Source organism: Castor canadensis, chromosome 8 (assembly GCF_047511655.1).
Source record: "Castor canadensis chromosome 8, mCasCan1.hap1v2, whole genome shotgun sequence".
Lineage (NCBI taxonomy): Eukaryota > Metazoa > Chordata > Mammalia > Rodentia > Castoridae > Castor > Castor canadensis.
The window spans coordinates 108,297,405-108,368,421 of record NC_133393.1 but is presented as its reverse complement, the minus strand read 5'-3'; the positions used below and the strand labels follow the sequence as shown (position 1 = coordinate 108,368,421).

Below are 71,017 nucleotides of genomic sequence, written 5' to 3'. Positions count from 1 at the left end.
GGAGTGTGGAGCAATTGTGACCCATCTTCCATACCATGGGTGGATTAGTCAGGAGTGATAGTGAGAAAGAGGAAGCTTTTTAAAAGTGCAAGCTGGCTGTGGTGGTGCAAGCCTGTAATGCCAGCTCACAAGAAAAGTCTCACATCCAAGAGCAAAGTTTAATGGCAGGCTCAAACCGCCAGGCTGGCTGGGGGAAAGATGGCACAGCACAGACTCTGGGCCAGGTGTGGCTTTTATAGAAGGGGGAGGTTAAGGAAGTTAGTGCATGCATGGTAGTCTCTGGTAGGGGTGGGGCTGTCTTAGAGCACAGGAATTTCTATTAAGGGGTGGGGCTGACATTTTTGCCACTGATTCACAAAATGGCAACATTATTACTCTATTATTCCCCCATTTTTTCTTTAATAATGATGAGGGTAGGGGCTGAGGATTGGGAATTGGGATAAAGCGTCAGCCTCTTAGCTGCTTCCTGCTGGCAGGGGGCACTGTATGGGGCAAGATCTTCAGACTCCTGTGTCCTAGTGGGGGCCTTCATAGCAGTCCCCTGGATGGTTTTGGAGAGGTTGGTATCCCTGGAGGTACAACTGGTTAAACTTTTGATCAGCAATGGCAGACATGCAGTATGATACAGGGAGGAAGCTTAAGAATAGGAGAGCAAGAAACATAGGTATATCCCTTCTCTGTTTTTCTAACAGTTCCTTGAGAGGTGCCACCACTGGGGGATCCATTAACCTTGACAGCATTGGGTATTGTGAGAATGACCAGATGAGTGCTGGTCCACTGAAGTCCCAATGGAGAGGGTAGAAGGTCCTTGAGGAGAACAAGATGCCCTGGTTTAACAGAAATTGTTATTGGGTGGGGCAGGATCTGGTCTGCATGCTCTCTGAGAAGTTCCCTGAGAAGGTTAAGATAAGGTAGTAGTCAGCCAGAGTAGCAGGGTATGTTGGAGGCAAGTTTATTAGAAGGAGCATAAAAGGTGTCTGTTAAAGGACTGCATATCTAGGGATATAGATCCTGCAAAATCCTGTAGCTCCCAAGAAAGCTCTAAGCTGCCTTATGGTATGGGGGGAGGGAAATGGAAGATTGGGTTGATGCACTCATGACTCAGAGAGTGAGTCTGTCCCTTTAAGGCCACACCTAGGTAGGTGACCTGTTGGAGGCAGGGGCTGTCAGGATTTAAATGTAACACTCTTGGATAAAAGAGAACTCTAGCTCATTTTTAATATAACTTTACATTTTTAACTTTGTAAATGTTTGTACCATATTTAGATAAAGTATACACTGTTACAAGGTGGTCATTTAAGACACATAAGCAAGAGTCCGTGTTGCATCCCTAGCCCACTGCTATGGCTGCCTGCAAGCTGGTGCTGATCCGGCACAGCGAGAGTGCCTGGAACCTGAAGAACCGCTTCAGCGGATGGTACGACACCAACCTGAGCCCGGTGGGCCACGAGGAGGTGAAGCGTGGCGGGCAGGCGCTGCGAGATGCTGGCTATGAATTTGACATCTGCTTCACCTCAGTGCAGAAAAGAGCAATCCAGACCCTCTGGACAGTGTTGGATGCCATTGACCAGATGTGGTTGCCAGTGGTGAGGACTTGGCACCTCAATGAGTGGCACTATGGGGGTCTCACTGGTCTCAATAAAGCAGAAACTGCTGCAAAGCATGGTGAGGCCCAGGTAAAGATTTGGAGGTACTCCTATGATGTCCCACCACCTCCAATGGAGCCTGATCATCCCTTCTACAGCAACATCAGTAAGGATCGCAGGTATGCCGATCTTACTGAGGATCAGCTACCCTCCTGTGACAGTCTGAAGGACACTATTGCCAGAGCACTGCCCTTCTGGAATGAAGAAATCGTCCCCCAGATCAAGGAGGGGAAAAGGGTCCTGATTGCAGCCTGTGGCAACAGCCTTTGTGGCATTGTCAAGCATCTGGAGGGTCTGTCTGAAGAGGCCATCATGGAGCTGAACCTGCCAACTGGCATTCCCGTTGTCTATGAATTGGACAAGAACTTGAAGCCCATCAAGCCCATACAGTTCCTGGGGGATGAAGAGACTGTGCGTAAAGCCATGGAAGCTGTGGCTGCCCAGGGCAAGGCCAAGAAGTGAAGGCCAGCCGGCTGACTGTACCCCAAGAAGCACCCTCCCTGCCCATTCATTCCTCTGCACCTCTCACACTGACCACATCTGTAGGATCTTAAGTTGTAGCTGCAGATGGGTACTGGTGGCTCCCATTTTCATTTTTTAGCATTTTTGTCTCCTGCACCCACTCTCTTCATAGGATGTAGGCAGAACAGCACCTCTGGGGCACAGGTTTGTAGTCTGAGCCGGGGAAAGCTCTTCTTATCCAGGAGAGTTGAGATAATAATTCCAGTCTTTCCTAGAGCTTTATCTACTAAGGACCTGCTTGAGGTAGTGGCTTAGGGAGGAATGATGCTGAGGCATGACCAATGAGAAGCCACAGAGCACACTCATGTTCCTATAGAAGATAGTCCTGTGCTCTTGCAATTATAACTGTCTGGGGGTTCTAGTCTTTCCCATGGAAAAATGAATGTAACCTGCATGGTGACTTAAAAACTTTTTCCTCCCTGAGCCCAGAGTTATTGGCTCCAGAAGATTAGGATCAATCCTGAGTTATGTTTATGTGTTACATTTACTTTTACAAAAAAAGAAAGATTTACATACATACATATAAATAAAACTGGTAAAAAAAACCCTTCTAGGGTTCCTAGTGGCGGTTGAAATAGTCCCATATGTGGTCACCAGAAGATAAGTCATTCCTCACACCAATATGGTGTCTTTGGTCTCTAAGGGGCAAGAGTGCCTCTTAGAATCCCTCCACTGTCTTGTTTTGTGGCAGTGAAAAGCCTCTTGATCATGTAATGTCCAGTGTGTCTTTCACTGTGTCTGATTTCCAAGTCATGTTCCAGTTGCTTGGCTATGCCACATGGGTCCGGTACTCATTTTGAGCATAACTGTACTAAATCTTTTTTTCCAGATCAGTATAATAAAGGAGTGATGTGCAATAATAAAAAAAAAAAGACACATTTAGTAGTACTTAAAGCTTGACAAGATCAGCAGAAAACACAAATAATTTCTTTGATAAAATCTCTCTGTAATGGTTTTTTGTAGATGTTACTCAGAGCAGAACAATATTAAGATAACCTTGCTATTTTATAGACATAGAGAATTTGATTTTAGTTTGACATGACCCTAAAAATCTTTTAGGCAACTCTTAGATTATACTCAAGTTTAACTTTATCACACACTGAAGCTTTTATTATACACTTTAAAAGCTTACTCAGACCTTTATATAACATACTAAACCCTTTGATGGCTTATCCTAATCCATCCTATTTGAAACAATCTTTAGGACAAACCCTTCTGTACAAAATCTTTTCTCATCCCAAAAACATTCCTTTTTCCTTTAACTTCTCAAAAAATACATTTATTACCTATCTATATCCTTTCCAGTTGTTTACTTTGTAACTTGTATTTTAAAATTGATTTTCATAAGAATTTTAAATTTATTATAGGGGCTGGAGCAACTAATTAGTAGCCCTTGTTGTTTTAAGGAATTTATGATGGGCATAAGGCCTCATCCTCCCTCAGGCTTGAGGGGATGTTTTGGGTGTGGAAACTGTGAGGGATCTTTGAGTTTTATTTGAATAGAGAGGGCCATCCAGGCTCACCCTACACTCATCTCATCAGTACACACTGTGGAATCTATTTGTTCCTGAAGGAGGGAGCAGCAGAGATAGCTGCCTGGGGGGAGGAGAACTTGAGCTTTTAATTGAGATAGTAAATTCCATTCCATCATAGTTTTAGGTACTATGAGGAAAGAATAACAAAAGAGGAGGTCTCCCCAAGAGCAGGCCAGAGGCTGGGTAAACTAGCACTCTAGGTGCTTGCCAGATTTGTCCCAAACGATAGCTTTTGCCATTGGACTGGCGACCTGGAGAGAAAGGTAAAACAGAGAAATGAGCTCCATTGTCTAGGAGGAAAGTGATCTTTTGTTTTTCTGCCATCATGGCTACCCCAAGGCTCCTCAACATCGATGTCAAGAAATGGAGCATGGACAGGGGGCCAGGACCCATCAATCCATAGGAGGTGGCACCTTGCCTTCCATCTGGAGGTGGGGGCACTTAGACTTCCAGTAGTTACCTTTGCAGAGAGGGCAGGGTCCCTGTTGGGGGCAGGGCTGTCTCCTGTGCTGTCTCCCTTGAGCATTCTCTGCAGAAGTGCCCCTCCTGTCCACCATGGTAGCAAGTTCAGGATACAAGCCCCAGTTGGATGGGGGCAGCAATGAGGTCATGGTGTCTCTTATTTTTCTCTCTGTTAGTAATGTCCCTGTTATAGTACACAGAAATGGCTAGTTATATTAATTGATCCATTGAATTTTCTCCTTCAGCCACAGACTGAGTTTTCTACAAATATCAGGGTCTGACTGTTAGAAATTTATCTTTGAGGAGAACCTCTCTCACGTGTGACTCTGGGTCCACTGTGGTATGCTTTCTGATAGCAACCTCAAGATGCTACAGAAAGGTAAGGGGATTTTCTTCAGGATGTTGCTGTAAAGCAAAGTTGTTATTTCACATTGACACTTGATACTCTGGAGAGCAGGTCTCTAAACTGTTCTGGGCCTCAGTTTCCTCACTTGAAGAATGAGGAATCTGGTCTAGGTTAAACTACTTTCTTCCACTATGAGATGGCTGAAGTGATATTAATGCCACTTATCTTCCTTACCATTTATTTATTTTTATTTAGCAATGCTGGGGAATTGAACACAGGGCCTTGCACATGCTGGGCAGACACTCTCTCACTGAGCTATGTCCTTATCTCCAAATACATATATTTTTTCCTCTTTCCTTTGGCTGCACTTGGGCTTGAACCCAGGACTTTTCAGCACTTTACTGCTTGAGCCATATCATCAGCCCCTTTTAGTGTGGGTCTGTCAAGGGGACTGCCTGTGCCCCTGTAGGTAGGCACATTTATTCCCTCATTTCCAGGTGCCACTAGTATTGGGGCTCATTGTAAATGGTAATCATTTCCAACCTGAGTGGCCTAGGCCAGAACCCATTGCATTTCTAATGAGGAAAGAGTCGTCTAGTAGAAGCATAATATCCTTTCATGTCAATTGAAAGGTTTGGATCACAGAGATAAAGGCTTGGATGTATTTGTCTGGGCATCAGTATAGCTGTCCAGATGTTTTTTAATTTCCCTTAGATCTGATAGCTGGAAGGGGACATAGACTCACCCTCTTCTTACCATTACCTATTGAAGGGAGAAGCACCCATTAGGAGGTTCTGAATATTGGGGTGGCTTAGAAGGTAGGGCAGAGGGTGGAGCAGTAGGGGTGGGCCTTGTCATTGATAAGGGGATTTTCTGGTCCTCCTTTCCATGTTTATCCTGTGGCTTACAAAGAATGGCCAGCATTTGAGTATCTAAATAGCAATTGTGGAGCCAATCTGAGATGAAAGAAAACTTGTATAGGGGACCTCAGTTTACATTTTTTTCCTTTTATGGAAAAGGTCTAATTGGAGTATGGTATTGTAATTTAAGAAACCCTGTAAAGGCCACGTCTCTTGGTCACCCAAGGCATACTGAGGCCAGACCTCAGTACAAAGCTTCCAACATCTATAAGCCAGAAGACTGGAAGGTACAGGTCCCATCTAGAAAGAACAAGACATTAGGATCCTGTCTTTTAGTTAACAGCAGGCAGCCTCTTTAATAAAGGCTACTTTTTTTAACAAAGGAATAAGTTTCCTGTGAAGTTAGAGAAGGGCATTCAGAGGGCATTCAGGCCAATAACAGTGCCATATGGGACAACTAGTGTTAATATTTGGAGGGAAAAATTTATGTTGAGGCCAAAAGTATAGAAAATTTTAAATGGGAAGTTTAGAGACCACAGTAACGTCCCATTTTGCTATTTCTGGGACTATAACCTTGAGCTAACAATTGGCTTACAAGGGCTGGGTCCAGTGCCCCGAGGTGTGAGGTGGGGCTAGGAGCAGGGCATGTGCAAGGCATCAACCCCTCCACACACACCCGGGACAAGCGAGCCTGACTGCCTAGGCCTGATCTTGCGGCCTGTGCCCCTCCCCCCTTCCTGTTACTCTGTATGCATTTATTCTAGGGGAAGTGGTGGTGGGCTGCAGCCACCACCATGTGTGGCTGGTGGCCTTGGATGTGTGTTGGGTTGGCCTATGGATTCTCTTAGCTATGGCAGGCATTCCCACTGTGCATGAGCATGCTTATTTGCTTTTTCCTCCTCCCCTTGTGGGGGTGGAGTTAGGGTGTGAATGTGGCAGCCGCAGTTTTGTTTGTTTGTTTTTTTGTAAGCGCTTTTGCCTAGCAGCTGATTTAATGTTACTTTAGACTGAGAGGCCTGGCAAACTAGTTGGAATAGCTTAAGTCATAAGGTACCATGCTACAAGTTCTTCATGGGAGGCCAAGGGTCCCAATAAGCCCAGGGAGGGGAAGATAGACAAAGACAAAGGACTTGTGGTGAGACCATGGAGGAAGCAGAAAAGGTGTCCTGACATCTTAGGTAAGGGAGGGGAAGGCAGAGCCTGGAGACATGACACATGCCCGAGGGCTTAGCCATCACCTGTGCCTCTAGGTCACTCCCATTGACTAGTACTGGAACACTTTCAGCAACATGAAACCTCCACTCTCCAGTTGCTGAATAAACCCCGGGCTTGGTCTCAGCCCACAGGGAGGTAGCATGAGCTCTCCCAGAGCTAGAATTCCTTGAGGCCAGAATTGGCAAGGAGTGGCTTGACACCAAGATGGGAAAGCCCTTCAGGAAGATAGGAAGAGACAGGCAGCCTAAGCAGTGCAAGAAGTCTGCTTACATGGGGAAGGAGGAGGTTCGGGAGAGGATTTGGTTTGTTTAGAAGCTGGTTTAGAGGCTTATAGAACCTGCACGGGAGAACAGGGAGTACAAAGGGAGGGTTTGGTGTGGAGACAGGAAAAGGATTGGGCATAGGTTATTTCCTTCCATTTACCAGCATGCTCACAGAAATTGTATAAATCCCTTAAAATATTGTGATTGAAAGTGCCAGTAAGTGGCCATTTGGAGGCATTGTCTAATAGGTATTGGGGCCAGGCCTGATTACAGAGAAAAATGAGCTTTCATGGCTTAAGATCAGGTGTTAGGTGGAGGGGCCCAAGGTTGGCCAGGAGACATCCCAATGGGAGTCTGAAGGAATTTGGACGGTCCAATCTCCATGGTGAGGCCTGACCTAAGGAGAGACATGGAGGGCGTCCCTGAAATATCAGTTCCTCAGGAGAGAGTAGATGTGGAACACCTGGGAGGAATGTCTTCATCATGGGGGCCACAGTCCTAGGGAACTCAGTTTCCAGGGATGGGAGTGACCTTGAGGGAAGATTGGTCAGTGGTGGATGGCAATTAGAAGTGCACTGGGGCAGAGGAAATTCCCTGTGAGCAATTGAGGGAGCAGAGCTTTCTAGAATTGGGTGTTCTGGCAAAGCAGCTCAGATCCCAGAGGAAGAGAATGGGAGTTGAGAGAGAGAGAGAGAGAGAGAGAGAGAGAGAGTGGGTCTGGGTGGCGGAGGCCGGGAGAGCAAGGTCAGTGCTGGGAGTGCACCCGATCTGAGTCATGGCACAAAAATGTTAGGAAAAATGCCACTCACAAAGAAAGCTCACGAGAAATGTCTCACATCCAAGAGCAAAGTTTAATGGCAGGCTCAAACCCCCAAGCTGGCCGGGGAAAGATTGCGCAGCACAGATTCTGGGCCAGGCGTGGCTTTTATAGAAGGGGGAGGTTAAGGAAGTTAGTGCATGCGCGGTAGTCTCTGGTAGGGGTGGGGCTGTCTTAGAGCATGGGAATTTCTGTTAAGGGGTGGGGCTGCCATTTTTGCCACTGATTCACAAAATGGTGACATTATTACTCTATCAGGTAGGAGAATCACAATTTGAGACCAACCAGAGTAAAAGTGCAAGACATTATCTGAAGAATAAACTAAAAGAACTGGAGATGTAGTTCAAGTGGTAGAACACCTCTCTAATAAGTTCAAGATCTTGAGTCCAATTCTCAGTACTGATCCCCCTCCCCTGCCAAAAAAAAGTACAAGCTGAAAATTACACATACCCTGAGTGTTATAACAGATCATGGGCAGAACTTATGCACATTGTCATGCTGACCTGCAAGGACAGTAGAGACTGTAGGCTTTTTGTGTAGTAGGACATCCATGCTGTGTGAGAGAGGGGCAGTATGAGTAAGTGAGTAAGCCACCCATTAAATATTTATGGACAGCCATCATTCCTACTTGTTTACATCTCAGGCCCATCATTTCCTTCCACCAAATCTTTTTCTCTAGGCTAAAGAGCTCTAGTCCTTCCTACTTCTTCTCAAATGGCATGATTTTGGGTTCTTTTAACAGCTAGAGTTTATTATCTTTCAAATTCATCTTTCTTAATGAATCTTTGTTAGCTCATTTTTTCAGTAATATCCTTGTATTTCTCTTCAATACTTTATGAGAGGTTTAATTAATTACAAAGCATAGCATGTACTTGTTGTAAAATTGAAATAACATCAAGGCCAAAAAACAAAATAATCATAGCTTCTTACCTTTCTACCTCTATTTTCCTAAGTAAGTCAACAGTGACAGTTTGCGGGAGCTTTTCTCACAAACAGATCCCCCAACTGATTTAGGATGAATGAGTCTGATCTACTTCTCATGAATGAATGAATAATCTGTTAACTTCAGCTCCTTCAAGGACCAGGGCTGGTACATTGTTAACTTCTGGAGCCTCACCTTCCTTTGCATTAAATCCCTTCATGTGTCACTGACTATGCTTTTATCTAATTAGGAGAAAATTCTCCATATGTAAGGGTAGTCAACATAAATAAAATAAATTCTTCATAAATAAAGGTGGAAAAAAGTCCATTTAAAAGAAAGGTGGCTATCCTTTTTAAAATTGCAAACTTCTACCATGACATTCCAAATATCTTTTTTCCCTGTCCATGACATGTATCACTTTCTAAAATATTATGTTAATTTCTTACATATTATTGTTATTTAATATCATCTGTTTTCCCCAAGTAGAGTTCAGTTTTCATAATAGGAAGGATTTTCATTTGTTTTGCTCACTATCTTATCTTGAGTACTTGAATAGTGCTTTCCTTGACTAGGTGTTCAATCAACTTCTGTTGTATTAATAAATGAGTGGATTGTATGTCCAGAGATAAGGACAAAGAACCCAGAGATCCCTGTTGCTAAGGATGCTAAAAATCCCAGCCTTGGCTGCTTCCTAACCTCACCTTCCATGATTGGATAGAAACTCTTGCACAGAGGAGGTGCAACCTCATGGTCACATTAATTTAAATAGAGCTGTTTAAAGCAGTTGATTCAAAATGAGACTTAGTGACTTTCTGTTTCCCATTCACCCATATCATTTATGAGTAAGTCCTTTTAGGTTAGGGTTAGAGTGGCTTAGACAGAGAAGGCATGGTCCAAGGTGGGAGATATACAGTGTCAAGTGTCTTTAACTTTTGCATAACATGATTATCTTTTGACACTCATTTTTTTTGGAACTGGTAAGAAATTATTCTCTTCATAGAATTCAGATATCTCTGATAATTTTTAGTCATGATTTTTTTTAAAGTTCTGGTGATAATTTTCTGCAAGGTGCAATGTACAGAGGATGGTGGACCTTCAGCTTTTCATCCCTATGTTATGCATGGGACTCTAACCCCTAAGCCCCCCAGTCACAGTGAGTGGTGTAGAATTCAGGGGTGACCTATGACTGAAGAAGGCCCAATTAGAGTGAATTCAAAGATTTGTAAATGTGTCACGGGAAAGGAATTTCTTTTTTTCCTATGAGCCTTAAGCTTGAAAGGGTATAGACTGGACCTACTATAGCTGCCTTGTTACCTTGAGGACAGAGTCTGCTGAGACTCAAGCCGACATGTTGATCACTGAGTTTCTGGAACTCCACATTCTTCTGGGATTCTTTCTCTCTCATTTGAATGCTGATTTTTGGTCTTGTGAGTGAGTTTCTTTTCTGATCTGAACACTACAAATTGGAGGACCAAGGGCTAGGTCTTGGGCTTTTTCTATCCTCTAGATGCTGTATTGCTCTGAGTTTATCCAGCTCAGGTCATGGATGTAAATACTATCAGTGTGTTAATGTTCTGAGACTGGTCCATGCATCATATTATAAAATGATCTTATTTATAATTTTTCTTGTTCATTATCTCCCTCCTTCTAATCCTATTATAATGTAAACTTCCTGAGAGCAGAGGACTTATTCATATTGCTTATAACCCTCTCTCTCAATTTGTTGTTGAAACCTGTCATGTTCTCAACTCCATTACTGCCTAACTGGGGTCCTTCTTTGGGGATTCTTCCTGTTGCTATGTTAAGAGTGAAACACTTGGACATACCACTTGTCATACTGTACTGCAACTTTTGACTCTCTTGTCTGAATCTAACTAAATCAAAATCTCCTTGAGAGTATAGAGTCTCCCTTGTTGATCTTTGTGTTGACAACATTTAAATGACAGCTTGGAACACTATAGGGATTCAAGAAAGTGAAATGAACAAATTAATTCAGTATTATTTGTTACATGTGGCTAAGGTTTTGACAAGTTTGAAGAAATGAAAAAAAGGCATGATCAGTCATTTTAGAATAAAAGGAATAATTTTCATAGTAAGAGATTCTTTGAGAAAAATGACACTTGTTGTTAAACTAGCAAGTCACAGACAAGTGCCTTCAAGAACATGACATAGGTTTGCCTTTTCTATATTTCCCAGTAGATGTTGGATCTTATACAAAGTTATTTATTTCTTTTAGTCACTGGTAGTTTTCCACTCAACAACTTCTAAATGAGATAATAAAAGGATGTTTTATTAGTTTCAGATTAGATTTTTTTTTTGTTTTTTAGAGTTTGAGTCCAAACTTGGAAAAGGTTGCATTTATACTTTATTTTGAGCAGTTTCTGTTCTTAGAGCATGAAACAGGTCTGTTTCTTGGTGATGCTCCATCTATTTTATGACTTTTCCATTTTTCCCACAACTGTGCTTTTTAAATTCTGACACAGTGTGATCTTCAGAAATATATTGGCTGTGGCCATCTGCTTAAATGCATGGCCTAATGTACTGCTTTCACCAGACTACTCCCCTGCTGGATTATGAAACAGATGCATGTTATCATCGAGCAAAATGGCTTACAGAGCACTTTGGGTACACTTTTGTAAATCCTTAAAATAACTCTAGGAAAAAAGCATGGCCATTTCCCAACTTATTAGTCTGACCATCAGAGTCATTCATCAGACTCTGCTATCATTAGTTCTAAGTAAAAGTCCAGCCTAAGTGACTAAGTGAGTTTACAAATCTATCTCTCATTACCCTTTGACATGTGTTCTTCTCTTGAGATTGTTACTGTTGGTAGTCTTCAGAAGACCCTTGTCCAGGAGATCTCAGGTCCTTGCATCTCCTGAACAAAGCACTAGACAGAGACACAGTAGCAAAGCATTACTGAAAGAAAAAGGAAAGAATTGACACTGCAAAAGAAACAGTGGTGGGCTCTGGCCAGGTAGGTAGCACAGAAGCATTAGTCTCTTTGTTTAAAGGGCAATTTATAAATTGTAAGGCCAAATGGTGGGAAAAATCTGGGCAGTCTTTGCAGAAGGGGCTAAGATGATTGACAGGTTTGATTAACAAGGTCCTTTTATTATTCTGTGCATGGGCTTACGTTGACTCTCAAGTCTTTAATTGTATATCTGAGTAGAGGGCTTTACCTGAGAGGTAAAATTGAGGACAGATTCTTCTTTACTGAGCATGCACCATTTTCTAGTGTGAACCAGCCAAGAGACTCCCTTGTCTTTTGAAGAATTTATATCTACAAAGGGATTTACAATTGAAAAGGAATTTACAATTGAGGAGATGAGGAGGATGGTACTGGGTGGGGTCAAAGAGGAATTCAGCATAGAGGTGATTGTAACAGGGTCTTCTTTCTTTATTATTGGCCTGCCTTAAGACCAGGCCACTTTTAGTAAACAGCTCTTCTTCCTTCTCCCCATGACACAAATGTATTTCTGCCTCATGTCCTTATATATACTATCTTGTCCATCTGTGTCCTCTTCCCTTTTTTTTTTTCTTTTTTTTTGACTCCAAGTCAAATTCTGTATTTTCTTCATGTTCTCCTCTGGTCCACAAACCGTTCTGCAGCTACTCAGCTCACAATGAGTATTCCTTTCCAGTTAATTACCATTGCTATCAAAGACTGGCTATCCTAATATATTGAGCTTTCCCCTTGTGCCTGATTTTTTAATTTTCTTTTCAGTTTTTGCTAATTTATTGAATATAGATTTCTAAATTTTTTCACATATTTGGTCCCATTACATTTTTAATCCATTTAACCAATAAAGATACATTTTTTTGTACTTACGCGGCGAGTTCTGTTTTAAAAGTTAAACAGGTAACTACAGCATTCTATTTGGGAGGATACAGACAATAAACAAAGAAGTAAACAAAATATGCCAGATGATGACAATTGTCAAGAACAAGCTGAGGGGTGTAGCTCAGTGGGAGAGCTTCTCTATACTTGGTTTGATCCCCAACACTGGCCCCCACCAAAACAAGGACAAATAAGCTAGTGGAACAAATAAGTCAATTTTCCTACAAGAGGTCAGAGCAGAGGATGATTTGGTCATTTTTTTCTTTTTTAAGAATGTGGTCAGAAAAAGGCTCAGTGATGATATACAGCAAATGTATTATCTACTTTATGTTTTTGTAATTTATGTGGAAGTAGAAACTGAGGCTAGGGGATGTTACATATTTTCAATAACATCACATAATTATTACAAAGTAGAAGATGTTACACTTCTTTGAGTCACCAGCTTTTACTTTTTTTTTTTTCAGGTAAGTTATCTGATGACTTACTTAATGGCAGAAAACATTTCTTACCTGTGGAAAACTATGTTCTCTTGATTCCCCAATTTCTCTACATAGGTAGTGAATATAGTTTTTCTGCATGAAAAATTGGGCAAGAAACTCTGAAAGGTTCTAAAGTACTTAGAGTAACAATGGACCAAGCAACTGAAGTTGACACTAAGTCAATATGGTTATCATGGTCATACAGATCCCTTGGACCTTAAAGCAAGCACTAGACAAGCAAATGTGAATAAAACTGCTTTTCTCACTCTGTTCCATGGAACATTAAGCATATTAATAGTTTTCTCGTTTTAAACTTACAAAAGTGTCTTCTTATTTAACAAGTTTGGGAAAATAATTCACACTATATTTTCTATATGTGGATTATAGTATATATTTGAATATTTAGAAGTTAGAGAAATTTTTCATTAAAACAACCCTTCCAGTTTGTTTAACCTGGGTTTCTAGGTTAACATATTCTGGTTGTTCCAAGAATGTGTTAGTTCTTAGGAACATCTTGTGCCCTTGTTTCACAGAAGATAGCTTGGGGGCACCAATCCATGCAAATGGTAATCTTGAGAAGAGCTGGAGTTAGAAGACAGTTAGTACTTCTGACCTAATTCTAGACGTCACTCAAGGAAAACAAGATAGGGGCTAAAGCTGATTCATTTTGCTTCTTAAAGTAAGAGCTAGAAGCCAACCTGTTCCTTTACATTAGGGAAAGAGCACACAGTTCACACTTGAAACTTTCCTTGGGTCTCTTTCTTCAGCATATAAACCTGTAGAAATCCCTCTTACAAAAACAAAAAACAAAAAGACCTTTACCTTGAGCTTACTTCCAACCTCTGGCCACAACCCTATAGACCTATTGACAGCTAATTTTCCTGCAACAGTAGTTTATTACTGTCCTCTTCTTCAATTTTCATTGTCTTCTCACACTACTCCAAATTGTTCATTCATTTAACAAGTAGTTATTTGTGCCACATACAGTTTTAGGCATAGGAAACAAAACACAGTCTCTACCTTCATGGGAATTATATTCTTTCAGTGGGAAATAAGCAACATATCAAAAAACATCAGTGAATAATAAGTTGAATGATCAGAGATGAAGAGTCAAGTTAAAGCAAGATAAAGAAGATAGGAAGTGGGGCAGGCTGAGGATGATGCTGGTCAATGCTCTTGTCATATTGGATGGCCAAGGTAACACAGGACCAGGGTGATTCATTCAGAGGATACCCAGTCATTTTGAAGCTCATACATTCTTATCAGTAATTAAAGAAAGGAGTATGATTTCTTCCTGATGTCAATGAGGAAGTCTATAACATCAGTGTGTTAGTCAGCTTTCTGTCACTGTGATAAAATACCAAGACAAACAACTTCAAAAGAGGACACTCTTTGAGTTTTACACTCTTAGTCTTCTTGTTGAGTGCTCATCTCATGCTAGGTACTTTTTTAATACTGGAGAACAACTATTAAAATATATAATAACTTCTGCCTTGTGCCTCAACATAGGCCCTGAAACAATGGAGCCAGCCAACTTTGGACTAAAATCTCTGAAACTGTGAGCCAAAAATAAATCTTTTCTCTTTTAAATTGTCTCTCTTAGGTATTTTTCACAGCATTAAAAAGCCTGACTAATCTATCATGGAAGACTAGAACAATGGATTTTATTTAGTAAAAAATTTAGAGTTATATTTGAAATTACTTCAACAATTTAAAAAGATAAAAAAACATATGAGAAAGATTATTTTAAAACTGGGACAAAGGTTTAACACCTTTAATACATAAAGCACTTTCATGAACAAGAAGGTATAAAAAGTAGTACAGATAAATGATCTAAGCCTAAAAGATTTTTTTTTACTTAGAAAGTAGGTAGTAGGTAGGGAAGTGCATAAGTTTGTTATGATCACAGAATCCTGTGTAATAAACATTCGTCAAATCTCTTCATCTTATAAGTTAAGTAGTCATTTAGGTCTCAGGTTTTTAGGTTCTCTGGTGGTCCATCAACAAAGGTAGCACATTTTTGTTTTGTTTTGTTTAAATTAATTAATTTATTGTTTTATTATTCATATGTGCATACAAGGCTTGGGTCTCCCCCTGCCCCCACCCCCTCCCTTACCACTCACCCTCCCCCCTCCCTCTCCCCCCATCCCACCCCCTCCCTCTCCCCCCACCACCTCAATACCTGGCAGAAACTATTTTAAGGTGGCACATTTAGATGGAATTTCTCATCATGGTTTGATTCTGCTCCCACTGTCTCCATCCTCTTCCTAGGACCTAAGCAAGTGTGAACATGCAAAACCTCTTAAAATCTGGGCTTTCAAAGCCTAGGCTCAGAACCACCTATTGTCACATCCTCCCTATCTGAAATATAATCTTTAACAGGAGACAATAGTTTGGAAGCTGCCTCTAAGAAGTAGCCTATGAACTTTGAGTAAGTGAAAACAATTGCTTCCATTTGAAGGACTGCAGAAGCAGTGTTCTGGAGAAGGGTACTAGAGAACACAGCTGGCACAAGGGGCTTTCTGAATTTGCATTTTGAGTATATCAAGTTTGACAAGGATATGAAGCATCAACTCACTATAAGGTTCTTAAAAGAAATTTACTGAACATTGCTTTGAAATTATTGAGATATCAGTGGGCATGTGCTTTGATGTCACAACATAAATTTTTGACCAGCTGAATCAAGGACAAAATAGGTTAATTATCAGGATCTTTCACTCTTGGCAAAAACAGGTAGCAGCTCCCAAAGGAAAAGGATATATGTCCCTTCTTGATGGTGCTTTATAGCCTGCATTAATTATACTTTGGATAACTGGAGGATTTTCACTGGGTGGACCTTGGTTCATACCATGGATTGCTAATGTGGATGAAGTCTTCTGTAGTTGAGTAAACAATAATGACAAGGTCATTAATGAAGAGGTCCGAAGGAATAAATCATTTCACTGAGTTTTGGTATTTGAATTTCCATGTTGAGGATTAATCTGAGCAGTGATAATGGTGCATTATCACCTTGAAAATCTCAATGTCTTAAAATAGTATCTTGTTCATGGGTCCCTGGGTAGATGAGGCAGCTCTGCTATAGGGATCAGGCTGCTGGCCCTGTTTCAGGTATATGTCACACAATTTTCATTCTGCGATAATGAGCCACACAGGACATGTCCTTCTTGTGGTAGATAGGAGAGGCGCAAGAGATCAAGAAAAATCATGTAGCATGTTTTGAACTTCTATTTGCATAATGTCAGTTAACATTTCATTGGCCCAGTTCAGTTAGCTAGCCAATCCCAACATCAATGCGACAGGAAAATAAATTACCTAGTGTAGTAGTTGTGATATAGCAAAGAGCATGGATGAATGTTTTTAATACAATGACAAGAGAAGAATTGAAGCAATAATCTAATCTAGTTTAAGGCCTCAAAAAGCTGCTTGAATTTTTTATTCACTCACTTCCAGACTAACTGACAGAATATCATGACATTCTTTTGAGTGACCTGGGTGACTTTTGTGTGACCTGGGTGATGGTTTTTAACTTACTGTACAAATACCACCTGTGAAACTCGATAAGGTTGTCCAGTTTGCCATGAATGAGACAGATTGTCCAATCGCTTGTAATCTTGGGAAAGGCACTCTTAGAGCAGGAGACCAGAGAACTGTTATTTTGTCAAGACTATGACTCTGTTGTCATCCTCAAGTCAGGAATTCAGGTCCAAGTTAGAAGGTGTTCTCAATTTTAGACTGAGATCAGTCTCCTGGGAGTAAATCAATAACAAAGTTTGGTTGTGGTTCACCTTCCCCTAAATTTCACTCAATAATATTTGTAAAGATAAAAAAAAACAGGAATTATGGCTGTGTTAATGAGTTGATTCTTTCTCTTGCTCATTCCCATGCTAATGCACTAATATTCTTTTAGAGTTCAGGTGTCCAAGAATCTTAACTGTTTCAGAGATCTGCAATTTCATGCACCTCTAAAGGAGCGAGGATTGGAGGGGTTTTGAACTGGAGATGGGATGGAGATAGTACACAGGCATTATATTTAGCAGGCCATTTACTGTTCAGCTCTAGACACACGATGACTTCACTATCTGGAAATTCTGGATTTCATTACAGACAGTCATCTCTGGGAACTGAAAGGAACATCTTTGAATATTCTGAGTCAGTCTCTCGCCTCATTTCCTCCAGGAAATCTGGATACTCCACTTTTAACTATCTAGGTTTTTAGTCTGAAGCAGTGTGCAATTGATTAGCTAAACTGAGAGTGTTTGATGTTCATTCTCTTTCCTCTCTGTTTGTTCATTTCCAACAAGTCATTTATTTATTTAACATACACATGTGGAGTGTTCATTGCTCATTGTACTTCTCTAATGCTGGGGAACAACTATTAAAGTACATAAAAACTATACCCTCAAGGTATAGTTATGGTCTTACAGTCTAACAGGGCAAGTAGAAAACAAATAAGCAAACAACAACAAAAATGGTAATTTCAGAATGTGAAAGTGTTAGGAAAGAAATTACCAAAGCAATATGTAAAAAGTAACAGACTGAGGGTGGGTGGACATGCAAGAGGTTATTTCAGATTGTGTGTTTAAAACAGATTCTCAAGATGCAATGACTTTGATAGTGGAGATGGATATGAGCTGCTGGAGAAAGCACATTGCAGGTGGAAGGACCTTGATGTGGGAAAGACTTTAAGGTGTTCCAGAAAAAGAAAGGGGCCAGGATGGCTGCAGCACAATAAGCACTGTTCATGGGACACAATTGGGGTGGAGAAACAGGAACGAGGTCATATAGGATAGTAGGGCAGGGTAAGGAGCTTAAATGTTATTCTGGGAGTAAAGGGACATTCTTGCAAGATTTTCTTTTTATTAATATTTTCAACTCTTTATTATAAAATTTGGAAAAAAGTAGAGGGACTATTCTGGGAAAAAAAAAACCCACCCAAATCAATAAACCCTAATACATTTAGCACTCGGTTTAAAATATTCTCAACATCCTGCAATCTTGGTTCAAAAATATTTCCCACTCCATCACTCTAGATTAAAATAATCTAGATAATAATCTAGAAATTATAAACAATCTAGAAAAGTCCAGATACAGTTTTATCTAGAAATACTGTATGCTTCAGTATATTTAAGAAATAAGAATTTTAAAATAGAGCTGATGAACATGATCAAAATATGTTATATGCCTGTGTGGAAATACCACAATGAAACTCCTTATTATTTTTTTTTTCAGTACTCGGGTTTGAACTCAAGGCCTAATTCTTACGAGGCAGGAATTTCACCACTTGAACAATTCTGCCAGCCCGCAAACCTCTTTCTTTGTTCAATTAATATACGGTAATTAAAAACACACATAAAATGAATAATTATTCAAATCAAGAAGGTAAATGTATTTTAATATTTGGTTTAGTTGAATTTTAATCCAAAATAAATATACAACTGTATTTCTTAAGTTTCTAACAATCCCGCCCCCCCCCGCCCGCCCACCAGTTAGTTGTTAAAGAAACCAGGCCATTTGTCCTTCTTTCCATCTTTTGGATTTTGCTGCTGCTGTCCTTATAATGATAGCCAATGTCTCTTCCCCCAGAATTTCCTGTGAGTTGGTAATTAGGTGTAGACACTTGACCAGATAGAATTTCATGGTTTTGGCAAGATGCAAACTCCCTGTTGCATCACTGCAGAATGCATGTAATTCATGGGTGGTTCATTCTTTTGATGTTGAGATAGATTAGTGGTTTCAGGTGTTGTCAGTAAGCTAAAACCATTTTAATCAGGGGAGTGGCAAGCCATAATTTGTGCTGTAATGATCACTCTGGCTATTATGGGGAAAGGGTGGTAGGCAGGGATAGGAATAAACATATTTGGCAAGTGCTGTGGCATGAACTCTGCCCAACCACAGAGGACTGCAGGTATATCTACCGACCTTCTGTTCTGATTGTAGAGGTGGGAACTTGGAAGGAATTTAAAGGTACTTTGCAATGATATGGGCAAGAGATGATAGTGACTTGTACCAGGGAGGAGGTAGTGGAAATGAAAGATGGTTGGATTCCAGAATCTTTGGAAGGATCTATGGGTGCCCAGTGTGTGGACAGCCAAACTGGAGTGAACATTTCAGTTTAGCAGCCACATACCTTACAAACTCCTAATTTGAACCTCACTCTGAATTATTTTTTCTAGGTTCTCATATTACAGTGCTAGAACAAAGCTTAATTCTAAAAACAAAGAGGTTAGTCATCATATTCTCTACTCCCAACTCTGTAGGAAAATGGAAGAATCCATAGATCGTTGGTGAAGAGGAAAATAAACGACTGAATTTTAACATTTTTTAAAAAAGAAACAAAACATTAATGTAGTCTGTGTTGTTTTGAGATTAGAAGGGAACATTTATAAGAATATGAATATTAATTTTTATGTTAACTTTTTTAACTTATGAAAACAAAGTGACTATCCTAAGTGTAAAACTCACCAATGATACATCTCAGGCTGCTGTTTCCGGCTTAGCTCATCTCCTAATGAAAATGGTGTGTGTCACCACAGTAACTTGCCTTTAACCACAAGTGAAGAAGTAAGTTTTATTTCCTAGACAAAAATGTAAAAGCCAACAATATTCACTTTTTTCTGCTCATGTGTAACATCTTGGGAATGACCAATGACACTTTCCTACTGAAAAAGAAAACTTTTCATGGTAGTAGTAACCACAGGTTCGGTTGATTACTCACTTTATTACCTTCATAAGTCTTTTTGTTCTATACTCCACACAAGGAAAAAAGTGCTGAATATAAGACCACAACCTCAGCTGTTGGTGGAAATGATAGCTAATGGCACCTCAGTGCTGCTTTGGGGACCAATTCTTGGAAAGAGATTATCTTGAATGTGGTTCCCAAACCAATGGAGCAGAGCAAGTTGGAACAAAAGTTATACTATCCAATTGCTTATCACTTTAAATATAGATGGATTTTTTTTTGGTGTGAGAAATCTGGTTATTAGTTATATAAATAAATGCACACTTAAATTGAAAAGAAACTCAAAAAGGCCCTGGATATGAAATAAATTTATCCTTTCTAAAAATTATTGCAAATAGTGCTCTAAGTTGGTGGGAATAATTTTTGGTGTTAAAGTATCAATTCAGAATTCCAAAGCCTGTATTGGAGAGTTATAAGCATCAAAACAACCAAGACAAGTCCTGAGAAATAATAGCACTTAGTTGAGTGCCTTCCAGAAAATTTAGACTTATCAAATAGTCTGCCAAATTTCTCCACACCAATGAAACAAAAGATGCCAACTCCCGGTTGCATCACTGCAGGATACATGTAATGGGTGGGTGCATTTCATCCGGGTTCACATCATTCTCCCTCTCTTCTTCCTAAAACTCCTTAGCTTCTTTGTGCTTTAAATATCATGTCATCAGACCATATTACCCACTAGTCCCTGGTGGTCCTCTCCTACCCATTCCTCAACCATTCCTCATTCTAGAAGGATTGTACCTGGTGGCTCACCATTGTGTCATGCTATCACTGCCACAAACTCCAGTATCCATGCAGAGGTAACTCAAACACATACCCTCCCCCACCAAGGAAGGGAGCTCTTATCTTGCACCTTATCTTAGTTTAGACACTTATTCCCATAGGCAGGCCCTAGAACTTGCCTTATAGCAATGACTGCTGCCACCCTCACATTACCTCAATTTCACAAATCTTATTCTACAACTTTCCAGCTTGTTCTCTCTAAAACACACTCCAACAATCACTCAACCCCAATGAGACTGACAATCCACTAATCTTAACATCTTTTCACTACCCTCACTCTCCATTTATGGCTTTCCTTCCCTCATTATCCAGCCTAAATTCCACAGTTTATCATTTGCCCTTTTCTTCCTCCCTCATATTCTCATGGCAGAACTCCAATCACGGCTAAACTCAATTTTCTGCTGCTGACCTTGAGCTCTGTACCTGGTGAGAGTTTCAGTTATAAGGGAAATTTTTTTTTATAGGACTTGAAAGTACAAACTAAAGCTATCAACTTGTTGGCAAGTGCCAATACAATAATCATGATTGTCACCCTCACTGCCAAGACCACCTAGGCCATTTTATGCTTGGTAGGGTTCTAAATGCTTTATAAATATCAATATGCTTATTTTTCACAACAACTCTAAGAGATAGATGTTATTATATTCTTTACTTTTTTTTTTAAAAGGGCTTGAACTCAGGGTCTACACCTTGAGTTACTCCACCAGCCCTTTTCGAGATAGGGTCTCGTGAACTATTTGCCCCGGCTGGCTTCAAACCATGATCCTCTGCCTCCTGAGTAGCTTGGATTACAGGCATGAGCCACTGGTGCTGGCATATTCTTTCCTTTTAAACTGAGCAAAGTAAGGTCCTGAGAGTTTAAGTAACATGCCCATTGTCACATAATCAGTGATGGTGGATCTAGGATCTGCTATAAGATTTGGGGCAGGAGAACCCTGAACCCTTCTTTGGCTCTAAGGTCTGGGATCTTCATTTTTACACTATACTACCTCTCATTTTAGGGTTCACTCATAAAAACATAAACAAAACAAAAACAAAAGGAACAGAAAAAGGGAAGGTAGTTGTGTTTATGCAGTAATGTTATGTTGAGTGTGACTCACGTGGGGAGCCAACACTTCAAGTTGTACATACAGGCTCCTTCGAGGTTGCTTCTTGGAGATATCTTTATGTGTAGCTAGCATGAGCTGCTCTACAAATTTGCTGTTCAGGTGCTACAATGATTTTTCTAGTTTGTCCCCATTGTTTTATGGAGCTTTTCTCCCATGTGTCATTGCACAAACATAGCGCTCCTGTTCTCTCTACCACCTTTCACCATCTCTGTCCCAGGTGGTGACTCATCTTACTGCTGTTTGGGAGAAAAGGTGAACATGCATATTCCAGTCTCTTCCTCTTTTCTTTTCCTCCTGAAGGGACCATCTGCCTGTGGGGTATGTGGGTTCTGTTCCCCACAAAGCTTTGAAGAGTGTAACCATCCTGTTTAGCAGCATGTGGTGGGTATGTTTTTAATTCTGAGGTTCTCTTTTAGAATTTCCACGTGCCCACAGACTTGAGCCACCCTGTGGGCTTTTAAGTCAACAAAATAGTTGCCAATGAAGTAGTCCTCTGTAGCCTTTTCCTCTGTTGCCACATGGTGTGGTTGCTGAGGAGTGGCCCTACAGGGTATGACAAGTAAGTTTGGTTCAGTCCTTTCAAAGGCTCTGAAGTGTTCTGAGCCAGGTGCTTTCATTCTCCCTGTGGTTGACTGTCCAAGGTGCTGCACCTTCAACTATCAACATTGCTGCCCTTTCAGTCCCCAACACCTGGCCACCTCTTAGGTGCCCAAGATAATGTTCTCAGAACTGGTTTCAGTGTCTGTCACAACCACTCAACCATTCTCCTCTGTCCTGAGATCCACTCCAAGGCTTTGGCAGCCCGGACTCCTTTTCGAGTCATCAAAATACAAAAAGAGTGCTTATTCCCTCTCTTTTCCTTTATAGATAATGGCAGTATTTGTCCTGTGTGAACTCTTTCTGTTTGTCTATAAAGTGGGAATGAGAAATAGTACTATTTCACAGAATTGTCACAGGACATACCAGTTAGTTTGTGTAATTGATGTGTAGTAAGCATTCATTAGCTCATTTGATAATATTTGTAATTATAATTTCTTATTAGAGGAGCGATGATGTTCCCACTATTCTGTATAACATAATTAGAAGAGAAACCAGTTATATGTATGCTAGTCAGCTTTCCATTGCTGTGACAAAATACCTAAAAAAATAAACTTAAAAGGAGGAGAGATTTATTTGGCTCATGGTGTCATAGGTTTTAGTACATGGTCTCTCAGTCCTATCACTTTGGGTCTGAGACAAAATTAACATTATGGTGGACAGCATGTGAGCTTTGAGCAAAGGTGTTTACCTCATGGTGTCCAGGAAGGAGAGAGAGACAGACAGAGAGAGAGAGAGAGAGAGAGAGAGGGAGAGAAGTTTGGCTGGGGACAAGATATGATATGCCACCTAAAGTTTCCAGTACCTCCAAACAATACCATGAAATTGCAAATTCATTAATGGATTAATCCAATTATTCCCTAAAGCCCATCAGCTGGCAACTAAGCCTTTAGCACATGATTTTGGGGGACATTTTAAATCAAAACCATAACAATTTATGTTAAGGGTGGTTGTATTGGGTTTAATAGTGCCTCTCCCATAAAGTAATATTCATCTGGAACCTGTGAATATTACCTCAGTTGGGAATGTAGAAGTTGCAGATATAATAGTATTAAGATGAGATTATCCTGGTTAGGACACCATAATCCTTACGAAAAGAGGAAAATTTGGAAAAAGATACAGAAAGACGTTGGCCATGTGAATAACACTTTATGGCTTCTCTTTGGCACATCCAAATTGCTAGCACAACTATTTTTGTGCTTGGGGATCATTTTTAAGTAAAGTAAGGGTCATTTGAATACAAGCAGTGAGCTACCACAATAATAAATCTGATAATTAAGAAGGCTAGTGATTAACAGTTGGCAGATACATAGTGTGGATATGATAAGCAAACAGCATGATTCAGATCCCTTGCAAGAAGTGGGTGGTGCAAGATTTGGACATGCTACTCAGGATTGTGCTTAATTGAAAACTTCAAAATTTTTCATTTCTAGAATTTTCCATTTAATATTTCCAGACTGCAATTGACTGTGGGTACCTGAAACCAAGGAAAGCAAAACCATGGATAAGAAGGGAGACTACTGTATTAGGAATAGGATATTTGCTGAATGAGTCTTGGAATCTCATCTGATAGAAGTATTGTCCTAATGCCACCATTAGGCTGCAAAAATAACATTAAGGTCATGTTTAAAATTCATCTGCTTTAAATAAAATATTGTAAATATCACCTTTCTAAACCACTCCTGTGTTCAGCAGGGCTTCCAGAAAATTAAGATCTTCAGGGAATAATTTCTGGAGTAGGGAAGAGAGATAGTTTAAAACAGAGATGTGTTAACCTCATTCAACTGGACCAGATCATTATGGTGGTCATCTGTGTCATGCCCACGTCCGAAAATGAATAGACAACTGCTTACATTTGCTTTGATATCCTTATTGGCCACCACAAAGCACTTTTCCCTGGGTGAGAGAAATTCCAGATAGGGAAATATTCAGAGCTCAGAATTCCCCACAAGTAGCTGAACCAGCCTGTTTGACAGCAAGGTGAGGACAAAACAGTAAAGCCAGAACCAAACCTGAATGTGTTGCAGATTTTCAGTGAGTTCCTGAAAGTACAAGAAGGTCTAGAAGGCTTATGAAGCAAGCTGATAGTCTAATGAAACTCTGTGTGCTCTAGTATGTGGTCTGTTTTCCCATTTTCTTAAAAACTTCATATTTTATTGACTAAACATTTATAACAAATTATATCTGACATTTTTTATGTGCCATGTACTGTGCTCTGTATTGGGAATACAAAGGAGAATAAGACCCTGGAGAACTTTCTATCTTATAGTAGAAAATGAGCAGATAACAAAATTATCAGATAATGTACGCACAATGATGGAGAAATATGCAGTGTGTACTAAGGGAACACAGGGATAAGAACTGCACTCAAACTAATGAGTCAGCAAAAGGTACCTGGAACAAGTGATGCTCCAGCCCAGCTCTTAGAGTAGAAAGATCATCAGGTGACAGGGGGTTCAGCCGTGTGGGGCACTTGAACTCTACTGGGAGATGTTAGAGCTTCAAGTGTGAGTTGTAGCATGCTGAGATGAGGCGAGCAGAAGCCAAAGGATTGTCTCTTGCATCACATTAAAGAACTTGTAGTGAAGAAGAGCTGTTATTGGGGGAAGGCAGGCCATTATATTTACCTTTGAGGAAGGAATCTCTAGAAAATGGTGTTGAAAGGGCTCAAGCAAAGACCAGTTTCTGGTTAGGCAGTGATCAGTGTTTAGAAAAGATGACAAGCCTGTTTTCAAGAATGGGCAGAAGGCTAAAAATATTAGGTAGATTAGGAGATAAAACTGATGGATATAAGAGACTGAGTCCACATCTTCTTGGGGATCTGGGTAGAGGAGATGCCATCATAGAACGAGAACACAAGAGCAAGGAGGCTTAGTGTAGATAATAATTGAAGTGACTGTAAGACAACTGCTTTGTTGTCCACCCTGCCCCTGGGAGGGGTTGGTTTTTTTAGTTGTAACAGTCAGGATTTGGCCAGGATAATACAGGTCACTTTAGGTATTTCATGCCTGCAAGGTTTTTAATGAAGAGAATTAGAATTTGTCTGAACCATTGTAGGGAACTGTGGTGAGGCAAGCTACACTGACAATGTCAGCCTACAGCATGAGCTGTGTGAGTCTTAAGGTCAGAACTAAGCAGTGATTGTCAAGAACAATTGGGCAAAGGTTCTTACTCATAAGTGAATTATAATGTAGATAATGGAAGAGTTACAAGTGAATCTTTAAAGTTCATTAATGCTAATACAAAAATAGATAATGTTCTATGAAAAAATAAGTAAAGTTGGAGTGTGAAATATGGAAGGATAGTTAGGACAGCTAAGCATATAAGTAAATACATACTTCATTTGATAAATGCTACAGTAAATTGTATTTACCTGTAGGAGTTCTTTTCAAACCTTAACTTTGGGCATTGCTACTTACGAATGAATTTAAAAAATCCAATTTTGCGCTTCTTTTTCATGACAACTAGTAATAATTGTGAGTTTAGTTCTGTTTGTTTGGTTCTGATAATACTATGTATTTTTATGCACTTAATAATAAAATTTAAAAATTACCACTAAAAATTTATCATGTACATTTAAAGAATAATGACACTATCATTAAGACAACATTTTATTTTGTTTATACTGGGGTGTACTCAGGATCTCACACTTTCTAGGCAGGAAGTCCACTTGCCTAGAAATGGCAGCAATAAAATAAATACAAATAATATTTTTATTTGAGGTAGGTACTAGAGAGGATTTAGTATGTTCCCAACACAAATAAATGATGAATGCTTGAGGTGATCTATCTATCTATCTATCTACCCATCTATTTATCTATCTATAAATTATCCCAATCTGAGCATCACACACACACACATATATATATATATATATATATATAATCACACTATATTTTACACATATGTATAATTACTATGCATCAACTAAAATAACTCATATTTAAAAAGCAAAAATTATTTTAGGAGAATGACACATTCCTATTATCAAAAAATAGAAATTTCAGGCTGTTCTTAGGCAGCAGGGCCATTCTGCAGTAATTGGAACCTGGCTAAGATGCTACCATCTTGAATCTTCCCATTTTGTTCTTCTCTTTGGCTGGAACACTCTTCCTAACCATGTCCATGACTCCTCCTCTCTCTCAGTCAGTTGCTGCTCAAAGATCCTTTTCTCAGAAAAGCCTTCTCCAACTCCCTTATCTAAAACAGCACCATCCCTTTCTTTTGCTTTGGTTTTTCAAACCAAAACATGGCATTGTATTACACAATTACATATTTTCGTCAATCTCCTTACTAGATTGTAAGATTCCCAGGGACAGGAGTCTTGTGTCTTTTAAAATGACTGCTGTTAACCCAGGGCCAGAATAATCACCACATCAACAAATTTTTTTAAAATGGACCTTATTGTTTAAAGCAGTTTTAAGTTCATAGCAAAATTAAGAGGAAAATTTCCCATACACTCCCTGTCCTCACTCATGTATAGCCGTGCCCATTATCAAATGTCCCATCAGAGTGGTACATTTATTACAATTGATAAACCCATATTGATACATCAGAATAACCCAAAGTCCATATACATTAGAGTTCACTCTTTATGTGGTGGAGTCCATGGGTTTGATCAAATGTCTAAGAACCTGTGTCCTTCATTATCATACCATACGGAGTACTTTTACTGTCCTAATAATCCTCTGTGTTTTACCTTTTTATCTTTTCCCAGCCCTGGGAATCACTGATCTTTCTTTATCAGAATGTCATATAGCTGGACTCATGTAGTATGTAATCCTTTCAGATTGGCTTCTTTCACTTGCCTTGTCTCAGGCTTTGCTTTGGAAGTAACCCAATCTAAGTTTCTCTGTAAAATGCTGCAATTGAACATGAACAGATAAATTAAAAATGAAGACATATGCAAATATAAGTTATTGCAACTGAGGTTACAAACAAACAAAAAATCTCACGAAGCTAAAATCAAAGCAGTGAACTCAGTGTTCTTACTATGTGTCAAGCATTGTTCTAAGAGATTCACATACAACTTACTTGGTTGCCACAAAAACTCTGTGACAACTAAATCTAGAGTTAGGGCTGGGAGCATGGCTAAAGTGGTAGAGAACCTGCCTAGCAAGCATAGGGACCTGAGTTCAAACCCCAGTAACACCAAAAAAAAGTTAAGGAACTTTCCCAAGTCTACACAGCTTGTTAAAAAATGGAGCCAGTATTCAAACCCAGTGTAGTGCCTATGTCTTTACTGTTTACTATGATACTATGATAAAGAAGTGATTTAAAAAAGATGATGTATCAATAATGCCATATCAGGCAAGTATTGTGTATAATTAAACTATTTATATATTATATATAGTGTATATATATGTTTCATATATGTATGTGCATACATATACATAGCATATATATGAATAGTACAGAATGAAATTTGATGTCATTATAATCTCAAGGATAATAGGGTCACCACATAAACAGGAACAGTTAGGAGATAAATACTTTTCTTAAAAATCCCTCAGCCTGCACCAGTGGCTCACACCTATAATCCTAGCTATTTGGGAGGCTGAAATCAGGAGGATCAAGGTTTGAGACCAGCCCTGGCAAATAGTTTGTAAGAACCCATCTCCAAAATAACCAGAGCAAAATGGACTGGAGATGTGGTCAAGCAGTACAGCACCTGTTTTGCAAGTGTGAAGCCCTGAATCCAAACCCCAGTTCAATCAACCACCACCACCACCACAACAACAAAAAGCTTGTAAATTGATGTTACTCAATCAGTTGTTCACAAAAGTGATTTGTCATTAGCTTCTAACAGGGAATGACCACTAGCAGCTGCTTTTGTGATTGGCAGCAATACACCTTGTAGGAATTCAAAGGGCAGGTATAGTCGAAAGCTAAAATTGTCCTATATTATAAGGTACCACCTATTCCTTGTATGGTTTGGCATTGAACAAAAACATGGAGGTCTCTTTGAGCTTGTAGCCCTGGCCAAGTGGTCTTGGTGTCTCCATCCTCCAGGATTGGTTGTCAAAAATCATTACTTACTTCATGCAAAGCACTGAGCTGACACTTTGAGATAGAAAAGGAGACTAAAGTTCAGTGTGTGAGAGAAGGAGACTAAGGTTCAGTGTGTGCTCTCTAGGACACGACCATCTAGTGGGGAAGCATAAGAGGATAACCCAAATTTTACTTTTTTATGAGAACTTCAGATGAAGTTATTCAAATGGACTTCTGCACGTTGACACAGTTTTTACTCCTTGACTTCAGCTGTTGTAGCTGTGACAGGGTGTGGTTACCTCAGAAGAGGGAAGATGCAAACCAAACTGTCATACCCTGGTCCTCTGCAGGTGGTTTACTGTTCTTCAAACAAGAGGAAGTCAAAAAGCCTGCAGAGTCTGCGACAGAGCACACTGCCTGGCATGCTGTAATCTAAAGCCTCTGCCTCCTGTAGGGGCTGGAGCATCTGAGCACATCAACACTGGGGGCTGTGGAGACAGGAAGTAGGGCGTCATCAGCAGGCGGGGAATAAGAATGATGTCTATTTTTCTCAGAGGACCCACAGGAAGGACATGGGAAGTCAGATTAAAATGGGCTTGACACCTCTGTCCTGGGAAATCCTATCATGTGACTAAAAAGAAAACCTAAAAAGCTGCTAACCTGCTCATTGCCTAGAGATGGGAGGTCCTTTGGAGGAAACTCCTGACCACAGCCCAGTAGAACAGAAGGTTGACAGTCTTGCTGAAAAAGCCAGCTAGAAAAAGACTTCAAATTCCACCTGGGGTGACAAGAAATATTTCTCCATCGTCTTCTTTTTTTTTTGGTGGTGGCATTGAGGTTTGGACTCAGGGCCTAATGCTTACTAGACAAGCATTCTACCACTTAAGCCATGCCTCCAGCTAGACTATTAGTCTCGTAATATGCCATTTGGATTTCTCCCCATGTGATTTCTTTTTTTTAAGAAAAAGAAAATGTGGGAATGTGACAGAATGCAGGGCATTTTTTTTAACTTTGTTTTTGCTATTTAATAGCCTTTCTAAAGAAATCATAAGACCCATATGTAAGTTATGATCTATGATTCTTAATTAGCAAATGGTATTTCTAATTTTCAAATAGAGCAACTCATATATCATTAAGTTTGTGATGCCAAATCTTAATTAAACCTTTAAATGTCAGTCACCACAAATCTTTAAGGAATTAGGGAAATTATCATGAAGACAAAAAAAAAATAAGCAAAAGGAAAAATACCAGGATGTCAAACATATCAATTAAAAAGTTTGATGAATAGAAAAGACAAGCAGAGTGGACTTACAGTCCCTTAAATAAAAAAAAAAATCTCTTAATGCATCCCCAAAGGAAAATATATGAATGAACATACTTCCGTGTTTAGTAAATATGAAGGAAAATGGTTTTAGAGCAATAAAAGTTGAACTAGACAGGGACGGTATTTGTTTTAAAGTCTTTAAAGTGAACCTAAAATTTTATTTAAAAATATAAACATGCATACTTCTTAGTTAGGTTAAAGCTGTAGTCAACATATGTAGTTTAGTAACTATTAGTTAAGGTACTATATTACCTTAAGTTAAAGTATACTTAACCTTAAATTATACTTAAGGTTAAGTTATATTAGTTAAGGTCCAAACATATGATGGCTTAAACTTTTTGGGTTTGGTGGTACCAGGGTTTGAAAACTCAAGGGCTGACACTCTTGAGGCAGGCACTACTGATTGAGCCACTCCTCCAGACCTTTTTGCTGTGGTTGTTCTTGAGGATCTTACTGTTTGCCCAGGCTGACTTGGTCCATGATCCTCCTATTTTATGCTTCTTGCTGTTGCTGGAATGATAGGCATTCACAGCTATGCTCAGCTTTTTTTTACTGAGTTGGAATCTCAAAAACTATGCCCCCTTCACCCCCTAATCCTCCCCCCAACCCTGGCTGGCCTAGAACCTTGATCCTTTTGAGCTTAACCTTTTGCAAACTTGGGAAGACAGGAATGTGCCACCTCACCCATCTGTTGGTTGAGATGGGTCGTCCTTGTTGGGCTGGCCACCAACTGTAATCCTTTCAATTTCATTCTCTTAAATAGCTAGGATTACAGGTGTGAACCACTGGCGCCCAGCTCAATGATGGCTTAAACTTAATGCAAGTTTATTTATTGCTCATGTAAAGTCCAAACTAGGTACATCAGAGCAGTAGGTACTTGTCCTCTAGGCAAGACCAGGAGGGTTTCATCCTGTGACCTCCCCATCTTCAATAGTTAGACATTGAGGTCACTGTGAACATTTATATCAATCTGGTCAACAGAAGAAGAGCCCAAAGAAGGTAGCACATACTGCTTCTACCCATGTGCTAGAGCTCGTCATATGTCCACATATAACTGAAAGGAATATGCAGGTGAGCTCTGTGGCAGGAAGCAGAAATAGGTCAAATGGACAAGCTAGTCCTGTCCCCTAAGTCTTCCCAAGTGGAGTGTCCATAAGCTGGTTTAGTATGTGAGCAGTCTTTTCTTTGATTACTGTCTTTGTTGCTGCTCATTACAGTGTCAACAGGATAAGAAGTGAAATATTAGAAAGAGAGATATTTTATAAATTCCACTGATGGTTTTGGTGTTCCATGAGCTCCTATGAAAGTCCATGGTAAGAGTCTGACCGGTATAGTAAATCTGTGTTGTGCGTACTCCCATCATGAAAATCCAAGGCAGACGACGATATATAGGATTATATAGAGGTATAGGATCAGTGCCAAGGGGTGGTCAACCGATCCATTATCAGCCAATTACACTCACTTCCTAGGATTTGATGCTGGAGCAGAGCAGTATAAAGATGGGGACAACAGCTTTAGGATTTATCGACTCATTCCTGCATGGTGGTGTTCAGGACGGTTGAGTAACTTCTGGGGCTGAGATCTGAGACAGTCTGGGGTAGATGGTCTGTTTTGAACATGGCCCTTCAAATTTTTCTCCCAGCCATGAGCTCCTTCATGTACATTCATTAAATTTTATAACAAAATTAGACATAGTGTTTTTTTAAATGTACGCAAGCAAAGAATCCTAAATAATATATTAAATGCGTAAGCTTTTAGTACCAAATTAGAAAGCAGCCACTAGCTGAGCTGGAATGAGATGGTTAGGAGGACCAGCATGGATTCAGTCACACTGACTTTGTCACTTAGCTCAGTGATTTTAGTAAGTCGCTTTTCTTCTCTGAACCTCAGTTTTCTCCTGTTTGAAATGACAGTAACTTTATCTTCCTTAGAGAGTTGGCAGAATTAAATAAGATAAAGTAAGACATTTACTTACTTTGTGGGTAGCTGTTATTTACTGTTTGGTACCTGTACTTTTACCGACAGAAATACTTGGCTACCTAAATGCCTTTTTCTAAACTGTGTTTTATTGGAGCCAAATACACGTCTATTGAGGTTTTCTTGGGTTTTGTGGTCTTCCTGCTAAGATTAGAAGCCTTCAATTTACATGTTATTTTAACTAATTATGGACTAAGTCAATTTAGGCAATTTTATAACATATAGGTGCTGTAAAACCTCAAATTAAAAACAGCAGGACCTATGGGGACATCATAGTGCACTAGGGTTGGAAAAGCACATTTGGTATGGTTTGGATATGGCTTAAGTGTGTCACCTGAAGTCTTACATGCTGGAAGCTGGATCTGCAGTGTGTCAATATGGGAAGGTGAGACCCCTAAGAGGTATGGCCCATGGAGAGGTACTTAGGTCAGTTGCAGTCATGCCCTAGCCTCTCTTTGGCTTCCTTTTTCTATTATTCTGTTTCTCCTTCTTATCTTACTATCATTACCATTTGCCATGTATCAAGGGGGGAGGGGTCCTTGCCAGAGTCTACCTCATACTATTTGGTCTTTCATCTTCTAAAACTGTGAGCTAAACAAACCTCTTTTCTTTATAAAGCTAGCCTGTCTCAACTATTTTATTATGATAACGAAAAATAGACTAATATAACATTCAATATTTCTTGAGCTTTCTAATCAGAGCTTTAATTAAAATAACAAAAATCTTAGTCACAACATAACCATTGCTGAATCTCTGTGGGGAGTTTCCAACTACTGTCACAGTGCATCAATCCTTTGCAACCTTGGACTTGCTCCTTTGCCCACTGAGATTCAGGGCCAGAACATTTGCTCCTAATGAACATTTTTATCCCAATTCAAAATCCCATCTCTGGTGCAGTCATTTTCATTCATCAATTATTTTTATGCAGGAGGGAAGGTCTTCACAATTTCTTGATACTTGCTATTTCCCAGGGAGTTGAAAAGTTTCACAATTTTGAATCTACTAAACCAACTATTGCCTGCATTAAAGCAAAAACACTTCTGTAACATTTTTTTCACTAATGACTTCAAATATTGCTAAGGTGCTTGTCTAATTCTAAGAGAAAAAGTACTCGATTACCCTTAAAACATTAACACATGGGAAAAAATCTAGTATGAATCTACATTTTTTGACACAATTTTCCTATTCACCAATGAGTATGAGGTAATCATGTAAGAAAGCCCTATACATATTGTAATAGAACAAACTGTATAAAAAAAGGAAAAAAATCAGATAACACTGGGTTTGTACACTAAAGGATTAATTTTGTTCAGATAGAGTTTTGGCCTTTGTCTTTAGCTCTGGGATTTCAATTCTAAGCCCTGGGAATTTGCTGCCTGATAAGAGCGTCCTTTTTTAGCTGTGGGCCTTGGGCCATGCCAGCCTATCTATGTGATGATGTTGTTTATGGTGGGGGACTTGGTCTGTGAAGTATCAGATTAACTTCATGCATGCAGGCAACCATGCCTGTATGACCCAGCTCAATAAAAATTGGACACCAAGGCTTGGGTGAGCTCAGCCACACCCAATACACTTGGAACTATTAAATGGAAAATTCTAGAAATAAAAAATTTTGAAGTTTTCAATTAAGCAAAATTTTGAGTAGCATGCCCAAATCTTGCATCACCCACTTCTTCTTGTGAAGGATCTGAATCATGCCGTTTTTTTAGCATACTCCATGCATATTGTTGCACAATATTACTGGGAAAAGTAAGCACTGCTCCACTGGTGGAGGGCAGATGGGAGCTCTGAGCCTGGAATGTTCCTGGATCCTGCTCTATTCTCTTTCCTCTGCTCCTGTTCACCTGTATTCTTAGGCTATAATAAACCATAATAGTGAATATAATGACTTTTCTGAGTTCTGTGAGTCCTTGTAATGAACTATTGAACCTGGTTGCGAAATCAAAGTTGACTTTTCTCTTTCCTTATGCTCTTCTGTATTGTATGATTTCTTTAAATTCAAAAGTCTCATGTAATTTTAAAGTCATTAAAAACTATTTCCATTTGAAAAACTCTAGACAGAAATTTGTTTTAGGTACTTCATGAAGTAGCTCAGTGTTTTAGGGACGCAGTAATAATTGTGTATCAAACTTTCATGAAGAAAAAAATAATGAGATCATTGTGGGTTCAGAAATCCTGAATTTGTGAATTTCCCAGTTTGATGTATAAACTTTCATGATGGGAGGTATAATAGTAAATCTTCTTTGGAAAAATGCACATGATTTTAGAACTTACTGCCACTTGGAGGCACACTTAGGGACACATTTTGATAGTGTTGGGGGAAGAACATGTGACTGAGGAAAAGCTGATGTATTTCATCTGTTCTTATAATTATATGTATTTTTAAAAGTTCAATTAAAGTTTAAAGCTCAAATTTACTTAGAGTCAAAACTCAAGTCATTAGTGAAATTCCCTAACTTTTCCATCATTTAATTATTTCTCTTTGAATTCCTAGGTTTGTTGGAGTCTGTTCATCATATCAACTTAGTCCTTAATAATGTCTTATGTTCACATAAATCATAGTCATAGAAACAGAATATTAGAAATAGAAAGAAACTTAGCATCATTGGACATTACTCTTCATTTTCAAGACTACATATTTGATGTGGCAGGCATGGACAGAGGCTTTGCTCAAAGTTCCACGTCATATTAGCAGAATTTGGCTCTCCCTTGTTTTAGGCCCAAGTTCTTTTCCCTATATTCACAGATATAATGTTTTCTTTTTTTAAACACTAATTTTCTTGAAGGAAGAGATATCTTTTACTTCTTTTTAAATTGAAATAACTCCTCTAGAGATCTAATTAGGAGTCATGGAAACAAGTAAATGTTTGCTTCAAGAGGACAAATGATTAACAAAAATGACAATTAAGATGCATCTATTGAGATTTCAGTGTTAGTGTCTAAGTTTAATAGGAAAGAATGCCATGACATATTGGTGACATCTGCCTCTGATACAAGAGGAAGGCATGTATACATAAGTAAAATACGTATTTTTCCTCTGGCCAATGTTAAGTCCTCTTAACTATATGAACACTGTGGGAAGAATATAAGTGGAGAAGAGAAAGACAATATGGATCCCTGTACAATACTGGAGCAGGGGAATTAACCCTAGATATCAATGTCATGAAACATGATCCTGTCAAATTATCTCCTTAGAACCCCTAAAGCTATGAACATGCAGTAGGGTGCTCAATAAAGACATGCTGATTATTAAAATTAGGATACGAGCAAATATTTTCACAATATCTAAGAACACATATTTTCATCTTTCTTTGGTAACTCTATGTCAAGCACTTAGTAGGTGCTTTAAAACTCCTTAAGGAACAAAAAAACATGACCTTTAAAGCAGTACCGTGAATCTTTAGATTATTAATGCATAAAATCATCTGACATAAAGGTGAGACTATTGAAAACTGATGTTTGTTTGGCATAACTATAGAGTCTTCAATATACTTTGACCACCCATCAAAGATGCCCAAAGGGCACAAAAGAAAAAAGGGGGATTCAGAAAGCTCTCCTCTAACCTATGGAATTTTATGAGTCAAATCATGGGGAAAATCTGACTCCGTGTGGACTTCCATTCTATATGTCATTTTTCTTCCGTAGGTTCAGCCCTCATGATGTCAGGAGTTCCAGGAGTCAAAATAGCGTGGGGGCATGGATCCAATATTGACTCATACAGAGTGGAAGAAATCTACACCGAAGTTTGGATGAGATAATTTGGTTTGAGTGCTAGGGATGTGACTGCTGATCACAGAGGAAAAGGGCAACCAAGGTGTAAGTTTTGTCTTACTGACTACCTACTCAGTTAAGACCCAGGATTGCATGAGATGTAACTGAAATCTTGCTGACGCATAATGTATAACCATAGCCAGTTTTCAGAAAGAAAGTCTAGCTGAAAAGAAAAAAGAAAGTTTTCAGCCCCTCTGTTTTACTAATACGGTCACACCTTGGCTCCTGGTGGCTTTAAAAAGCTTTTAAAGGATATCTTGGTGGTGAATTATTGTGTAGGCTCCGTATTGGCTGAACCATCAATGTGTGAAACCTCTAGTTTGCATGTGTAACATAGGTGTTTTACAGGCAGCAAAGAGAGAGAAATTTCGATGTTTGCAAAGTTGACAGGACAGGAAAAGACGATAAAAGGATACACCATTGTAGTGACAGCATTCTGAACTGAAGAAGCATATATCTAAATAAGAAAACCTAATAGATTATTCACTTCCAACCTAGGATGCAAGGCCAGTCACATGATTTGCAAACAACAGTGCAAAATGAAAATAAGGACTCATTGTTAAAAATTATTAGGAATTTCAAGAAGGTAACATCGGACCATTAAATCAAGTATGGGTTATTGACTGCTCGGGTGGCATGTCCATGACATTGAGTCTGCTAAGATGGCCAGTCAAGAATTTGAAAGCCTTGTTTTTAAAAGAATTAAAATGGAGCCACTATCTCATAAATTCTATATAAAAAAATCCCAGAACGCAAAGCCTGTCTGAGTTTAATTATTTGAACCTACACCTAACATATGAATTAGAAGCACATACAATAATTTTAAAGGCTATTTATCAGCTCAGGGATAGGTTGATTAAGGAAAGAATTTTGGTTTTAGATTCAGCACTGTGTTAATCATGTCAGTAAATTTAAATACATCATTTTGCTTTTCTAGGTCTTGATTTTTTTTTTAATCAACAGAACTAAAATTTCTTTCTTTGAAATATTTTAAAAAGATAATGTTACAAATCTCAAGACAAGAAAAATGTGGCATAAATTGCCCATATAAAAAATCTAAATAAAGAAAAATAGTATTTTTAAAATGCATATCCTACAGACATTAAAACCATTAAAAGAGCCTGTTATAATATAGTGCTGATAAATTTGACAACATATGTGAGATAGTCAAATTCCTTGGAAAACACTATTTAATATAATGAAACAAGAAAAATAGGAAATATGCATATGTTTTAAATTTACTTTGAATGTCTGTATGGTTGTTACAATAATGGTCTGTAATGGACATCCATTGAACCTGTGAATAATGTCACCTTACATAGCAAAAGGGACTTTGCAGAGGGGATTAAGGACCTGGAGATGGGAGATTATTTTGGATTATCCAGGAAGGTCCATTCTAATAGCATGGGTTCTTAAAAGTGGAGAACCATTCCACTCTGTAGCCAGTGGAAGATGTGACTAAAGAAGAAGGACTAGAGATGGAACACTGCTGGCTTTGAAGATGCAAGAAGGGGCCATGAGCTAAGTGGGTGGTCTCCAGAAGCCAGAAAAGGCAAGCAAAACAAAAGGATTTTTCCCTTAGCGCCTTTGTAATACTTTGGTTTTAGTCCAGTAAAATCATGAATTTGCCTTTCTTTCTTTTTTTTGTTCTGGTGAGACAGGATCTCACTATGTAGCCCAGTCTGGATCCTCAAACTCACCAGTCTCCTGCCCTAGCCTTTAAAGTGCTGGGATTACAGATATGTGCCACCATGCCCAGTGAATTTGCATTGTTTTAAACTATGAAATGTATGTTAAATTGTTATAGCAGCCACAGAAAACTAATACAATTTATTTTCAAAAACTGAATTCCTAATTTAAAAATCTTCCCCCACAAAGAAACTCCAGTCCCAAACTAGCTTCCCTAATGTTTTGCAAAGTTTTCCAGAGAATAGAGAGGAGGGGACATGTCTTAGCTTACTTGATGAGACCAGAAAACTGAGATAACAAAGTCTCACAAGAACTTTATAAGAACAGAAAACTATAGGCCAATCTCTGAAATCCTTAACAAATTATAAGCAGGCAAAATTCAGTAATACAAATAAAGAATAACAGAACACAAACAGTATGACTTTATATAAGGTTTTTTTTTTTTTTGTGGCTTGTACCTATAATCCTAGCTATTTGCGAGGCAAAGATCAGGAGGATCTCTGTTCAGGGATGAGCCAGGCAAATAATTCCAGAGACCCTATCTCCAAAATATCCAATGCAAAAAAGAGCTGGCAGAATGACTCAAGTGGTAGAGAGCCCTGCCCAGCCAGAGTAAGGCCCTGAGTTCAAAGCCTGGTACCACCAAAACCAAAAAACAAATAACTAATGGGGTTTGAACTCAGGGCCTTGTGTTTGTTAGGCAGGTGCTCCACCACCTGGGCCATACTCCCAAGCCCCTTTTGCTTCAGTTAGTTTTTGAAAAGGGTCTCCTGTTTATGGCTGGGCCTGCCTGGAATAACAGACATGTACCACCACACCTAGCTTTCTTAATTGCTTGAGATGAGGTCTCTGAGTCTCTGGAATTTTTTTGCCTAGGCTGTCCTTGAACTATGATGTCCCTTTCTTGAGTAGGTAGGATTGCAGGAATGAGCCACCATGCCCAGTTTAGGAATGTGAAGGTTTTTTTTTAAATTTAAATTTTATTTTATCATTTTTACATTTACTTAAATGTGTCTACATTATTTGGCCACCTCCCCTACCCCACCACTACAGGCAGAACCTGCTCTGCCCTCTTTCTAGGTCTTGATTTATAAATCTAAAAAATGAAGGGGTAGATCATAGATAATCTATAATTCCATAATTCTGAGCTCGGTCATGCTAGCAAGAGTTATTGGAGCTTGGGGTTTAGCTATGTGGTAACTAATTCTAGCCATTTGGCCACGTTGGAAATTCAGTTCTCCATATGCAACAACTATTGGATCCTACTATTCTTAATTCATGGATCCTACTGTTCTTATTTTCTTTTCCTAACACTATATTTCAGTGGATAAATCAAGAAATGGATAGAACTAATTTTTACCCCTTTCCAGAAAATATGGACTATTCCTTGCAGTGTTTGACTATTGGTTTCCTAGAAGGTATTGATTGTCAATGGTGTGTCAAGGCTTTGATAAGGCTTTGTTCATATCATTGTTTTACCCAGCAAGTACCTTCTCTGGACCACATTTTTCCTTGAAGAGAGCAACAGATCCTGTGTGCAGCCATGTAATTTCCACACTCTTCACTTGCTGTACAAGATGCTCTCATCTCATGGTTATTTTGATTTCATTTACTCTTTGGAAAAGTAACTCCTCAAAGGTCCTTTTTCTTTTTAACATACAACTTTACCTGGAATTGTTCCACTCAGCAGGCATTGGCTAGAGACACATAATGTCATGTTTCTAATATTAATAATAAATACTATTTAATTCGATGTGAGCCTGATAGCATTGGGTTTCGAACTTGAGGGAAAATAAGTGAGCACTCAAATTTCCATTTATTCAGCACTATCTGTGAGCAAATCTCCACATTAAAATATTTTAGGGACGAAAAGGATGCTATAGAAGCAATGAAACAATTTCTGGTTTTAGGAAAATTCAGTCAAACATGGCAAAAGACACATGATAACTGTCATATGAGACTGAGGATTAGGACTCTAAGAAAAGTATAAAGGCTAGTAGAGAGACACGAGATTGGTTTTTAAAGTAGAAGAATTCTGGGAGAAGTCATGGAGATGTTTCTTAGACTGGGCCTCAGTGGTTGGATACCATTCTGAGAAGCACAGACGAGGGCAAATGGAATGCAAAGCCAAAGAAACTGCATGAACAAAATTCAGAGTGTGTTTTTAAGGAATGACTAGTCACCTATCATGCCTGAATAACAATAAAGAACTTATTGAGTGATTACTATATTCCAGGAAAAATTCTTATGCATTGTCTGCTTTAACTTTCAGCTGAAGCCTGAAAAGAAACACTATTATTAAACCCACTTTAGAAATAAGGAAACCAGGTCATAGAAGAGTTAATAAGCTTACTGAAGATCTCAGAGCTATGTGGGAATGGAGTTTGCACCCATAGCCATCATACTTCATTGTACACAGTATAGGTAGAAATACAAGGTGGCTTGGAACCAAAGAGTGAAGGGCCTTCTGTGCAATCTCAGAGGGTATTCTTTACAAATAAATTGCCAAGGGAGGAGAAGGAATCTTAATTTTTGTATTTAAGGGGGGAAAATAAACAAAATGTTAAAAAAATTTCTCTATTACTAGTGATTATTTGGAACAATTGATTGTCTAGAGTTACATTTCAATGCAGAAGTTCCTAGCCACATGTAGCTATTGAGTGTTTGAAATGGCTAGAATAAATTTTAAGGATTTAGTATGATAAAATATAAAGTATCTATTAATAATATATTGATATATATTAAAATATTATCTTGCATATGTTGGTTTAAATATATTTTGAATTGTTTTTACATATTTCTTTTTATTTTTATTAATGGGACTATTAGATAATTTAAATTTATGTGGTTTGCATCATATTGCTGCTGGGCAGTAAAGCAATTTGAAACTTGTGAAAAGTGCTTTACTAATCAACTCTGATGAAGGACTTCCTCACCACATTGGTTTTTTAGCCATATTCTTTCCTTGCTTTCTGGTCATTTGCAAGAAAAATTAAAAACGGCTTCCCCTTTGTAAAAGTTTGAGAGGCCCTAGAATTTCCTTTTTTACTTGTTCCCAACCACAAACAAATGATCAATGTGATCTGTGGATGAGGAGTCAACATTTTACAAGGGCAAAAGGGGATATGCAAAAAAATTTCCAGCCCCTGAATGGTGCGAAGTAAAAGTGCTTTCAAAGGATCCCACAAGAATGGCACAGGTGGGTACAATGGGTCTGTCTCATCGTCAAAAGACCCAAGGAATTGAAAGGAAACTCTAACTATAACACCCAAATGCCACAAAACCATAGTTATTAATACAAACTAACTAGTCCCTGCCTATCTGTCACCATCTCATCTTAAAAAACTTGTGAAAATACGTAATCCTGATGAGACTTCAATTAGGTATAAATACCAGCAGCAAAAGGAGATTCAGTACATAGCTCCGATTGTTGGCAGAACAGCGATTAGAAAAGAAAGATCAGCTAAGTCCTTTGGACCTGGTTGACTTACTCAGGAGCTACTGATTTCAACTCCGTCACTTTGAACACAATGAATTATACAAGTTATATCTTGGCTTTTCAGCTCTGCATCATTTTGGGTTCTTCAAGCTGTTACTGCCAGGCCACATTTTTTAAAGAAATAGAAAATCTCAAGGAATATTTTGTAAGTATGATCTTTTAATAATACTTGCTTGTGGTTGAAAATGACTGGATGTTGACTTGTAGTTGTAGCTAGTAGGCCACCATCTCTAGTCCACAGTCATTTTGAGAAGATATGGTGTTATTTTGCTAACTTGTTCAAGGGATGTTTCTTGACTTAACAAGCTAGACATTGCTGTAATCTTCTGCTCAGTTTGCTAGAGAGACTTGGCATTTATGATTCCTCCAAAAGATGGGCAAAACATATGTATAAAATGCAATCATACTGATGATTTTGTGGTGAGAATCCACTCAGTTATAATCAGTTAAGAAGTGTACATATGAAGAAAATGATTGGGTTTAATTTCTGATTCTCAGACTACCATGGAAGTGACAGTGAAAGGTAAAGATTAACATTGAAAATAGTAATAGGAAATAATTGATCATAAAGTAAAAGAAGGTGAAGTTCTTATTGTTTTCACAATTTTACTTGTGATTTTTTTCCTGAAGTCATTCACTCACTGAGATTTTGTAGAAGTTATGAGTCTGGCCTAAGATTTTATAATTTTTGTTTTATGAATCCCTTTTTGAATTTTATTTCTGATTAATGAAAATAGTTTTTTCATTTAAAATAGTATTTGTCCAAAACTTAAGCTATTGTGATTATAGCTATTATAAATGTTTAAGAATTCACAATCAATTTTATTCTCACAGTATAAATCAAATCTCTCTCACAACATGTATTTGGAACTATGCTTTAAAGCTGGGTATAATAAAACCCTATACCAGGGCACAGGTACAGGTTATAGAAACCTGTACCACAGGGGGCAGTGTATTATAGTGGGATGGCTTTGCTGACTCTTTTAAAGCTAGGGTTGAAAATACTTCTTTAACTTGCTGTAGTTATTTAGGACACCTGAAGTGTCATCAGCCGTGTTGAGTTCATTTGTGATATTGCAGTGTAAGGATTACACAGTAAATGAGAAAGCTAAAAGAGCACAATTGTGGTTAGCTAAAGCTAACCTATAAGCTTTTGGGAATACATCTTGTTAGAGCTAAACGGAGGGTTGACAAGACAGTAACTATTGTCAGCTTTTGAGTTCAATGAAGCTTGATGCATGTTTTAGGACAGTTTATGGACTAATTATAAATGAATTTTTCTTTCTTTTCTCAGAATGCAAGCACTTCAGATGTAGCAGATGGGAAGCCTCTTTTCATAGATATTTTGAAGGACTGGAAAGAGGTAAACTGAATATTCCTATTTGGCTGGTTTTCATGTTGCTTATTTTTTGATGGATAAATTCACATCATCCTCTCTGTGTTCTTTTCTCCTAAGGAGAGTGACAAAAAAATAATTCAGAGCCAAATTGTCTCCTTCTACTTCAAACTCTTTGAAAGCTTAAAAGACAACCAGCACATCCAGAAGAGCATGGACACCATCAAGGAAGACCTGTTTGTTAAGTTCTTCAACAGCAGCAGCAACAAACTGAATGACTTCGTAAAGCTGACTCAGATTCCGGTGAGACTATGTCAATGCTTTCTTTGGTTTCAGGGCAGAGCATTTAACTCTCAGGAAGTAGAAATTAGCTGCTTAAAAGCTGTTAAGGCTATGAAACTCCTGGTTGAAAGTCTTCTTAATCCCACTGTGCTTATATCAAGTCAGGATCATCTGGAAAACCACAGGCATTAAGACTGTTGTGCATGTCATGGATAAATCCAGTGAGGAGGAAGCAGATGAAGCAGTAGAGAGGAGTATTGAGAAGCAGTGCTCTCATGGCCCCTTGCTTGTGTGATGGAAATTCTCTTGCTTTGGACTGGAGGCTGTGTGTCTTAGTGGAAAGAGCAGTGGGAGGGGGTGAGAAGATTTATATTCTCCTCCCAACTTGGCCACAAGGAACTGTGTGATCTCAGATGAATCACATGCCTGGCGGGGGCTCAGTTTCCTCATTTTGAAAAGAACTTGTTGAGTTCACTACATAAGTTCTATGATCTCCTTTGTTCTGAAACTTTGCAAGGCCATGAGTAGAAAATGAGAATGAGAGAGGAGAAAGCTACCTCAAGGGAGGCACAGGGGTACCACACTACCAGCGTTTCAGTTTTTCACACTTGCTTCTGGAGGTGGGGAAATGGTGGGACTTACACCTTTTGACAAGATAGCTTGATTAACTTTCAGATACTAGAAGATCTCAGCTGGAGAACCTTAGGCTCCCAAGTTTTATTGCATGAAATTGTCTTAAGTCTTTAAATTATGGCTTCTAGAATCTAAAAGATAACTTTAAAGTATAAAGACAAATCATGTCTTTCAGAATTTTATCTATAAGACAAAGGCTTCCAGAATCTTTTGGCTTTCATATAAATGAGCTTGAATGACTGACTTGTGCCCTTATGATTTGTGCTTTCATTAAACCCTAGTCAGTCTCTCACCTGACTCATGAAAGCTCCAGGAGCTGTAAGGAGACATGGCAATAGTTTTCCTGGGGCCATATGCTAGAGACCCAGTGACCAAGAAAGCACTTGTTTCTAACCCAGGGCCCACCCCTGTCTTGCTGTTCTGTCTTGGATAAGTCTTGCAGACTCTTGGTGATGCTTTGAACATGAAAAAAAACAGCCTATAAAACAGCTGGTAGTAATGTTTTCTATTCTGTTATATTGGATCTTGAAAAGTGGAAAAAAAAAACTCTTAGTTTCATCTTTCTGGAAGCTCCAGGCTCTTGCTTTATGACAGGCCATCTTGAGTGAGCTCTTAGCCATTGTCCTTTGCTGAGTAGTATACATACTTTAGGCAGCTGTACTCTTTGATAGTAAGACCTGCAGCCTAGAAACTCCCTAGTCACTCTTGGAAATGTGGCAACATGGCCCCAGCATTTCCAGTGTTAGAAAGAGATGAAAATAAATGGTGTTCATTTCATTAAACATGAAGTGTCCTAAATGGCTATATTGCTTAGAATGAAGAAATGCAAATGGTTCAATTTGCTGGTGTAGGACACGAGGAATAGGAAAAGTTGTATTTCCTAATTTTAAATGTTCTATAACAGTAATTCGATTATTGCCATATGAGCACAATTGTTTATCTTTAATCCGATTCTGGAAGTGATGAGACTGACCTAATTTGGGAGAAATTTAAAATAGTTTTTCCCTATCTTGGACTTACTTTTCCAAAGTAATTAGCCTGCTTCAGTTGCTTTCAAGCTTTGGTGGGTATACTAATTACTTTGGGAACTTAGTGACCATACAATAGAAATGGCTTTCTCCTTCATACAACTGGGTCTCTGAGTTCTTTGCTAGGTCCCAGGTTAGTCTGCTACACACAAAAGGTGAGAAGCATTGGCTTATAGAACTCATTTGAAATGTAGAGCAAGTATGACTCAGTGTAAAGTGATAGAATTGGTAGACTAAAAGTCATTTTAGCAATTTCTTCATTGTTTAGATGAGTAAATAGAGGTTCAGAAAGGTTAAATTAGTGGTTCAAAGTCAGAGTTACTGCATGGATGATTCAGTCCATCTTTTTTTTTTTCATTCCACATCAGAGCTCTTTTTCTTTATAATTTTGAGAATTCTGTAGCAGTAAATATATGTCAAGTGACATAACCCACTGTATTCCCCATTACTGTACAACTTAAAATTTAATTGTTCTTTTAGCCTTTACTGAAGAAGTGAATATTGTATTTTGAGGAAACATACTAATATTCAGAATCATCTTTTTAAAAAGGAATATTTCCATTTTCACTGACCATGATGTCATCAAAGGAGACTGTCCTGATGGCTTGCATGCCTGAAATTGTATTTTGCTGTTTTTCCTCCCATTAGGTAAATGACCCACAGGTCCAACGCAAAGCCATCAGTGAACTCATCAAAGTGATGAATGACCTGTCTCCAAGATCTGTCCTAAAGAAGAGAAAAAGGAGTCGGTGCTGCTTTGGGGCTGCAGAGCATCCAATTAAGACTCGTCCTTCCAGCATTAGTTGAGTTTTTTAAAATCTAAATCTATTTATTACTATTTAACATTATTTATATGGAGAATATATTTAGATTCATCAATCCAAGAAATATTTATAATTGCAGTTTTTATGTAATGGAAATGATTATCTATTAATATATGTATTATTTATAATTCCCATATCCTGTAACTATTTCCTTCGACTCTTTATTCTTTTTTACCTATTAGGCAATATTATATGATTGTAAGACTTTATCCAAGGGGTCAGCTAAACAGCTGACCCAACCCAGGCCCTATGGGTTGTGTATTTCTTTCACTTGACAACACAAGGGACACTTGTAACTGAAATAACACCATCCAGTTGCTGCCTATTTAGAACATGTCTGCATTCTGAGCCACTGCTTAATGACATGTCTGATGGCACTTGAATGTGTCAGGTGGTATGACCTGTCCTCTGAGAAAAATAGCATCTCAAGAGATTTCACACCGGGTGCTTCCGAATATTGTTAACAACTCTTGACTGTATCCAAATGGAAACTGTTTAGTTTACCAATATCTAAAGTATGAATAAAGTATGCTTTCACAAATATTCATGCTACGTCAGACTTTTTTCTAAGCTAAGAATGGGGTGAATGAGTTACTTACACTAATGAATTAGAAAAAAGAAAGTCATTTTTAGCTGTGGAAATCTAAGTGCTGCATTAAGCCCCACTAAATGTGATCTTTCTTTTCCCCTGGCAATTTGTTGGCTTCACTGCTCCAGTTGGCAGCTGTTTGAATTGCCTTTCTAAAATGTAGTTTAATTATGTCACCATTTCCAATTCAGAACTTCTGCTATGGAAAGTATCCAAGCTGCTTAGTTTGGCATAGAGATTTATTTATACTTCCTCTTCCACCCGCCTCCGTCGTGGTATCTCCCTCCCCTACCTACCTTGGGCAACCACCATTGGGTGTGAGATAGTGCGTGTTAGCTCTAGTGAAAGAGGCCTGAATAGGAATCTGGGTTATTTCATTGCAAGTAGTGTGACTTAATGATGCACTTATATTCTCAAAGCTTCCATTTTCTCATCTGAAAAGAGGAATATTGTGTCTTCTTCATAATATTGTAGTGAGGGCCTATTCTATTATCAAAAAAGTATTTATTTCGGCACTTACTATGTGCCTATGTGCTTGACATACCTTAGTTGACAAAACCACGTAGGAATCTCTGCCCTTGGGGAACTTGAAATTGAGCAAGGGGGAGATTGACAATAAATAAAATACATAATATGTAAGTAAATTACATAGTGTTTTAGAAAGTGTTGGTGCTATGGAAAAAATAAAATTAGAGTAGGTAGTATGGGAGAATTTGGAGAACTATAAGTGGGGTGGCTAGGTGGGCTAGAGGTATAAATATGGTGATTATAGTTCTCCTCATTGAAGAGAAAACATTTGAGGAAGCACTTGTAAGGGAGGCATCAATTTGTAATCCAAGCAAGGCAAATATTCTTGCAAAAACTCTGAAGGAGAGTTTTGTCTGTTGGTAAAAAGAAGACCCAGCAGACTGGCAGGATGGTCCCAAAACATGGGAGAGAAGGGAATCACTTGAGGGGGGTGAGTGTTCTTATGGGAGAATCAGTATCTTTTAAGTGAGATGTTGATATGATGAATTTGGTTAGTTCTGGACTGTAAATTCCAAAGACAGCATAAATTGATATAAAACAGAAGGTCATAAATGGAATGTGCATAAGAATGCATAATGGGTTTGGATTTTTATGATCACTGACATAAATAAGGATAAAGGACATAATGAGATGATTCCTGCTTGCTTTGAGACATAGAATGGTGACAAGATTGAGAATGTCAAGGACAGAGGAGGTTAGGTATATGGAGTTTTCTATTCAATTTCACTTAACCTTTCATAATAGTGGCTAAGTGAAGCAGTTAATGCAATGGAAGCTTTATAATCCCTGGCAATAGTCAATGGTCATTATGTTGATTACTAAGTGACTTTAGTGACAGTGTGTAAGACCTAATTCCAAAACTTCTAAAGCTTCCACAAAGCAAGATTTAAAGAAAAAATGAGGATCATTTTTGCCATGACTGTAGCTGATATGAGGTGCTGCTGGTGTCTCCAGACTTGTTAATATTTAAGAGTGATTGAGGAACATTTTAAAGTATCTACAGATGGAGGGCTACTGTGAGATTGACTTGTCTGGACCATAGAACCAGATCATACCACTGGGGAAGGGATTAGAAATGCTCACTCCTCATCATCTTGAGACAAGATAAATCATACAGTAGGAAATGAAGCTACAGCAAGCGTTAGTCTGGGGTTAGGTTATTTCCCCATCTCTCTGAGGCTCAGACTCTGAGACATGGAGACATATAAAGTGTAGAATGTGGAGTGATGATAGCAGAGAGTGAGTCAGAGAAGTCCCTTTAGGAGAAATTGAGTTGAGACTGGCTATAAAGTAGTTGTAAGTTGTTCACTCTATTGAATGTTCCTCTTTTATGTACACACCCAGCTTCAAAGTATTGTGGGACTTACAGAAGGAATGTACTATGTTTTGCACTAATGGATCTATGGAGCAGCAATTATTCCCCTTCCAATATTAGCAGGGGCAGTTGTCTCCCTAAGTACAAGGATATCAGGGGCAGTAACCAAGACCTGGAGTGGGAGAACCTTTGTTGTAACATCTCCCCCCTCTCTTAATGACTCTCAGAAATGACTGGTACATCTTTGCTAGTGGGATGATTTTTGATTAAGTGACTGCAACCTGAACATTAAACATTATGTACTTTCTTCTTTTTCTCTTCCTCTTCACCCTTCTTTGCCCATGTCTTCCCATTCTGAGCCATAGAATTCTAAATTAATTATGTCCATTAGAGTATGGTAGACATCCATAGTTACCCTCTATGGAAGCCAAATACTAAGTGTACTACAAAGGGTATAAACACATGCAGGGGAAAACCTGATGTGGAACGTGTCATATCCTGAGCAGAATGAGAAGCTTATTTAAGAAGGGATGGGAGAATACACTAGTTTTCTGTTGGATTTGTAACAAGTGATCACAATCATAGTTGCTTAAACAACACAAACTTACTATCTAATGGGGAAATAAAAACAGTCTGAAGATGAAAAGCAAACACCAGAACCAGTCTCATGTATAACACAGATATTGGAATTATCAGGCAAGATCTTAAAATTAATATGGCAATGGCTCTTGTGGAAAAAGTAGATAACATAAAAGAACAGTTGGGTAATGTCAGTAGAGATGGAAATTCAAAAATCAAAACTAGCACAAATCAAAAACACTGTAACAGACATGAAGATTGCCTTTGGTTTTTTCATCAGTAGACACAACACGACCAAGGAGAAAATCAGAGAGTTTGGAAATAAATAAAAGGAAATTTTCCAAACTTGAGTGCAGAGAGATAAAATTGAGAAACAAAGTATAAAAAAACCCCAAAAGAACAGAATGACTGGGAGACAATTTCAAAAGAAGTAACAAAACTATAGATCTTCAAAAAGCTTTAAGCATAACAAATTCCCATACAACACCTCTAGGATTAACATATTCAAACTTAGTGAAAAACAAAGGAAATTTTGAAAAGGTCAAAGCAAAAAAATAGGCCCACCTTGCCCATAAGAGAATAAAGATAAATAATTACAATTGCCTTCTCACCAGAAACCATGTGCATTGGTTTCTCATTGTAATTATAACAGATTAACACAAACTTAATGGCTTAAAACAAACCAATTTATTATTTTATGGTTCTGGTGATCAAAAGTCCAAAATTAGTCTCAGTGGGCTAAAATCAATGTATTGGGAAGCTCCCTGCTCCTTCTGGAGGCACTAGGAGAAAATGTTTCTTGCTTTTTTCAGCTGCTAAGGCTGCTTGTATTCCTTGGCTCATGGCCCTCTTCCTCTATCTTTAAAGCTGAGTCTTTCTCATCCTGCTATCTCTCTGGTTCTCTCTCTTCTGCCTACCTTTTCCACTTAGAACACACTTGTGCTTACATTGTGACACAGAAACAATCTAGGATAATTTCCTCATCTGAAGGTCAGGTGATTAACAACTTATCTGCAACATTAATTATTTTTTTGACATTTAACCTAATAGGAAACCAAAGATATATAGATTAGAAAGGGAGAAACTAAACATTCACAATAGGTTGATTGTCTATGCAGAAAATGCTAAGGAATTGACAAAAAGTTCTTGAAGCTAATAAGTGAATACAGCAGAGTTGCAAGATAAAAAGTTAATATATAAAAGTCAATTGCTTTCCATTGTATTAGCAATTGAAATTTGAAATTAATGATATCACTTATAATGAAGGACAAGAGAGTAAAACAGATCTTTTCCAGGAATGGGTGCTAGTGGGAAGGGGGAATGCATAAAGAAAGGGTGAATGAAGGTGAATATAGTGGATGAATTTTGTATTCATGCATGAAAATAAAGGAATGAAGCCTGTTGAAATTGTTCTAAGACGGGAGGGAGGAAGGAGAACAATGGAGAGGGTAAATATAACTAAGATATATTATAAGCACATAGGTATTTACCCTGTTACAGTATCTAAGTGAGAGACAGCCATGTGATGAGGTCATGGAGAGGGAGACAATCTGATGTGATCCTGTTGAGATGGTTAAATAGCAGGGAGTTTGGGCAGTGAAGGACACAGTGGTCAGAGCTCCCACCCTTCCTGGTGAGGAGACAGTCCTATTGCCTGAGGGTTACAGTAGAAAAGTGACATAATACTGAAGTAATACTGAGCCTCCAGAACCTGACTCCTGGCCATGTATGTTGGCTGTCAGTTGGGTCTGAGAACCCTGAGACCAAGCCTTCCAAATTGTGTGATATTCAAAGCATCCTTCCCTCAAGGGGAGGTGAACTGTTGGGCAGGGTCTGAAAGCACTGAGACCCACCTCGGGAAACTGCATCCTGGCAAGGGTTTGCTGCCAGGTGGGACTGAGAGCTCTGTGCCTACATCCTCTGAATCATGTGACTTCCATCACCACCTTCTCCCCACAGGCAGGTGAATTGTTGGGCAGAGTCTGAAAGCACTGAGTCCAGCAGGCAGAATGTCTGTAAATCTCAATTTCTCTGTTGATAGTACAGAAATTGGTGTGTTGTTTGCTCTTCCTCTACAATATTTGGGGGACACTCCTGGGCTTGGATTTTGCTGCTGCTGAGCACACAAACTGGAAGGCTTATGGAGAAACTGTGAACTTGCTGGACCACAGGCTATAAAGTTCCCTGTGACCAATAACAGCTTTCAGTACACAAAGAAGGGACACTTCTCTAGTGAAAGCAGCCCAGAAGTGGGGAATTGATGCTTATACAGGAGACTCCAGCTAATTTTCCTTGATATGAGGAGTGTTGGGGTTTACACCCAGTTCTCCTAGCACATGTTACCCTCAGTCCAGTGGTGAGAAATAATACCTCAATCTTGTCACTACACAGTTCTTCCTGAACTTTGAAACTACTTCAACTGAAACTTCTAATCAATGATTTTTCTGCAGATGCACAAACCCCAAAGCAGAAACACAAAAAATAAGAAAAAATGAGGCAACATGACTCCTCCAAAAGTCAACAACTCCACCCAAATGAGCAAAAGTGATCATAAAGTGGATAAATCCCAAAGAACTCAAAAGAATGATTATAAAAATGATCAATGAAATTAACGAATGCACGAATAAACACCTGAATGAATTCTAAGAAAACTCAAAGAGCTGAATGAAATAGGAAGGCCATGCAGGCTATGAAAGAGGAATTCAATAAAGATACAGAAATCATGAAAAAATCAAATTGAAATTCTGGAAATGGAAATCTCAATAAATCATATTAAAATTCAGTTAAAAGCATCTTGAGTAGATTGGATTAAACTGAAGACAAAATATCAGGGTCTGAAGACAAGGTAGATCTTTTAGAACATTCAGATAAAGATAAAGAAAAAAAAGAAGGATGAACAGAATATGCAAGACATCTGGGACCAAACCTAGGGATCATAGGCATAGAAGAAATCAAAGAGGTGTAACATAAAGGCAGAGAAAACATATTTAAAAAGGTAATAGCAGAAAACTTCCCAAATTTTGATAAAGTGATGGTCATCCAGGCACAAGTGGATTTTTTGGCATCCAACAGACAAGACCAGAAATAAATCTCTTCACAACATATTATAGTTAAAATATTAGGTATACAGAAAAAGGGAAGGATACTGAAAGCCACAGGAGAATGGTAACAAGTTACCTATAAAGTAAACCCATCAGAATAATAGATTTCTCAACAGAACCTTTAAAAGCTCTGAAAGAAAATAACTGCCAACCAGAATTACTCTACCTAGCAAAGTTAGCCTTTGCAATTGAAGGAGACATAAAAAGCTTCCATGCTAAGCAAAAGCTAAAGCAATTCATGATCACCAAACCAGCATTGTAGAAGATACTTAAAGGAATCCTACACACAGAAGAGGAAGACATATGCAACCATGAAAATACAGGAGAGATTAAATCTCATTAGATGAGTAGATAAGTTAATGAGGAGTAGGGCAGAATGAAATGCCACAAAACAGCAGAAGGAAGGAATAACTACATACCTCTCAATAATATCACTGAATGTCAATAGTCTCAATTCTCCAACCATAGACATACACTGGCAGGTTGGATTGAAAAACAATGCAACCATTTGTTGCATACAAGAAGCATACCTAACTGGCAAAGACAGGCACAGGTTTAAAGTGAAAGGATGGAAAAAGCTATTCTGAGCAAATGGAGGCTGAAAGCAAGTAGGAGCAACTGTACTCATATCCGAAAAAGGAGATTTCAAATTAAAATTAGTCAAAAGTGACAAAGTCACTTCATATTGATAAAGGGTATAATTCATCAAGAGGATATAACAATTGTAAAGATATGCATCAAATGTCAGTGTGCCCAATTTCATAAAGCAAACATACTGGACATAAAAGCACAGATAAACCTACTCTTACCAATCAATAGGTCATCCAGACAAAAAGTCAACAAGGAAACTTCAGAATTAAATGGCGCTACAGATCAAAAGGACTTAACAGATAGCCACATAATTTTCCACCCAATAATCACAGAATATACATTTTTTTCAGCAGTTAATGGAATTTTCTCCAAAATAGACCATATTTTAGGACATAAAGTAAGTCTTAACAAATATAAGAAAATTGAAATAACTTCCTGTATTTTATTAAAGCACAACAGAATAAAACTAGAAATGGACAGCAAAAATATTCAAATACATGAAAACTTAACAATTCACCTTTGAATGATCAGTGGTTCATCAAAGAAATAAGGAGGAAAAAATCACAAAATTTATAGAATCAATGAAAATAAAACACAACTTACCAGAACTTTTAGGATACAGCAAAGGAAATGTTAAGAGGAAAGTTTATAGCTATAGATACATATTTAAAAAATCAGAGCTCTCATATAAATAACCTAATGATGTATCTCAAGTTCTGAGAAATGCAAGACAAAAGCAAACTCAAAATTAGTAGGGGAAAGAAATAATAAATATCAGGGTAGAAATTGATGAAATGGCGACTAAAAGAACAATACAAAGTACTAATGCAACTGTTTTTTGATGAAGGGATATTGAGTTTAGAGATTTTGTGATATAATTTAGGTCTAGTAGAAACAGTGAAGCAAAGCTCTAGAAGCAAGTTTTGATATATATTTGATAATCAGTTTATCAAGTGAATAATCTAATGTCCTGAGAAGGAGGTTGCTTGTTTGATTAAGCAAATTTTTCAGATAAAAATCAGTAGTTCTTCAAGGCAAACAGTGAAGTTATTTTATACTTTATAGGCCTTTTTTTTTCCTGGGAAAGAATATTCTGGAACAGGTAAAGTCACCTTGAACTCTGTGTCCTTGGGTTTCAGTCCTATATGAGCCCTGTACGTGCAGGTGGTCCCAGTTCTAATGATGACTCACTTATTAGTCTGCTCTATGATTCCTGCCTCCCTTGTTAATGTGTGAAGCCTATTTTAATGTATTTAACCAAGAATAAAATGCTTACATTTTCAAAATAGCACAATCACACAAAAGAATTAATACTGTAATTCAGCACACTTTCTGAAGGTTTCATATGGCATCAAAAATGACTATATCAAAGAGATTTCCATTTTCCAAAGTTTTGTCTCACCTGTACAATCTCATCCCACGGGATGGGGATTTTTGTCATTTCTACACACATTGTCAAGTTTCTTTCCCCTATTAGAATTTTCTTCAAGAAACTATCAATTACTCACTCTTTTATCATATGTGATAATTTCCTCCTCTTTCTTTGAAGTTTTGACTGGAATGGAATCCATTCCCTAGGGCTCAGCTTCCAGTCTACTAAGAAGAGTATATTTTTCCATTTTAGTCTTATTACATTCAAATTTCCTCACAATAATTTTTTGTGTTAGCCATTATCAAATAGATACAGTGAGTGCCTAGTTGACAGTAGTTGACAGCAGTTGAGACATAGTGGCTTATCTGTAATGCCAGAAGCACCTGAGTGTTGGATGAGACTCTACCAGGTGAGCGCCTCTTACCCTGCCTTGTTTATTTAGAATGAGACTCTGGCTGATCCATGACAGGGCTTCTTTTGGTCAAATGCTTATGAAAGATCAAAGGTGAAAGTGCCAACACCATTTGAACTGCAGCTATAAAGCCACATCAGAGTATCAAGTGACATCCTGGGTTACGGCTGCCCTCCGAGTCGTATGACATAGCAGATCATGTGCTGCTGATAAGAGCCCTTGTTCAGGATTCAGTTAGATCTAGATTTTATCATCTGCAAACTTAGGAATGTTATTCCCTGTCTTCAAGTCTCATTTCTCTCATCTGTAAATGAGAGGTCATAAGGCAATTGTGAGGATTAAATAAGAAAATGTTTGGAAGGAAGACAATGTTCTGTAAATAATAACTATAATTATTATTGATGTTTTTATTGAATAAATCGATGAATCATTGTCATTATCTTTCCCACTATAACAAGTTCTCTTTGGTTTTTCTTTTTTTTACAATTTTAAATGGACACTTACTAATTGCACATATTTTTGTGATATTGCGATATATGTATAATGTATATATTTATAAGGTATGGTGGGATATATTGATACATATATTATACATGTTCACATGAGATATATGATATATATTATTGATACATGTACAATGTACGATGCTCAAATAGGGGTATATGTATCACCTGAAATATTTATCATTTCTTCTTTTCATTTGAAATACTCTCTTTTAGATATCTGAAATATACAATAAATTATTAGCTATAGTCACCCACTATGCTATAGAGCACTAGAACTCAATTCTTTTATCTAACTGTATATTATACCACTTAACTGCCCTTTCTTTATCCTCCTCTACCCCTACCTTTCCCAACCTCTGGTAAGCACTATTTTACTCTCCACTTCTATGAGATGAACGTTTTCAGCTTTCATGTATGAGTGGAAATGTGTGGTATTTTTGTCTTTCTGTACCTGGATTATTTCACTGATCATAATGTCCTCAAAGCTCATCCATGTTTGCCTTAAATACCAGGATTTCATTCTTTTTTGACTGAATAATATTCCATTGTATCTTTATCTATCCATCCACCGATGGGTACCTAAATTGATTCCAAGTCTTGATTATTGTGAAAAATACTGTAGTAATCATGGACATGCAGATATCTCTTTAGCATTTTGAGTTCATTTTCTTTGGATCTATGCCCGGTGGTGGGATTTTGTTGGATTATATGATAGCTGTATTTTTACTATTTTGAGGAACCTCCACAATGTTTTTCACAATGGCTGAACTAATTTATGTTCCCACCAATAGTGTGTGTTTCTCTTTTTCTGTATCATCACCAGCATTTGCTACTTTTGTCTTTTAGATGATAGCCATTCCTCATTATGGTGATGACTTATATTTCCCTCATGATTAGTGATACTGAACTTTTTTCATGTATTCCTTGACAATTTGTGTAGCTTTCTTTGGCAAATGTCTATTCAGATCACTTGTTCATTTTAATGGGATTATTTATATTTTTGCTTTTGAGTTATTTAAATTTTTTTTATGTTTTTGATCCATTTTGAGTTGATTTTTGTATATGGTGAAAGTTAGGCGTAGTTTTTCTTGATAGAATTTGCTATATCTAGAATCATAGAGTGTGAAGGCAATTGGCAAAGGAAGTGAGTAAGCTAGAAACCACTGATTTTATTTTAACTGTGTTTTCATTGGCATAGTGTATCATGACTTAGGTTACAATGAAAATTTTGTAAGGCCTCATATCTTGGGGTCATGAGGGAGAAGTGAAATTTGGTACTGGGGTGTTACAGGGGTTGCAAAACTGACTTGGCTTCAGAGATTTGGGTCAGGAAGATGAAGGTCATCTTGGAGGTCAATGAGAGGTTGGGCATAGCGATTTTGAGGACAGAGGGTGGTAGAGGGATGTGGACTGCAATACAGACCTCGGTGATAGCTGTGGCCAAAAGTGATTTGGAAAGATCTATCCATAAAAGGCTGGACCACTGCTGGGGAGTTGGGTCTCCATGACTTGCAAGGAAGAAGGGGCACAGTATTCTGAAGCTTGAAAGGCCAGAGGGTGTCAAGAACTCTTCTGTTACATCTGATCCATGCTAAATTGCTGTGGCTGTAAAAATGATGTGACAGTTATGTGCCCTGCATATATTTGGATTCTCTTGGACCTGGAGTATGAGCAGTCTGAGATTAAAACCATAGAGAGTTTGGAGAGGCAAAAATAAGAACCTAGCAAAATGTGTTAGATGGCAAAAGATACATGAATTATAAAGAGCTTCATAAGAAGTCCAAGTAGCCATTTTGGGATAAAAACTATTTGACTGAGGTCATGATTTTTCTTGGAGCACTCACTTTTCAAAAATACCACATATTTATGAAGATCTAGCAATGCCACTCACTAGCTATGTGACCTTGACTAACTCAGGATCAAATGATAGAATGTTTATGACTGTGAACTGCAAAGTTATGTTTAAATGTAATCTATGATGCTAACATGGCTCCTGGTAATAGTCTTGTAGTAGTCTGCATACCAAAATTTATGAACCATATGAAATGAGGTAATGTAGTAGGATGTTTTATTCCCCAAATTTATTTGGGGCTTAAATGATCAATTAGTCTTATTTCTTGAATTATTTAAAACCCATCTGCTTTTACTTTCAAATCTCACTTTAAGAAAGATTTCCTGGTTCTTGTCAAGATTGTGTAGTGGTATTGTTTTGAATCTTTAACTCATTTATATTCTTGTCATTTGTTTGATCTTGGACCTTCCCTCTTATTGAAATAGACCTTTCTACGCTTGTTGTCAATGAGAAGTGACATAACAATGGAAAAAAGAGAAAAACCAAGTCTCTGCTTGAGTTTCAAAAGCTTAAGACCTTAAAAATAACTTTTTGATACTATTTATATGCATAAATTATTTGAAAAAAAAAAAGAGTTAGAGGAACAAGGCTTCACCATCTCTCAGGCCAATCAAAAACTCCCTTGGGTAAAATGAAGAGGGAGAACTGGAAAGAAGGTGGTAATATGTGAGATGACAAAGCTGGATGTGATAGTCATGTGGCCCAGAATGCCGTCTCTATATTTAGATCAACCAGATTCTACTTGAGCAAAGTAATCAGGCATCATCTAGACTCACACAAACATCATTATTCTAAAGAATGTTTTCTTTGATTTCACCAAGGGACTCTGGGAAACCAACTCTTTTTCAGACTAAAAAAATCTGATAATGTCTCACCAAATACTAGCGTATGATTTACTTTTATTTTTCTGTTGGTCTTTTAAGAAATATGGCTGATAGCCTTCATGTTTATCACCACAACAATACTTAAATAACAATACATTTGCTCTGCAATGATTAGAAAAAATTATATAAATGTTTCATGATAAGTGAACACTGGCATTTCTGTGAACATAGAATTACACATACTGCCATGGATGCATCAAGACTTACTAGTATCGATAGAAAAAAGGAGAGCAAACACCAGCAGAAATATGATTGTACCTGAGAGAAGTTTATGTGGGCTGGAGTGTTTTTGGTGGAGTCCAACAGCGATGTTTCTAAGTCAGTCTCTTGCCATTGCAACCTGCTTTGGACACCCACTAGTAGATGCTCAGACCCACCATGGATTATTTGCACCTCATTAGTGTTGAGGAAGGCATGTGCTACACTTTAGGGTGTTCTATTAGCACATATACTGGGGCCAAATGCTGCCTCCTAACATATGATTTTTGGGTCTTCACAAATATGCTAGCCCTCTTTGTTGCCCAGGTTTTCTAAGGACTCTGTCTGGAGCACTAGAAAACTTCCTAAAAAATTAAGACTTCTGTTGGTGAGCTAAGACATTTCTGGTATGCTAATTATCTATAAGTTAGGCCTTCAAGTGTAGGGAAAATGAACCATATTGTGTATTTATTTATTTATATGTTTTAGTGGTATTTGGGTTTGAACTTGTATCAGGGCCTTGAGCTTGCTAAGGAGGCCATCTACTAGTTGCCTCCAGCCCTGTGTTTACCTTTTAAAAATGTTAGACACATATAAGATAGTGTTACATAGTTATGAATGGTCTTACTTTATTTCAGTTAAGTATAGAGCTATCATTATGTTTTAAGAACAGATGACAAAAAACAAGCAAAGAAGCTTCATCAGAACAGGATCCAGATGTAGAAAAGTAAAGTAAACTGATTGAAGAGATAATCAGACCTGTTTCCTTGTGAGTTGGAGAGTTCAGTCTGGTATAAACCTCATGAGGAGGGTGAGAACAGGACCAATTAACTCAATGGGAGTCTAGCAATTGCCTCATTCAGTTTAGTTATGAGGTTTGGTCATTGGGATATATGTGGTGAACAGGTTCCATTTTTATTCCTCTTTCTCAGCCTTATGTGGTTTTACAATTGCTATACCTGACCAACAGGATAGAATCTGTTTAACCACCTTGACACTGTGTTGCTTCCACTAGCTCAGGAAATGCTTGTCCTTTGTAAGCCATTTGAAGATGATGGTGATAAGCATTATTTCTCACTTAGACCAAATAGAACATGGTTTTTGTACTAATATATATGCTGTCATGAAAAACCTTTACTTCCAGGCCTTTACTAATATTTAAATCCTGCTATGTGAAAACAAAAATTTTACTAAGGCAGAGCTTATGTAGTGCCACATACACATAGTGAGGTGGACACCTTGTAAATTACTAATGGAAAAAACGAATCTTCTGTGTTCTTTAAGATTTTACATCATGTTAAAAAGAAGTGGCAGAGTGGCTCAAGTGGTATCGTCTCTGCCTTGCAAGTGTGAGTCCCTGAGATCAAACCCCAGTACCACACCTTTACACACAAGTAGGAAGTGGGAAGAATGTTTTCAGAAACTCAAAAAGGTGTACTCAGTGTATCCCGTAGGATAGTGGCTCAAATTATATTCACACAATCATGAACTTTATATGAGATTTTAAGGAATGTGCTCAGATTTTAACACGAATATTTATTTCCATTTGAAAATAATATGAGTAGCTAAGCCTTTCTTAAAGTTTTCCAGTATTTAAAATGACTTCTCACTCCCTCTGGTAGAAGGTCTCAGAGGGCCCCTCCCTATGCCCAAGGGCTGTGAACAAGCCAGAGCAACTGAAGGAGTAATACTGTCTTCATGCAATGAAACAAAATGATCAGTTCTAGGATAGAGATTTTTAAGTGGGTAGGGAAGATGAAATCTCCTTGTTAATCTCCAGAACAGTTTTTGGGTAAGGATATATGGCGTACTTACAGGATTATTATATAAATTGAAATAGATAATGTGTGTAAGTGGCATGAGACATAGGGCAAGTCTTCACTGCACAGGATAGTCTCATGCATTGTGGGATTTCTTATATTTATAGCTTCTCTGCCCATGAAACTTCTAGAATTGCTGTGACAATCCAAGTTGCTCACATACATTTCCAAAATTACTTGTGGGTGGGATGGTGGCCTTAATGCCAATGGACTAATTGAATTTTAAGGAGTCTTTTAAATCTCTGCATACATGAAACTGTAACTTTTGTTGCCTTACCTTTATCTGTTTCCAAAAAATGAAATATGGTTAATCTTCCAAGGAGTTTGACAATACCATCTCAAATATTTTTCACTTATGTTTTTTTCTTCATTGAGGGCACAAGGTACACAACGAAAACACTGTGGGAACAGGAATAATTGATAGGGGTGCTATGGCTTGAATAAGTGTAGGGTTCCCCAAAGTGCCAATGTGTTAAAAGCTTGGTCACTACAGTAGTGATATTGGGGGTGGTGGAGTCTTTGGGAGATAGAGTCTTGGGGGAGAACTTTAAGCCACTGGGGGCATGCTCCCAAAGGGATTTTAGAACCCCTATTGGTGGTCTCTCTGCTTCCTACTTCAAAATGTAACTTTGCCACCAGGATGTGCTGCTATTAGCAGAGGCCCAAAGCAAAGGGCTATCCAATCCACTCTTTTGACTAGAACCTCCAGAACCACAGGGCAAAATAAATCTTATCTCTTTATAAGTTAATCACCTTAGGTATTTCGTTATAGTTACTTGAAACTGACTAATAAAGTAAATAACCAACCTTGATGAGTTGGGGACACCAAGATTTCTGGGTGAATGAATCTTAGCTATCTTTGTTTTTATCATTAAGTTTAGGGAATAGACCAGAGTAGAAAATGCTGAGTAATTGGAAAATGACATGCTGGAAACTCTGGTTCAGGAGTTAGGAAATCCCCATTGTCAGTTTCCTTAGGCTAACACACTGAGATTGATCAGATGTAATGGAAGGGGCCAGACTCCAAGGCTCTGTATGTCTGCAAGTGTGACACCAGGATGATTCTGATGAAATTATGGAATAACATCAGAGAAGGCAATTTGTCATACTATTGTTAAAAGAAATGACTTCTTCCCTGAAATATTTTTCTACTTTCCTTATTCCTGAATCAGCATTACCAGAGGTGAAGTAGGAGAGCAGAAAACATGTACTCAGAGAAAGCAGCAAAAAACAGAAGACCACACCATGAATCACAGAACAGCCACAGTCCCCCAGAAGTCCTTGCAACTTTCAACATCTGATACTTGGCACTTTTCCCGGGGCATCAATTACTGATTCTTAACTGATGTGCATATGAGAGAAAAATGAAGTATTTCATTTAATTCTGACTCTTCATATCATCTTTGAGCGTTGAAAGATAAGCCTTGTTGCTGCTGCGGCCACTAGACATGCTACTATTTCATGCTCATTGCCATATGCTCACATTGAATGACACAAGACAGACAAGTCCTGAACCTAGAACAATAGTCATGACCAGGGCTCCCTCTTAAGCTGAAAAGAGTGAGAAAGGGGGGTTTGAAGATGATTCCAGGCTTTAGTCAGGGGAAGGACCTCTTCAAGGGACTGTATTTTTGCAGTGAAGAGAGACTGAGTTGGGAAACAAGGTTCTTCTCTCATGAGAATTTTTTTCCATATAAATATCTTAAAGGTCACAAACCTATTAGTATATGAATGTTTTTAACCACACTAGTTTCAGTAAAATCAGAATCTAATGCTACTAAGGAAACCAGGTTTTTTTAAATTTTATTTTGAACACCAGGTTAGCAAATAAGGAAAATTATAGCCCAGGGGCTGAATGGCTTGAAGATCTAAGTGGCCTGGCAGACAGTGCCAGAGAAACCACAGTCTAGGTTTTCTACCTTAAAATGTGGAAACATATTTATTTTCATCTTTTTCCTGTCTCAAAGACGAGACCAGAATGGTGGTGTTAAAAACTGATTCACACACGACTCATCCTAACAATTTTACTCAAATGACAAAATGCAAAGAGCCTTGCTCTCACAATATTGGACTTCAGGTGTGTCTAGAAGAGAAGACATTTCCTAAGTATGCTTTCTATTCCTTATTAGACACAGTTGGGAAAAGGCAGACTTTGAAGAGATGACAGGAAAACAGCTTCTCAGGACCAAAATGAGAGGCCATTTTGAGCACCTGGAGTGGTAGGGGGCATAGGAAACAGCTAATAGAGGATTCAGAAGTCAATAAAGAAGGGTTAAAGATGCTTTGCTGGACTGCAGTAGTCAGGACCCGAAAGAGTGAGCTGGATAAGACAAACTGCTTCTCAACTCTAAGAAAGATTTTTCAATTCCGGGAGCAAGGTGGACTTTCTGAAAACTGTACCTGTGAAATGTAGATGTAAAGTATATCTCCTACTTCCCTGTCTCTTCCATTCCTGCTGCCCTCAGTGTTTGTTTTGATTTGGAGTAAAAACACAATGCAAGACACTAAAAATTTTTGGCACAGTGCACAGCACAAAATTAGCACCAAGTAAAAACCATCATTTTTCATTTTATTGGAGGTTTTTTATTCCTAGCTCATTGATGGTCATAAAGTAGCTGCTTAATTAATATGTGGGAATTAGATGATTAATTGGAGTAGTCACAGTGGTAATATTAGTGCCAAACATTTATTTTAGTAAGTTCAGAAGCAGTGCTGAACTCTTTATTTGTGGGTGAATGAGAGGGGTAGTACTACTATTTTTCTTCTACAGATGAGGAAACCGGGGCCCAAGATCATTGAGCAAGTACAGCAGAACAAAGCTCCAATTCAGGCAGGCTGACTCCAGCAGCTGTGCTCTCCTCCAAGACTCCTCACCTGAGAGAAAAGGAAGCTAGTCAGGAGCCAGAGGACTTTGGCATCTGCTGGGGAATTGTGTCTGGGCAGCAATCTTGGAAAAGAGGAGATGGGTCTTCCTTGACAGAGAATCCCTTAGCTCAGGTAGATGCTATAGCAGAGACAGTCTGCAGGGGAAGTCATTTGTTCTTTTGAGTGTGGCCTCTAAACAACCCTCCTCATTTACTGTCTGTCATTGGGACTGCATGTTCCTGGCAGGGCCTCTGAGGTGAGGGAGGAAGCAGCTTGGTTAGTTGGTGTAGCAGCTACTGCTACAGGAAGGTAATCAATGCAGCCCAAAGAGGAGAAATGATCTTGTCTCTCAAGCACAGTTTCACCTGGTCACAAGCAGCTTCAGAGGAAAGTTGAAGTGAGATAAGAAAGAAAGAGCTTGGGTAAATTTCTAAAGTAGGAAAACCACAATCCATGATCATTCTTTCTTTTCTGTGAATCTCCTATCTCACACCTCTAAACATCCTGAATCTCAAAGCTTTGTGTTTATTGAGGAACCCTTTATATGAGGGTATGATACTCTGTCCAAAGTCCTGGAGATGAGAGTTCACCCTCCTGTTTCTCCCATCACACTTCCACTTATTCTGTAACTCTCCTCTCCTGGCTGACCTGGCTAGAAGATATCTGCTATGCTAATTTTATCTAAGGAGTCAGATTGGATGCAGACTTTGAGTGACTTATTCTAGGTGTTTTCAGAGTTCAAATGGAGTCATGCGAAGTACAGATGATTTGATTCTAAAATTATCAAGATCTATGGGGAGAGCTTCAGATCCTAAGGTAGGGTGGTGAGGGGATTTTTTGGGCATTTCAAAAATTTAGAGCATCAATGACTAATCAGCCTACGTACGCAAAGGTGAAAGGTCTCTAAGGGCAGTATTTAAGTGGAATGCCTGGTGTGTAATGCGTTAACTTCAAGCAACTTTAAATTACTTCTTAATTATTTTATGTGTACATTTTATCTATTAAATTGGTTATTGGTTTTGGGAGTTCATGAGCAATTCCCATATATTTCTTATTTCATATAGTGCAGAGGAAAGATATGTCTGTTTGTGTTTTCAAGCCGGAACATAGGAAATATTCTAGGAAGATTCATTTATAATTAAGGAAAAACTTAAAGGACAAGATTCATCCAGGGAAAAAAAATCTTAAAAGGGCTATAGCCCAGGGTAATCTTACTATCAAAATAAAACCTTTAGGGAATTCCAGCAAATTCAATTTTATTGAAGTCAGTGATTGTCTCCATCATTTCAGACTGTAAGAAAATGAACTAGGAGTGTCATTGTCATGATGGTGAAGTAGAAGTTATCAATCTTTATGTCACAACAAAACACAAATATAGTCCAGCAATCAGCAAACCAAAATAATCTAGAGAGGGCTCAAGGGTGCATTAAAGAATGTAGACTAACAAAGTGGAGAAAAAAACCCAGAGTACCCCATAGACAGGATTGCTGGTAAGGCTATATCCCTGAGACTCTGAGAGAAAACCAGGAAGAAAGGCAGAGGCTAGCTGTGTCAGCCACACAGTAAAGTATCACTCTAGTCACTAGCAGCCTCCTCTGCAGAGGATACTAGCATCTCTGGCCACTGAGATAATCAGCAGCAATTCCTACTGTGGAATCCCAGAGAAGGGACATGGCTGAACATCCTTATTCCTCTCAAGAAGTGACTACTGTGGAGTTGCTTTGAGAAAGAAGCCACCACCAACTCTAACCCTGTGTGGACCCTGAGCCCTGAGCTATGGTTGCTCCTTAAACACTCAGATTCCAGATCCAAGCTTTGTTGCTGCTCTGGTTTTGTCTACATATCAGATACCACAGCCATCACCATAAGGAGTTCATTTGCACTTTGGCCTCTAGATCTAAGTTCTTGCTGCCAAGAAGCATCTGTGTCCTGCATACAGTTATTAACACAACAATTGGGTGCCTATATCCAAGGCACCAGCCCACATTCTGGAGTCAGTTGTTGCATGTGTGCCTGTGCTTCAGGCCTCTGCTTTATGACTGATCTGTGGTACCACTACTGTGAGACGACACATAAGCCAGGCCCAGAACTAACAGGGACTTTCTGCCACAGCTTCCCCACTGGGAGAAAAAGAGACTGGAAGGAGCTTAGCTGCCATAGCCACTGGCTCCAACTACTCTAGTTATCATTGTGGATATCTATACACTGAGTACTAAGGATTCCTACAATGTTCATCAACACTGATCTAAGTTAACAGAGATGTACAGAGACTACACAGCTGTAACCTCACTGGTGCTAGAACTTCTGCTCCCCCCACCATAGGGAAAGGTCTATCCACAGTGAAAGCAGCCAAGAAAGTCTTCAGGAGATAACTGCTTTACCAAATGTACAGAATCAGTGTAAAGCAACAAAAAACATGAAGAACCAAGAAGACAGAGAATCACTAAAAGAATACAATAATATCTTGGTAACTTACCTCAAAGAAATGGAGATATATAAGCTGCCTGACAAAGAATTCAAAATTAATTATTCTAATGATACCCAGTAAACTTCAAGAAAATGCAGAACAACAATTCAATTAATGAGAATAATTAAAGAAAATGAGAAATTTAACAGAAATATTGAAATTATAAGAAAAAATCAAATAGAAATTCTGGAGCTGAAAAAAATAATAAATGAGATGAAAAGTTCAGTTGAAAGTGTCAAAACAGTATTGGTCATGAAGGAAAGATTTGTGAACTCAAAGATAGAAATGTCATCAGTGGAGAAAAAGCAAAAACATGAAAAGGAATAAAAAAATCTTTCAGGGGATAGCATCAAGATGGCTAATGTTCAAATTATAGGAATTCAAGGAGAGGAGAGAAACAAAGGGGCAGAAAACTTATTTAAAGAAAGAAAAGTGAAAACTTTCCAAATTTGGGGAAACAAGGACACTAAGAGAGAAAAAAATTACAGACTGATGTCCTTGGCAAACATAGATGCAAGAAACCCTCAACAAAATACTAGAAAACCAAATTAAACAGCATATTAAAAGGATCCTTCACCATCATTCAGTGATGCAAGGATTGTTCGGCACATAAAAATCCTAATGTGATACAGCACATTAACAAATGAAGTACAAAAAACATGTGATTGTCTCAATAGATGCAGAAAAGGATCAAGAAAATTCAACATCCTTGCAGGATAAGATGCTAAAAAATTAGGTATAGAAGCAATGTACCACAGCACAATAAAGGGCATAAATGTAAACCCATAGTCAACATCATAATCAATGATATAAAGTTGAAAGGTTTTCAAAGGTCAACACAATGCCTACTCTTACCACTTCTAGTTAGCATAGTACTGGAAGTTCTACCCAGAGCAGTAAGGCAAGAGAAAGAAATAAAATGCATCCAAATGGAATGGAAGAAGTTGAATTGTTTCTGCTTACAGATGAGATGTTCTTATATATAGAACACCTAAAAACTTCACACACACACACACACACACACACAATTTATTACAACTAACAAAACAGGTAAAGAGGCAGGTATGAACTCAACGTAATAATCACTAGCATTTCCATATGCCAATAGCAAACTATCTGAAAAATAAATCAAGATAACAATCCCATTCACAATAGATACCGAAAAATAAAACAAAAGACTCAGGAATAAATTTAATGAAGGAGGTGAAAAATCTCTAAAATGTAGGCTATACAACACCGATGAAAAAAATTTAAGTGACTACAAATAAATAAAAAGATATTCCAGGTTCATAGATTAGAATAATTAATAACTTAAAAAGTCCACACTACTCAAAGTGATCTATAGATTCAATGATATCCCTATCAAAATTCCAATTAAATTTTTATAGAGATAGGAAAAAGAATCATAAAATTGATATAGAACCACAAAAGACCTTGACAATCTGAAACAATCTTGAGTAAGTTATAAAGCTGGAGGTATCACACCACCTGATTTGAAAATCTACTATGAGGTAGTTAAAATAGCTTGGAACTGGTATAAAGTGGACATATAAACCAATGGAACAAAATGGAGACCATGGAATCCATGCATTTGGTCAATTAATTTTTGACAAAGATGCCAAAAACACACAACAAAGTCAATTGATGGTACTAGAAAATATGAACAACCATATGCAGAAGAATGACATAATCTCACACCATACATAAAAACCAATTAAAATGTGATTAAGATTTAAATGTAGGAAAGAGCTGAAACTGTTAAACCACTAGAAGAAAATGTTAAAACATCTTCATGGCTTGGTCTAGACAAACAGTTTTTGGATCTGATCCCAAAATCACAGGTAACAAAAAGAAAAATAGACAAATGGGATTACATTAAAAACAAAACTTCTACACTGAAAAAAATTAACATAATGAATAGAACTTATGGAATAAGGGAACATATTTGCAAGCCATAATCTGATAAGGGTTTGATATCCAAACTACATAAATAACTCTAACAAGTGAATAGTGAAGAATACAAAAATCCAGTTGAAAATGGGCAGAGAATTCAAATAGTTGTTTCTCAAAAGAAAACATACAAATGGCCAACAAATATAAGGAAAACGATGATCACTAATCATTAGGAAAATACAAATTAAAATCACAATAAGATCACTCCACACTATTAGAATGGTTATCATAAAAAAGACAAATGCTAACAACAAGTGCTGGTGATGATATGGAGAAAAGGGGACCCTTGTAGACTGTTGATGAGAATATAAATTAGTAGAGCCATTATTGAAAATAATATGGATGTTCCTCAAAGTTCAAAATAGCACTCTCATGTGATCCAGCAATCCCACTACTAGGTACAGGTCCTAAGAATATTAAATTGGTGTGTTGAGGGCTCTACATTTCCATGTTCATTACAGCATTACTCACAACAGCTGAGATATGGGAGCAATTTGAGTGTCCATTAATGGATAAATGTTGCCATACTTTGGATACTGTCTCCCAAAGGCCCACATGTTAAAGTCTTGATCCAGAGGGTGGTGCTACTGAGAGGTGGTAAAATCTTTAGGAGGTGAGGTCCAGAGGGAGGTCCTTAGGTCATTGGAGGCATGCCCTTGAAGCTGATTGGATGACTCTGTAATGTACTTTCTTCCTCTTCCTTTTTGCTTTCTGGTCACATGGTGAGTGATTTTGTTTTGCTTGTACTCCTGCTTCACCATAGGCCCAAAGCAGTGGGGAAAATTGATCAATGGAGTACAGTCTCCAAATTTCTGAGTGAAAAATAATCATTTCCTCTTTGTAAGTTAATTTTTTCAGGTATTTCACTTAGTGATAGAAAATTAGTTAACAGAAATGGATAAAGGAAAAAATATATATGGTGCAATATTATTTAGCCTTAAAAAGAAGGAAAATTTGTCAATTATGCAAACATGGATGGAATTGGAGAACATGATGCATATTAAGTGAAGCCAGTCACATAAAAACAAATACTGTCTAATTTCACTTATATGTGGGATATAAAAATATTTGACTCATAGAAACATGAAATGATGTTTACTAGAACCCACAGGTGGGGAAGGAGAGATGTTGGTTAAGGACACAAAATTTCAGTTAAAACAGGAGGAATAAGTTCAAGATATTGTATATTAAGGTGACTACTGTTGATAAAAATACATTGTATATTTGAAAATTGCTTTTTTTTTTTTTGATGGCAGTACTGGGGTTTGAGCCCAGGGCCTCACCCTTGTTAGACAGGTGTTCTATCACTTGAGTTATTCCACCAGCCCTCTTTTGGTTGAGTATTTTTGAAGACAGGATCTCTTGAACTATTTGTCAGGGCTGGTTTTGAACCATGATCCTCTTGATCATTGCCTCCTGAGTAGCTAGGTTTACAGGCATGAGCCACCAGTGTGCCTAAGAATACATTTTAAGTGTCTCTCATGCACACACACAAAATGAAATATATGTGAAGTAAAGTAACTTAATAGCTTGAGTTAGACATTCCACAGCATGTACATGTATCAAAATATTGTGCTATACACCAAAAATATGTACAATTTTTACTTACCAATTACATATGGAAAAAATAGTTTTCATCTATTAAAATGTGCTGATTATATACAGCACTCAGCATTATAGTGTACATTGGTGATATTGGTACTTCATAAAATTGCTTCCTGTCCTGAAAGTTCCCCTAATCTAATGAAAAGGGAACAGCAAATATGTAATGTAATGATCCAATAAAGTTCACTAATCATTAAATATGAATGTTTTCTGGGAAAGCTATATTTGAATAGCAGCCTTTTTAATACTGAGTAATCTGAAAATGTAAAGGAACGATGCATTAATTCAGAGCAGGTGGGGACCCCCCCAGTGCCCCTACATCCACAAATCATTGTCATTCAGTGTCTTCATTAACTTCTCTCTCTCTAAGGAATATTTTCTCTCTCCTCTCACTATAAAAGTAGATAGTATAGACAATATCCTGTAAAACTGTCATTTTTTTTTTGCCAAAGATGACAAAAATTTGCAGAATGACAAAGATGCCAAAGATAAAATGGCAACTCAAGCTATCTTTCAGGAAATAAAGAACCTCTACATTTCTTTCAAAACCAATTCTTTCTTATAAAATAGTTGTATATCACTAATCTCATGTTCCTAATATTGTACTTGCAAAGAAGATTTGATCTGTTTTTCTTTTCTCTTCTGATGCTAGGGATCAAACCTAGATAAGCGCTTTATCACTTAGCTACACCCTGAACCTAGAAGGTTTGATCTTAATCAGAGTATTATCTTTTTTATCACATGCCTCATGACCACATCAAAGAATCTTCTTCTCCTCATCCTTCTCCTCCTGTTTCTTCTTTTTCTTCTCTTCCTCCTTTTTCTCTTTCTCCCTCCCTCTCCTCTCTCCCCCCTCCCTTTTCCCTTCCTCTCTTTTTTTCTTTCCTCCCTCCCTTCCTTCCTTCCTTCTTTGCCACCTTCCTCTCTCTGAGACATCCCATCTCTCTGAGACAGGGTTTCACTATGTAATACATGTTGGACTCAAACCCACTGTGTCTGTCCACGTTGGCCTCAAACTTGTGATTCTCTTTCCTCAGCCTCGCAAGTGCTGAAATTACCGGCTTTTGCCTCCATGCCTGGCCCAAAGAACTTTAGTCTTAAATTAAATTCAATTACTGCCACCCTTTCCCCACAACTAAATTTAGGCATGTAAGAAAATGAGATAGGTTGTCATTTATTTCACCAAAATTTATTCAGACCTATATGACCCAGCATTATAACATACATTGCTAACATTGACACTTTTAAGAGATGATCCCTGCTCTGTAGGAACTCCTAAACTAAAGGAATGGCAGACAAGCAAATATAAAATTGCAAGATTGTGATATGTTGTGATGGTGATGTGAATAAGATACCAGGGGAACATATCACAATATATGGTACCTGGATTGATGAGGTGAGGAAAAAGAGGAAGGACTTTGGAGGTATAGGACAATAGACTTTCTTTTCTTCCTTCCTGGAGTCAGGCACATCCAAAGTACAGGAAAATAAAGTAACATGTTTTTAAATGACAACCTAAGGTGATGACAGAGACAGAGACCCTTTTAACATGGTAGCATTCTGAGAGCCAAAGAGGAAGGCCAGCTTGGCAGTACTGGAAAGCCAGATTGCATTACTGAAGGCCCTTCAACAGCCCTCTCTGTTACTCATTCAGAATGGAAATGACCAATAGGCAGGACCCAAAGCAAAGAAGGGAGTGTTAAAGAAGGGAAGAGAGTCTTCAGGAAGAGTGCCACAGGAGGTGGTTTTTAAGCTGAGATTAGAGAATTCCTTCTTACTAAAATGTAGGTTGTATGTAAATGGGAAGCGAATGACTTAAGAAGTTCTGCTTATTTTTCCATATTCAGTGTGTTTAATAACAAAGTATTACTTTTCCTTTCTGCTGATACTGCCATTATGCAGATACAGAGAGCAATGTGTATAAAGGTAAGAATGATAGGGAACTTATAATGCATTTCTTGGTTTTTCAGTCACATTCCTTAACCCAAGTTTCTAATCCTTGTAGGGTGCTGGAGTGTGGAAGCAGGGTAGGTATAGGGATCCTTTTTTGTTGTTGTTGTTCCCTGTGTCAGATCATTTTCTTATTCTCCTCTTTAAAGCTTTCAAATTTGAATCTCATTTTACACGTTTAATTCCCCTCTTTTTAGTCCTGTATATTTCTGCCTAAGTTACTTTTCTCATTGTTGCAATAAAATGCCTGACAGAAACAACCTCAATAAGGAAGGATTTGTTTTGGCTCGTGGTTTCAGAGGGTTCATTGGTCCCATGCCCTTTGGCAGAGCATCAGGGAAGTGGGAGAGTGTGGCAGAGGAGAGCTGTTTGCATCATAGCAGACAGGAAACAGAGATAAAGAAGGGACTGGAGACCTTCAAAGGCACACCCCCAGTGACCTACTTTCTCCAACAGGGATCCACCTCCTAAGGCTTCCACAACTTCCCGAAATAGTGTCACCAGTGGGGACCACGCAATTGAAACACTTCACATTTGAACCATAACAATTCCTTAGGTTATAAGGTTAATTTTCTTGATCTCCAACTCTATCCAACACATTACTGTTAGAAATGTTGATGTTTTCAATATTCACAAAACAATCCTTACAATGTCCTGTCTTTTTACTTTAACATCTTTTTTTGTTTGTTTTGCTGATTTTTGTCTTTTATACTGTCCTAATCACTTACTTCCAAGGTGATAAGTTAAAACCTATCATTACCAGCCACTGGAAGCTTTTCTTAATTTCAAGGTACTTCCTATTGGACAATAATACTTAGAAACCAAGATCTTGGGCTATGTGTGCTAATTGCTATTGAGGTTTCACTGTTTCTGGTTACATTTAATGAATAGAAATAGGAAATATGTGTAGTTTTAATTGCTCATACAAACACATATACATACATTTGATTCTGGAACTACCTGAATATATATTAAGCACAAAAAAACATGATTCATATTCTAACCTTGACAATTTCCTTATTTCTAATCTGTTTATCCAATAGTGAGATATTGTCCATTTAGTATCTGCAAAATGTTTCTATTTTTGTTCAGACCTAGTACACACATGGAGTAATTTTAGAATTACAAACCCCTACCTCTATGAACACATTTATCAGCTAGAATAAATTGTACAAACTCTTCTTGTTTTGAGTCATACAGTGTCTATTCAAAATAGCTTTCCAGATATTTCAGCTCCTTTTCCCCATCCTCCTTCACTGTGGTTATAACACAAGCTCTCCCCACATCTTGATTTATTCATGCAGTTTTAATCATGCAGGGCACTGAGAGTTCTCAGTGATACCTAGTTTCTATGGGTTTTGCCAAATGCACAGGATTGTATATCTTCTACTGCATGTTCATTCTATTTAACTAGACCTCAAATTCCCTGTCCTGTCCCTCTGTAGTCTGCCTCTATCCTCACCTAGTCACCTGGCAACCACTTATCTGTTTCCAACCACATTTTTCCAGAGCATCATAAAAACATAGTTGTAAATATGTGACCTTTTCATCCTGGCTCTTTTAACTTAGCAAAAGGCATTAAAGATTGTCCATGCTGTGTATTGTCAAATGGCGTCCCATTGAATGTACGTATGACCATTTACTTATCTTTTCACCAGTGAAGATCCACTGCAGTTTGGGGTGGTTCTGAATAAAATTGATATTATAATTTATCTCCACTAATTTGTTGATTATTCTGCTACAGTTCCTCTTCCATTTGAGAAGCGGAAGTTGTGAAGTAATTCATTCAATATGAAAACACAAATTAAAAACTTAAAAGATAACTTCTATAGCTGTTCAATAGCAGAAGCATATCTAAGCACATGGCTAACAAATACCAAATGAACTGCTGTTACTTCTTCTAGAAAGGAAGTGGTGTAAGTTGAGATGGGCATGAGAAA

At 38.2% G+C, this 71,017-nt stretch overlaps 1 protein-coding gene and 1 pseudogene across 1 annotated transcript; both read left to right on the top strand.

The window, feature by feature from the left end:
• Positions 1-1,343: 1,343 nt before the first annotated feature.
• On the top strand, positions 1,344-2,567 carry LOC109676139 (phosphoglycerate mutase 1 pseudogene; annotated as a pseudogene).
• Positions 2,568-40,323: 37,756 nt separating this feature from the next.
• Positions 40,324-44,535, top strand: Ifng (interferon gamma). Its single transcript, XM_020152642.2, has 4 exons — positions 40,324-40,532; positions 41,682-41,750; positions 41,844-42,026; positions 44,315-44,535. Exons 1-4 carry the CDS (start codon positions 40,419-40,421, stop codon positions 44,471-44,473), a joined length of 525 nt encoding a protein of 174 aa, XP_020008231.1. The 5' UTR covers positions 40,324-40,418; the 3' UTR covers positions 44,474-44,535.
• The last annotated feature ends 26,482 nt before the right edge of the window (positions 44,536-71,017 follow it).

Coding starts and splice junctions, on each gene's coding strand:
- Ifng (XM_020152642.2), top strand. CDS start 40,419: ATGAATTATACAAGTTATATCTTGGCTTTTCAGCTCTGCATCATTTTG. Junction 40,533..41,681: donor AAAATCTCAAGGAATATTTT/GTAAGTATGATC, acceptor TTCTTTTCTCAG/AATGCAAGCACTTCAGATGT. Junction 41,751..41,843: donor TTTTGAAGGACTGGAAAGAG/GTAAACTGAATA, acceptor TTTTCTCCTAAG/GAGAGTGACAAAAAAATAAT.